Source organism: Bidens hawaiensis, unplaced genomic scaffold (assembly GCF_021521415.1).
Source record: "Bidens hawaiensis isolate Kalapana, Puna unplaced genomic scaffold, B.hawaiensis_p1.1 tig00001382_1, whole genome shotgun sequence".
NCBI classification, from domain to species: Eukaryota; Viridiplantae; Streptophyta; class Magnoliopsida; order Asterales; family Asteraceae; genus Bidens; species Bidens hawaiensis.
The window spans coordinates 1,274,610-1,346,698 of record NW_027491078.1 but is presented as its reverse complement, the minus strand read 5'-3'; the positions used below and the strand labels follow the sequence as shown (position 1 = coordinate 1,346,698).

The 72,089-nt window shown below is 34.2% G+C and overlaps 2 protein-coding genes and 1 pseudogene across 2 annotated transcripts; all 3 read left to right on the top strand.

Annotated features, from left to right (window-relative positions):
* Positions 1-31,245: 31,245 nt before the first annotated feature.
* LOC143573895 (cytochrome P450 CYP749A22-like) lies at positions 31,246-33,726 on the top strand. The gene is made up of 5 exons (XM_077058665.1): positions 31,246-31,548; positions 31,628-31,851; positions 32,516-32,748; positions 32,832-33,204; positions 33,286-33,726. Exons 1-5 carry the CDS (start codon positions 31,275-31,277, stop codon positions 33,712-33,714), a joined length of 1,533 nt encoding a protein of 510 aa, XP_076914780.1. The 5' UTR covers positions 31,246-31,274; the 3' UTR covers positions 33,715-33,726.
* Positions 33,727-50,638: 16,912 nt separating this feature from the next.
* Positions 50,639-58,182, top strand: LOC143573885 (cytochrome P450 CYP749A22-like). Its single transcript, XM_077058658.1, has 5 exons — positions 50,639-50,912; positions 50,992-51,215; positions 56,984-57,216; positions 57,291-57,669; positions 57,754-58,182. Exons 1-5 carry the CDS (start codon positions 50,639-50,641, stop codon positions 58,180-58,182), a joined length of 1,539 nt encoding a protein of 512 aa, XP_076914773.1.
* A 4,751-nt stretch (positions 58,183-62,933) lies between these two features.
* On the top strand, positions 62,934-63,949 carry LOC143572676 (cytochrome P450 CYP749A22 pseudogene; annotated as a pseudogene).
* Positions 63,950-72,089: the final 8,140 nt, after the last annotated feature.

The window sequence follows — 72,089 nt, the reverse complement described above, 5'->3', positions numbered from 1 at the left end:
ACGCATTCCGGGTAAGTTGTTTGCTATAAATAAAATTGATTAAGCTCGTTCATCCTGAATGTCATGCTTCTGGTTGGAACCGACTTTCGGTCCAGAAGACTTTTATTTTCATATAGAGATTTTAACGCAACTGGCCAAAACCCGACTTCCGACTCACTTTTCCGATTCTGGTCAGTACCGGCTCCTTTAACGTTTAAATTCTCATAACCGGAGTTCTAAACATCCGTTTTGGTACGATTCCAGTAGCAATATTTTCGGTTTTACTCATAATTATTTATCTCAAAGTTTCAGGTTTAATTGACTCACTTCGTTTGACGCGTTAGAGAACGATTCGTTTAATTATTGATCGTTTATTCTTATTATTATTCGCTCGCCTACACAATAAGGTGAGTTTGATCATTCCCTTTTATTTTACTGTTTTAAACGTTTTGAGGACATATGCGTACCTATTCCTATTTTATATCATATATACACAAAGTCACAAATATAATTATCGTGTGTAATTCAATTAAATGCTAATTGCTATTTGTTTAAGTGTTTATATTCTATCATGATTCGGAGATGTCTATTAGAAGTCTAGCATGTCAGTATGATCTTACGCCGTCTTAATAGCCATAGCCCGTGTTCGTGAGGCATGGTCAACCGACAATCTCATTATTTGTTTATGGTTTGATTGATTATTACTCACATTATTTTGTTTGCGCATTTATCATTTATTATATATTATTATTGTACATGAAAACCGGTGATCATCTCACTCAACATGTGTTTGTAACATCCCGAAATTTCTAAAGTAATATTTAATATATTATTTTGTCGGGTGAAATAAACGAGTTAGTGGAACGATAATAATAATAGCAAAATATGAAGACTTAGTAGGATAATTAGATGGGATTAGATATGGACTAAAAGGAAATATGGGCCTTCGGTCCATGGGCTTAAGGGAGTATAAATACCCCCTTAAACCCCAATCCTTTCCATTCCATCCATTTATCCATCCTAATCTCTACACACTCCAAAACACACACACAACCCGAACCAAGATCCAAAGGCGAGGACCCGAGCTTGTTGGTGCTAGATCGTCGTGACGAACCAAAGCAACATCAAAGACCAGCTCGTGTTCGTAGTTCGACTCGTTTACGGTACGTTTATATCGATAACTTGTTCGTTTAGGTTTGGATTAGTATAGAAATGATAGATCGGTGTTTGTATGGTAAAAACGAATCCTACAAAACTAAACTTACTGAAAATGGTTAAGATTTGATGGGTTAATCGATTGATAAAAGAACCCATAACCTATATGCCTAAATCGCACCCCTTAAACATCGATGTTAGGCCGATCTGATGGTTGGGGTTTGAAGGCGCTGGTCAGACGATTCCGTTGATACCTAAATCGAGTTATTTGGTTAAGAAACGAAGATGATCACGGGGTTAAGGACGAACAGGCCGATGCTGGGCAACTTCGCCTGCGAATTGGGCAACTTCGCCTGCAAAAGCTTAACTTCGCCTTCAAAGCTTAACTTCGCCTTCAAAGCATAACTTCGCCTACGGCCAAGTTCGCCTAACTGGTAACTTCGCCTAAGGTCAAGTTCGCCTAACTGATAACTTCGCCTACGGCCAAGTTCGCCTAACTGGTAACTTCGCCTAAGGCCAAGTTCGCCTAACTGATAACTTCGCCTAAAGCTAAGTTCGCCTAACTGATAACTTCGCCTAAAGCTAAGTTCGCCTAAGGTTTAACTTCGCCTAAAGCTAAGTTCGCCTAAGGTTTAACTTCGCCTAAAGCTAAGTTCGCCTAAGGTTTGACTTCGCCTAGAGTCAAGTTCGATTAGAAAATAAATTAAAAACGATAAGTAAAAGTAAGCTAATACTAGGCCACCAGATTAAATCTGGCGAGTATTGATACGTGTAACTTATACAGTCAGCCGAGCTCAGTTAAAGAAGGGATTTACAACTATCGGAGGAAGAAGCAGAGTTCAGGTGAGTTTCTAGCCCCATTTCCTTGTTATGTTTTCGGGGCTGTGTGCATACTCGATGTGAAGTGTGAATACACTTACCTTAAGTGGTAAGTGTATGCTATAGATGTTATACGAGGTAGCTATTATATAATACTTGTTGGTGCGTGAACGATCTTCGGATATTCCACGCATCGTCAAGGATAGTGATTGCCAAGTGGTTATTAGTGTGTATGATTGTTGATGTGACTTGCTTATTATGTAAATGATATGTAGCGTGTTGTAGACAAGTAGAGGTAGAGCGTGTTAGAAGTGGCAAGAGTCTAGTAAGAGTGTTAGTGGCATAACGATAGTACGTGGTAGGGTAAGCCTATACGTGCCTTCGTTATTAAAGTGGCAAAGTGGCATAACGTTATACGTTATTAAAGTGGCAAAGTGGCATAACGTTATACATTATTAAAGTGGCAAGGTGGCAAAGTGGTAGGCGTAAATAAGAGGCTAAGTGGTAATGTAAGCAGGTTAGATAGTGGACTACGTGTCTGCGGATACGTATACGATGCATGTAGTGGTTGTATGATAAGTTGCTTGATTAACTAGAACTCACTCAGCGTAGCTGACTTTTAGTATGCACGCAGGTGATCAGACCAAAGAACTAGCATGAGGATGGCACATGGCATGGATTGAACGGCTGGCATCTTAAGATGGAAGAAAAGATGTTTTAAATATAATGATTTGTTTTATAGTATCAAATAAGAGATTGAATGTTTTGTATCGAATGCTTCAAGTAAACGTTTCCGCGGAAGTTTTAATTAACTCTGATTGCAAGAACTGTGTTTATGAGTAAATCCGACGTTAAAGTAGGGCTACCGGGTTCGGGGCCTTACAAGTTGGTATCAGAGCATAAGTTCGAGAGATTTAAGCATCCTACATGCTTAGACTCGAACAGAGAATGAGATTTAAAAAGAGAAAGAAAGAAGATACCGGTTCAAGATAGCCATGTGTCACTCAAGCAAGCTCAGTAAAGGTAAAGTGTATGGTAAATGGTGTATGTTAATGTTGGCTTACTTGCTAAATGAAGAATGAGTGCAGGTTAGGGATAGGATTAAATGATCTTAACTGATTAACTGTTTAAGAGTATAAACAAGCACAAGTGAAATCATGAAGGGAAGTATGTAGAACCTGAGGAGTAACGCAAATAGTTAATTACACTTGATCAACGTCATTAACTACTTACTTTACAAATCATGTGCTAAATAATTCCTAGAGTGATGACGTTTGTGTTTTCCCTTTTAGAATACTAATGGCTGGAGCTGGAGAAATTGTTGGAACTGGAGGTCGCACTGGACGTCGTGGCAGGCGTCGTCTTGTCCGGCAACCCTCGGTAGAAGAATCTTCCAACACCGGAGATGAAGGAGGCGCAGCTGGAAGAAACTCGAGCAACAATGAAGGACATCAACTTGACCCTGCTGTTCTAGCTGCCATTGCCCAAGCTGTGGCAATTGCCATGAAGACTGGGAATCCCGAAGGATCTGCTGGAAGAATTGCTGAAGGATCAGGAGAGAATGGTAGGAAGGATGGTGAGGGAGGGAAGGGTGACTCGAGTGAAGCTGGATCTGTCGAGGTTGGTGATGGAAAGAGAGGTCGAGGTGGGTGTAACTACAAGTCATTCAAAGGATGCGACCCGCCGAAGCTGACTGGTTTGGGAGACGCAATCGCTGCTCTCCAATGGATAACCACTATGGACAAGATTATCCGCATTAGCGAATGCCGTCCCGACCAAGCTGTGGGTTATGCTACTCAGTCATTTGAGGAAGAAGCTATGTATTGGTGGGAAAGTGTGGAGCAGAGAAAGACTAGGGATGAGATTAAGGCGTTGAGATGGGACGATCTGAAAGAGTTGGTGATGAAGAAGTTCTGTGCAGATGCCGAGGTTGAAAGGACGAAGATGAAGTTCCTGAATTTAAAGGCCGGTATGATGACGCATCGTGGGTATACTACTGAATTCAATCGACTATCTAGGTTGGTGCCTGATATGGTTGACACTGAGGTCAAGAGAATCAAATGTTATGTGATGGGATTGCCACAAAAAGTCCGCATGTTAGTCAGGGCAAATAAACCTGCTACTTTTGACTCTGCTGTTGAACTTGCAGAAGTGGTTTATGCTGGCCTGGCTGAGGACGATGTGGTGGTGGAGGAAAAGAAGGAGAAGAAATGGGCTACCTCTGCTAAGCGGTCTGGCGAGATGGTGACAACAACTGATGAGAGGAAGGCCAAGGTTGGGAACAAGGATGCATGTAAGACGTGTGGGCAAGTGCACCGGGGAGAATGCAGGACTGGAACAGACAGGTGCTATCGGTGTGGAAAGAGTGGGAATTACTCTCGAGAATGCCCTGATCGTCCAAAGTGCTTCAAATGCGGAAAAGCTGACCACATGGCTAGGGATTGCAAGGAATCAGGGGCGGGAGGTGCGAAAGGATAAAGACTTGGGGGAACTGCAGAGAGGAACACTTTATGAAGGAATAATTGCTCATGCAATGGTTTATTTAAATTACATTTGCCTAAGAACTTGTTTTGTGTTAAGGTTTAAAACTTATGTTTATTAGTGACGTGTAATATATTGAGATTGGTTATGAATGATTATTATGCTATGATGAAATGTTGTTTTAGACAATAGTGTTAAAAGTACTAATCGAAGCCCTTGGAAGGATGAGATGAGTCTTGGTACATTGAGGGTCTCATGGACAAGCTACCTTAAATAGCTAAAACACATGACCACCATTCGATGGCTGCAAAGTCGGGAGTAAGAAGGATAACTCAGGAAGCAAAGGTGATTCAATAAAGTGTGCGATTATAAAGAAAAAGGTATTCCTTTTACAAGAAATAAGCTAGGTTTCGGGGACGAAACCTCTTTAAGGAGGGAAGACTTGTAACATCCCGAAATTTCTAAAGTAATATTTAATATATTATTTTGTCGGGTGAAATAAACGAGTTAGTGGAACGATAATAATAATAGCAAAATATGAAGACTTAGTAGGATAATTAGATGGGATTAGATATGGACTAAAAGGAAATATGGGACTTCGGTCCATGGGCTTAAGGGAGTATAAATACCCCCTTAAACCCCAATCCTTTCTATTCCATCCATTTATCCATCCTAATCTCTACACACTCCAAAACACACACACAACCCGAACCAAGATCCAAAGGCGAGGACCCGAGCTTGTTGGTGCTAGATCGTCGTGACGAACCAAAGCAACATCAAAGACCAGCTCGTGTTCGTAGTTCGACTCGTTTACGGTACGTTTATATCGATAACTTGTTCGTTTAGGTTTGGATTAGTATAGAAATGATAGATCGGTGTTTGTATGGTAAAAACGAATCCTACAAAACTAAACTTACTGAAAATGGTTAAGATTTGATGGGTTAATCGATTGATAAAAGAACCCATAACCTATATGCCTAAATCGCACCGTTTAAACATCGATGTTAGGCCGATCTGATGGTTGGGGTTTGAAGGCGCTGGTAAGACGATTCCGTTGATACCTAAATCAAGTTATTTGGTTAAGAAACGAAGATGATCACGGGGGTTAAGGACGAACAGGCCGATGCTGGGCAACTTCGCCTGCGAATTGGGCAACTTCGCCTGCAAAAGCTTAACTTCGCCTTCAAAGCTTAACTTCGCCTTCAAAGCATAACTTCGCCTACGGCCAAGTTCGCCTAACTGGTAATTTCGCCTAAGGCCAAGTTCGCCTAACTGATAACTTCGCCTACGGCCAAGTTCGCCTAACTGGTAACTTCGCCTAAGGCCAAGTTCGCCTAACTGATAACTTCGCCTAAGGCCAAGTTCGCCTAACTGATAACTTCGCCTAAAGCTAAGTTCGCCTAACTGATAACTTCGCCTAAAGCTAAGTTCGCCTAATGTTTAACTTCGCCTAAAGCTAAGTACGCCTAAGGTTTAACTTCGCCTAAAGCTAAGTTCGCCTAAGGTTTGACTTCGCCTAGAGTCAAGTTCGATTAGAAAATAAATTAAAAACGATAAGTAAAAGTAAGCTAATACTAGGCCACTAGATTAAATCAGGCGAGTATTGATACGTGTAACTTATACAGCCAGCCGAGCTCAGTTAAAGAAGGGATTTACAACTATCGGAGGAAGAAGCAGAGTTCAGGTGAGTTTCTAGCCCCATTTCCTTGTTATGTTTTCGGGGCTGTGTGCATACTCGATGTGAAGTGTGAATACACTTACCTTAAGTGGTAAGTGTATGCTATAGATGTTATACGAGGTAGCTATTATATAATACTTGTTGGTGCGTGAACGATCTTCGGATATTGCACGCATCGTCAAGGATAGTGATTGCCAAGTGATTATTAGTGTGTATGATTGTTGATGTGACTTGCTTATTATGTAAATGATATGAAGCGTGTTGTAGACAAGTAGAGGTAGAGCGTGTTAGAAGTGGCAAGAGTCTAGTAAGAGTGTTAGTGGCATAACGATAGTACGTGGTAGGGTAAGCCTATACGTGCCTTCGTTATTAAAGTGGCAAAGTGGCATAACGTTATACGTTATTAAAGTGGCAAGGTGGCATAACGTTATACGTTATTAAAGTGGCAAGGTGGCATAACGTTATACGTTATTAAAGTGGCAATGTGGCATAACGTTATACGTTATTAAAGTGGCAAAGTGGCATAACGTTATACGTTATTAAAGTGGCAAAGTGGCATAACGTTATACGTTATTAAAATGGCAAGGTGGCAAAGTGGTAGGCGTAAATAAGAGGCTAAGTGGTAATGTTAGCAGGTTAGATAGTGGACTACGTGTCTGCGGATACGTATACGATGCATGTAGTGGTTGTATGATAAGTTGCTTGATTAACTAGAACTCACTCAGCGTAGCTAACTTTTAGTATGCACGCAGGTGATCAGACCAAAGAACTAGCATGAGGATGGCACATGGCATGGATTGAACGGCTGGCATCTTAAGATGGAAGAAAAGATGTTTTAAATATAATGATTTGTTTTATAGTATCAAAGAAGAGATTGAATGTTTTGTATCGAATGCTTCAAGTAAACGTTTCCGCGGAAGTTTTAATTAACTCTGATTGCAAGAACTGTGTTTATGAGTAAATCCGACGTTAAAGTAGGGCTACCGGGTTCGGGGCCTTACAGTGTTGTTGACAAATCTCTTTATTGTTTACGCATATGTAGGTTAACAATTGATTTGAAGCTTAGGTGAAGACCGCGTAGAAAGACCTTAGAAAATAAAATGAAAATATTTAAATGTATTTGTTTGGGTTTGTTATTGACATGTTTGAATACTTGTGCACCTAAATTTGAAATAATTAATTTAATAAATATTGTCATATTTTTATTTATGATAGTACCTTTGAGTTGTGAATAATCAGTTCACGTCCCGACATTTCTGCCTTAGGTTGGGGTGTGACACAAACCAAGAGCCAAAGTGAAGATTCAGGATGAACGAGCTAGGAAGGTTAAATCAGTCAGAAAGCATCGTGATAGTGGGAGCACAGGCCGTGTTTTATTTGCAGTTCCAGGTTGAAAGTGGATTAAGAAAACCAGTATTCTAGCTGTAAAAGTCTCTCCAGCGAATTACTTGCAGAATATGGAGAGTGTTTGTTCTCAGAATATCTCAGGATCCGATAGTTCGTTACAGTGGAAGCCTGAAGGGACAGAAAATGAGTCAGGGGCAGGTTTAGCCGTGACTAACGTGTTGGAGATCTGGGGAGCTTCAATGAACATTCAGGTTAAGTGATGAAAAGGTGATGGCAATTAGTAGAAGTTAAATGTTTGGATTATAGAAATACAATTAGCAGTGCAGACGATTGTTGGGTTCGTAGGCCTTGTTTGGGCCGATTTTATTATATGAAGTCAAAGAAGAAACGGGTGCGGGCAGCCGAGCCCAAGCTCAACCCAGTTTAGATATCTTGTTTAATAAGTTATAAACCCTAGTTTAGCCTCTATATAAACCACGTTATGTACTTGTAATCATTGTCACTCAATAAAGAATACCTAGTTGCCACCCGTAGACGTAGGTCAGTTTAGACCGAACCATGTTAAATCCTCGTGTTCGTTTATTGCTTTCGTATTTGTGTTCGGTTTCGTGTGTGCTTTAATCCTAACAAATTTAACATACGAATTTATACAATTGGTTCATGAATTCTATAATCCTTAGACTTCCTTCACGAAGAGGGGTAAAATAGTCATTTATTTAGTTAAATTTAATGAAATGAGGAAATATGTAATATATGTTGTTTAGGGAGGGGAATATGTAACTGGTTTTTAAAAGTTGGATAAATATGTAATAATAAACTTAGGAAGAGGATATATGTAAATGCCCCAACTAAAAAATACACCCCTACGTTAGATGTGAATCCTCTGGTCATGTGTTCGAGGGTGTGGTGGTGGTAGTAAATAGGTGGTGGTTTATTGGTAGCTGTATCTATCTATCTATCTATATATCTATCTATTCACACACACATAAAGCATTTTAGATGGGCAATATGGTAATTTGACAAAATTAAGATGCCGCTAAGGGACACCGTTATATTTATTATCATCGACGCTGATCCACTTCTCCAGCTGTATTGAATGGGATCCTCTGGCAAATTGAATGCGAAATTGAAGACCGCAAGTAAAGGGTTTTGAAACCTCCTCGTTCAATTCTATTGTTATCTATTCCTTTTCGGTACATTCAATCTAATCTTGCTGTGACATTACTTTTAGTGATTGCTCCTTCAGTTGTCTTTATCCCTTCCAGTGTCGCGGGTAATTTTTGCTCCCTTCGATTCATGACCTATATAATTGCAATGTGAATTTAGGTAATTAATGAAAAATAGAAAAGAGTACGGATGTAGAGGGAATTCGCTCAGTTGCTTGACACTGCCCAGGACTGTACGACTCGAATTCGAGTATGTCTGTCTGATTTCCCCCTATTTAATTGATAATTACCATTTTTTAACTTTATTTTCCTATATATTGTTATTATTATTATTATTATTATTATTATTATTATTATTGAAATTCTATTCTATCATGTTGAACATGCAATCAGATGATCTACATTATTACAGTAGGCAGGCCAATTTTATTTTTTTTTTGTTGAAAGTGACATCTTGCCTATGTAATTGTTAGCTTATTTCATTCAAATGAATATTCATAAAACCATATAATTCTAACTTCTATTGTATGTTTAGGAATAGCTATTGAAAATGGTAGCCAAAAGGGGTGTTTGGTTACGAATCTGCAGCTACAACCCTATTGTGTTGATTTGAACAGCGGTGCAAGGTGGTGCGGGTTTTGGTTTGACAAGATCTAATGTTCATAAGACGATCAGTTTTTTTTTTCACCACTCAAAAACCAAACTGGTTAGACCCTTGAACACATTTTTGATGCACTAAAAAACCAAACTGCCTAATATTCAATCTAGGAAAGAAACCGCAAACTAGGTATTTCATGATACCCGGCCTGTTCTTGTTCATCCATATAATGATGCTCCTAGCAAAAGGTATTTGTATAGTTTATTTGATCTTTAAGGTATTTATAGTTCATTCAACATCTTTTTTTGTTTTATGAACAGTGGTCAGGGTAATTTGCCGCTCCAGTTTCTTGATCAGTTTCCACAACTCAACACTCTAATAGTTCCAAATAAGTGATTTGTAACTTCGTATAATCTGCTATCATCTCATCTATATCTCTATCTATAGATGTTATACTGTAAACATGTTTCGTTAGTTTCCTTTTTTTCATGAAATATGCAAGTGGTTTTTTGATATATGGAGTTGCGATTGGAGGCAAATCAATTAACTCTTCCACGTAGGTCCTGGTTGCTGAGCGAAAAGGTGCAGATGAATCTGCACAATCCGAAGTATCCAGTACAACATTAACCTTGTCTCAAACCTACACCTTTTCAGTTAATCGATAATATGTTTATTCTTTTGAAATGGCATTAGGTAGAAATGTCGTTCCAATTCGTTTGTTAGGTGCCTTAGTATTCGCAGATTGTGCAGCTCATAATTGTACGTGGAATACAAAGTTTTTATGTTGATTTAAGTTACAAGAATAGGTTAGCATTCAATTATTTTACCTTACTTTGGTGTCTTTACCATCAGGGCCGGCTCTAAAGCTGGGCAATGTGGGCGCCCAGACGGGGCATATTTTTTTTCAGGAGCACAAAATTTTTAAAATTCCTGATGTTATATATATATAGAATACATGAACACTTATAAGCCCACTATTTTTGTAATACTCACACACTGTTTAGATCCAATTTTCTTAAGTTACATAAAAATTTATAGGTCATTAAAAATTGAAAGAGACCCATTACTTTTTGGTAACCATAAAAGGTGAATAAATAGAAGAAATGAAATGAATAGGCGGGATAACAACGCCGACTTCGAACACCAACAATCACTATTGCATATGTAGAAAGGAGTTTTTCGAAATTGTAGTTATTGAACTTTTATTTACGATCCACAATGCCATAAGAAAGACTTAGCGGGTTGGTGATTATAGCTATCGAGAATACAATATTAGAGAGCATAAACTAAGATGAGTTAATTCACCAAATTGCTATCAAGAATGTTATGTGCAGTGGCGGATCCAGGAAATTTAGCTAGTGGGTGCCATAAAAAAGTTCAACCTAGAACTCGTCAATTTGGGTCAGGTAAACTAAAAGGGTCGGATAAAAATTTTCATTAAACAAACTACGTATAGATATGTAAACAATAAATTTCATTAAAGATAAACAAAATACATATTACTATTGTCCTCTACGTGATTTCATCTTTTGAAAACGTTCAATTATAACTTCATTCGTAACACTTAAATGGTCAATTACAGCTACATTTGTAACACTTAAAGGTCCATTAAGCTAATACTTTCTCCGTATCCCGTCTCTTTGGTTAGGGTGATAATCTAAATTTTGTTTCTATCGACAAGACCCCACCGAAGATTATCTAGATCAACTAAACTTGTTCCGGCTGATGGTGTTTTTCGTTTCAGATACAAAAATCTTTCCATAGTTGTCATAGCTAAAAGCTCTTATTGTACAAATAAAATGGATTACAAAGTTAAATAATGTAGAACTCTAAAAAAACAATAATAATAAACGGTGCACTCATAGAATGAATAAATTAGAAAGCTATAAACCAAATAATCATTCACCACATGACAACAAAGATCACATGTCTGTTGAATTTGAAGAAAAGGGCATTATTTTTTTTAAACAGAAGATCAAAAAGGGTTACTGGACATGCGGAATTCAAATACAAAAGAAATAAATTAACAAGTGATGAACCATGAACCATGAATGTAATAAACCTGACCCGAGACGTCACATGTGAACCCGCCGGCACCCTAATCTGTTCGTCTCTCACTCATTCCAAATTTCCAATTAAAGTGGTTAGAACAATTAAGTAATATGGACTTAATTGTTATTATTTATAACAAAACTAAATTTGGACTTAAAAAGTTTGGGGCACTAAAAAATTATGAGTGGGTCACTAAAATTTTTTTGGATGGGGCACTTGGGTCTTTAGACCTAATATATGACAAGTTTATAAAGGAAACTACAGATTTGAGTGGGTGTCAGCGCTCCCCCTGGCTGAACACTGGATCCACCCCTGGTTATGTGAGCTTCACAAATCATCGGTTAGCTATTAGCTTATTTAGTATGTCATAAACTCATTCTAATACAACTATTTTACTAATTATTATGTTTATTGTCATAACTTTAACGGTCATTTAAAAAAATGCTTATATTATTTAGTATGTTAAGGCTTAGGGGGCATATTTTTTCAGTTCGAACAGAGTACGCGAATTCTCAAGACCGGCCCTGTTTACTATGATTTTAGGTGTGTATGTTAATTTCATGTAGGTTTATGATGTTTTACCTTTTAGTTCCTTATTATTGAACTGGATGTTTAAATGTGTGTGATATGAGTTAAAATGGGGTAAAGATTGTAGCTTGTCATGGCAACATTAGAGGATGGCAAGTGCCCACATATGTTAAAAATAAATTATATAAATAATAGGTTTATTAAGGCTCGCGATCCGGCTCGAGTTCGATAAGTAAAGCTCGAGCTCAGACTCGTATATTAAACAGGCTTATTTTAAGACCCGAGCTTGGGCCAGGTTCGTTTAAGCTCGGCGTGATTGAGCTTTTTCACAAGATGATCTCTCGACTAGCTCGCGAGCGGCTTGGCTCGTTTGCACCCCTACTACCAAGTGCTCGATGTGATGTAATGCCACATTGTTGTTGCCCATCTCGAAAGCAGATTTTAGGGCCTAAGTTTTTATAACTTCAACACAACAGCTAAAACTTACTACCAATTATTTTATAGCTTCTTTTTATGTACTCATTATTTGTGTTAACATAATGTGGGATGAATTGTTCACAAAAGAGTTGAGAGTATATATTTGTCTATTGGGTATATGAGCATTGTCTAAAACATAAGAATATGAATTGAAAAATGTATTCGTAAAACATAATATTTGACTTTGACAAGTTGATCTGTTTACTTTTTAGAAGTAATATTTTGGTTATACCGGTTCGACCCATTATACATAAAAATATTACCCGTGTTCAACCTGTTAGAGATTTAACATAACCTGAGTCAACCCATTACAGATGAAAAATAGACATATGCGGTGCTCGATGGAACCAAAAATGGAAATAAGGGTTCCTGACATCATGCGTAGAAAATTTATGTACTTACAAATTTACTACATTGTACTATCAAAAGCGTATTATTATTATCATGATTTTTTTCTTTCAAATGGTACTTCTTTAAAGATATTGGAAGCCGGCCTTGATGTACATGTCACCGCTGCTATTGATCTACCATTGAAGCATATTTAGTAACTTAATTTCCACGTTTTTGCACGCTTAGGTTTTAAAGTTCTAAGCAAAATTTCACATTATTCTTCCAACCTTTTCAGGCTGTTATTGATGATGTAGCAAACCCGGCTTTTAGTCCTTTAGATAAAGCTATTAACCAAAATATAGTTGTTGGTGGGATAGAGGTCATCATAATTACCTTTTTTCTATTAGTTTTAGTATATGACAACTACACAATTCAAATTTTCAAAGATCTCAAGGATGTTTCTCTTAACTAACCACATGCACTATTTAATGTATATTTATGCATTTAGTTATTTGTTTAATACGTTTTGCTATGAAATTTATTCAAAATCGAATTTACCTTCTGTAACGCGCGGGCTCTTCTACTACTTATAAAAAGATAAAGTTGACAACCGACAATACACCATGTCTCATATACCTTCTTGTGTGTGTGTGTATGTGTGTGTGTATTTGTATACTAGGTTTTAGCTGTGACATTAGTCATTTTTAAAAACCCGAAAACCCGACCCATTTTAAAATTTTGATACTTTTCGAATAATCAATTATTAATAAAATCTCCGCATTTATTGTGTATTTGATTGTGTTATTTAATTGTTTATAATTATTGATGTTTTTCAAGACGGGCCAACCGTCTTCTTCTCATCCTCTCTAAATTCCCGCCCTTTGACTCGTTTTTCCAAGTCTTTGATGAACCTAGACTATTTTTTTTTTGTTGATAATTAACTTCCATCTTCACCAAATTGGGTCAAAACTCATTAACTTAGTGATTAATATTGCTTAAGACTAGCCTTATGACTAGCTTATGCAATTAATCACTTCAGCCTTGCTATTAACGATTTGAAGCCTATATAAAAGCTCTCATACTTCTACAAATCATTTACCACAACACTTTACACTTTCAATTGTGTTCTTGATTTTCAAATGGTGCTAAAATCCAAGTTTCAAGTTATTCTTTCTTCTTTGATATTTAATCATCGGGTAATTATTCTCTTATTTCTGTACAACATATCATGTGATCATCATCATGTTGTCACTCTAAATTAACAACCGTGGTTGTGTCTTCACTATCGCTCGTCGGCACGTTAATGTATGGTTAAAAAAAAAGTTTTATGTTAAAAACTAACTTTTGCAAAACTAATAAACAAGACTAAGATTTTCCAACATGTCATGCCATCTTATCATTTGAAGGATGCTAGACATAAATTCGAATCAAACCAAGTTCTTGTCCAACCAAAAAACATGAACCATTCGTTAAACTTGTTTTATTGAGTAATATTCGGCTCGTAAACGAACCGAAACCATTTAAATTAACTAATAATTATTATAACCTACTGTTTTTCTAATTTTAAAATAAATCAACTTAAAACCAAAGAATTAGCCTTTTTCTTTCAACTAATAAAAATATATTTTTAGCAAACCTTTTCTTCTAGTAATTATAAAACGAACATGTCGGCCACCTTTTTCTTATTTTCTTCAACCTCATTTTGATCCTAGTTATTTATTTATCTAAGGTCGCTCGTTGAACCGAACTTTGTCGGTTCACTCACTCAAAGCTATTTTTGCTTATTTGCTCGTCTCGCTTATTTAACGAGTAAGTTTTCATAACCCCTTTTTAACGCTTTTAAGATTTTTGGAGTTATTCGCTTGTTTACAAACCGATTCACATTTATCGTACATGTTAATATTATTCTTGCATGTTGCTTATGATTATACGTGAATTATGTGAAACGTGTTTACTGTTTTTATGGTGGAAATTACGCAAACGAAACGCATACACATAGTGGGAGGGTCCGACGGGACGTACCTGCGCTGTCTAACGTTATGACTTCGGTTTTTTACGTAAGGTTGTTCTCATTTCCCCGACTTCTACGGCTTCGGCTAAATGAACGGGAGGAGGACACTATTTGATTTCATTTACATTATGTTTGGATATTTATTTCATGACGATCGTTGAGTCATGCATTTTATATATATTTATATACGCAAAAACTTATGAAAACTCACCAACATGTGTTGTTGACAAAATATATTATTTTAAACGTGCTGAAGGTTGATACGATGAAGTGCCAGGACAAGAAAACTAGTTATACTTTAGGATTATTTCAATGAATAATATTTGTTTCATTTAGATGTAATGTTGTTTGTCTCATTATCAAACTATTTGTGTACTTGCGAAATTATGGAATAAAATAGATATATTGTCACTATTAATAGTGTTACGAGCTTATGAGTGATCTGTACGTTGCACCCGGGTGTATTCCGCTTAAAGCCGGGGTGTTACATTAGCCCCCGTGTTATAGGGGATTTTATTTAGGTTTTGGTTTTTAATTGTTTTGATATTTTCACTAATAGACCTATGGAGAAGTCATTTGACTTATTCACATCCAAATCATGAATGTTTGGAATCCATATTATGTAAGGAGACATTGCTTTTGCTATTTCGAATAGAAGGGTTTTAATTTAGAGTAAAGTGCCAATATCGTCCTGAGTTTTGATTAATAATGCGACTTTCATCCAAAAAGTTTTCTTTTTTGCAACTGGACCATCGGGGTTTTTCAATTATTGCCAATATCGTCCAAAGCACTAACTTCATCCAAACTTTCCGTTAACTCTTTTTAAAAAGACCAAAATATCCTTATTTTTAAAAAAATCACATTGAAAATATTTAAGTCTTTAAAAAGCCAATAAAGCTGATAACAAATAAATTAGTAAAAAAACAAACAAAACCCTTCCCAGTTCCCACTCTCTCTTGCCACCATCCCAGCCATTCTCCCCGACTGTTCTCAGGCCAACATCAAAGACCATCACCACCACGACCATTCTCTGGCAACCATCAAAAACTATAACAAAGATATTGGACACCACCATCATTGTACCTTACCACCGTTACCAGATCTGAGGTCACTGTCTAATCCAACCATCACCCTTCACCATCTCCATATCAGGGAGACTCGTGTTTCTCTCCGATTTTAAGGTTAGTGCACCGCCACCCTCATCCCCGACACACACGCATACACCATTGCCAGAAAAATGATTAGCAAGATTTCATGATTGATTTGTATTTACAGCATCTCTGGATAAACGATTAACAACATCTCCAATCGGTTGTCATTGCCAGTCGCTTGAATCGATTTTTGGATTTTAAACTTGGGGGTTTTTAATTTAGGATAAGACGAAGAGTGGAGGCGATGGTAGTTGGTGAAGAAGGGTGGGTTGGCTGAGGTTGTGGTGGGTGTTGGAGACTGTAGATTAATGAAGATGAATAATGGTGGGTGGTGGCCGGTTACCGGCGGTAAGCTGGTAGTAGCAAGTAACTATGTGATATTAAGGACTCAAATGTTGATTAGGTTGTGGTGGTGATGGTGGTGGGTGTAGGGTAGAGAGGATAACGAATTGATGATGGCTAGATGATGATGATGATGATGGTATACATACACGATGTTGATTAAGATGGAATCTATTAAAATAATTTAAACAAAATAAAGAAAATGACTAAAGACAGTTTTGCCATTCATTTAACGTTGAAATTCTAACTAATTTAGCAATTTGGACGATATTGGCAACAACCGACAAACCTTGATTGTCCAGTTGCACAAAAACAAAATTTTCGACGAAATTAAGTCGCATAACTAAACCAACCCAGGGACGATTTTGGCACATTACTCTTTAATTTAATACGCATATAGTAGTTTGCTATGTTAATTATATTTATTTAACGTTAGGGCTCTTTCAATTGAGATGTGTAGGTTTATTATATTTTTAACGAACAAACATAAATGAACACGAATATGCTGATTTTTTTTAAATGAACAAACATGAACACAAATATTTTTCTTATGAAAAAAGGGGCAGTTAATGTAGGTTACGATGGTGGTTAACGCATGAGAGGGGAGGTTGATGATGGTGGATGGTAATCATAAGTAAACTGGTAAAGGATAGACCGGCGACAGGGAATATGTATATAAGAAAAATTATATTAAGGTTTAATGTTAAAAGGGTTTCACAAATAAATGAGATCTTATAACCCGTTTAAGGGTCATCCGGGTTTGGTGAGACCCATGACCCGTGGAAATTATTGTTTGATGATTAAGGGGTTTCACAAATAATTGAGATGTTATAACCCGTTTAAGTATCCGTGTTTGGTGAGACCCACGACCCACGAAAATTATTGTTTGATGATGAAGAGTTTTATAAATAAATGAGATGTTATAACTCGTTTAAGGATTATCCGAGTTTAGTAAGACCCATACCCATGAATTCGGGTCAAACGCATAAGAAGCTACCATTCAAGAATGAAGCAATCTGGTGGTCTAAGAGGAGGGTAGAGAGCAACCACATCGCGACACTTAGAATTTTTATATGGGCAATTATATCATAGATTTACTTCTTTATTTATGCATTAAGATAATAAGATGAGGTACAATTAATATCTTTTAATTTTGTTTTTATTATATAAACTTATTAATATCTCATTTTTGGGTTTTATACCTTATATTATTTTATATTTTGTATGTAATTTTTTTAGTCCGCTTGTATCGATCACCCATAGTTCTGCTAAAAAATTGATGGATTCTGATTGTATGCATCATGTGCACATGTGTTTGTTCAATAATATATATTGCACTTGAAGTCGAATTGATTGATCGTCACACTTATATATAAACTTTTTTTAATGGTTGGCGAATCCTTTAATTAGGCTATATGCTAAATTTATTATATTGGGATACATTTGTCATTTGATCTGGAGAAAGCCCTCAGCTAAGGCCAATAAGTTGGAGAGACCTGGTGTTTCATATGACCTAGATTCGATTCCTGTCCCCATCATTTAGTTTACTTAGGTTCGATTCCTACCCTCACCATTTAGTTTAGCGACATCAGATGAAAATGAGTTATTTATTAATATTAAAAACGCAAAAAAAAAAAACTAAACTATTATTTGTTATATCATCCCATATGAGTTTTGGCCCTGCCCGTATGCTAAATCCACCCAAGTCTCATTAATTCTCAGGACTAAAACCATTAACTTTATTATTAACCAAACCACAAGGCCGCTCATTCACTCAATCACTTTAATGGTTTAAAATGATGTTGAAAAATGAGACCTTGTTGTAAATAAAATATATTGTTTTCACTCAAAATTTTTGACAACCACACCTTCCCAAAACTAATTTGGTTTGAACCCCACTCAAATCCATTAATCTAAATCCCAAATTACAAATGGACAAGATTGTCTCTTGTTAATGTTTGAAACTAATATGACTCTTTGTAAGGGTTTATTGTTGCATGTACTTTTAGAACTCTTCCGGTTCTTTCAAGCAAGAACATCAAAGAGAACCGTACATATCTCAAATTCAAACGATGTTTATTACTGGTAGCAAAATGGACAAGATTGTCCCTTGTTAGGCTGAGTTTGAGATGAAAATTAGTTTACATGATACTTTAAGTTAGAGATTTTATCAACTTACAGCCTCTAACAACAATTAGATTTGTTCAAGTGTTACTAGCTTTAGACCCGTGTAGTAAGTCGTGTAGTATTTACTACACGGGTAATTGGTAGAAAAAAAATAATAATTAATAATTAAGAGACATTTAAAAATCAGTAAATTTAGCACAAATTGTTAAGAGGCGTCGTTGCACAGTAGTGTGTAAAATAATTTTAGAAAAATACAATAATAAGCTACTATATTTGTTGTTGTTTTGGTTAGTGTACTATACAAGTTTCATGAAAAGATAGCATACAAAAAATTAAATAAGTTTTGTAAATTTAAAAATTGAAAAATAGTTATCGTTAATACAACTTAAGTATTTATTTAGTTATTTACGTGCTTCAAATTAGTATTTAATAGTTATCAATTTAATAAATAAATGATAACGAATGATTATATGGATTTAATTGTTTTAGCTGTAAAGACTAGTGTATAATTAACAAGTGGCATAAATTTAATGTTTTTATTAGAAGGTATAAATATAAATATTATTATTAATATTAATAATTTATTAATAATAGTACAACATGAAAACTTTTCAAATCTGAGTATCATGATTCATGATGTTTAGAGAGGAAAGGGTACTCATTGGTATTATTTATGCACCGACTAATCATACACCGTTATTTTATTTCTACCCTTAAGTACCCACAAACCTCAAAATAACTGGAAACACCTACCCACAAGTACCCTAAAAGTTTTTTTTTATTTTTTGTTAAAATTTAAAAATAAATAAAACAATTAAATGTAATTAAAATTAAAATTTTATTAAAATTAAAAATATTACATAATTGAAAACCGGAAAAATAAAATATGACGATCAAAACCAAAAAAATTAAAACACGAACATCTAAACTTGATGATCCTTTTGCCAATTATATTTTTCCGTAATTTCTTGTTTGCGGGTTATAGCGATTTTACTCACCTCGTCCTCTAGATGATCGTGTGACCAAGTATATGTCTTCGTCCTCTAGATGAATATCCCGAGATCATCGTTTGAGAAAATTGTCAATGGGGGTTTGAGTGAATATAAATGGTGAAGGTTGAGTGATAAAATGATGAAATGTTTGAGTGAATAAAAATGATGAAAAGTTATTGGTATTTATATATAATAAATTGAGTATTAATGGATGTTTTAAATTCTTCAAAAATCTCCAAGGTCATATAAACACCACATGGTAAACCTTTGCTATAAATTGTAATTTGGTAAACTACCCACATAATTAAGGGTGGGTTTATCATATGATAAACTACCCAAAAACCTTACCTACACTAGTGTTCATTCCCCTCTTATGAAACATGTGCTTTCAAAGGACTGGAATGTGCACGTACCATGTGCACATGGTGTTGCTTCAAGAAAAAGGATTGCTAAACTTTAAATACTTGTAATTGTATTTAAAAGATCAAATGAACGCTTATTCTCTTTAATTCAAAACCTATTTGATTGTTATACAAATTAAATATTTCGAAGCATCTATTTTGTAAATTAAATAAAAACAAGAAAAACACATAAAATAAAATATGAAAAAATAAATAAAACATAAAATTGTTTTGATAAGTTGCTCGTCTATACTTTGATGACATGTGCATTTTCACGCATAACAAAACTAACATCAAAACACAGATAAAACTAAGCAAGTTGTGATAGTATATTTAGAGTTTATAAAACATTATACTTCTAAAGTTATAGTTGGGAAAAAGGGTTTGAAAAAACAACATAAAAATGTTAAGAAGGAAAGAAAAAGAAAGAAAAATAACCAAAGAAAAGATAAAAAGAAAGAAAAATAACAAAAAAAAACCCTATTAAAGTTACTATAAGATAAAGTAGGGTACAAAATGTATAGCATATTGTACAATTAATTATGTAAGATACAAAATGCATAGCATATTTTACTACTGATTATGCATACCTATTTGATAATTATACGTATACTAGTAGGCTGACCCACCGCAATACGACGAGCTTAACAAAAATAGTTACACGCCAATTTATGTTCTACATAATACCCATATACTATCATTGGCTTTCATAACTTTATCAATAACAACTCCCTACCATATATCGGTTGACCAAATTATTGACTTTACTTTTCATTTCAGCCTTTTGACTTTAACACTTAGACCAGAAGTCAGACTGTTGACTCTTGTTAACACCACTTGTTATTAAACCACTAACAACAATCCATCCATTCAACTTGCCAAGGAATTAATCTGGTTAAAATCCTCAAAATAATCCATTTACAAAATAAGATTCTAAATTTATCCCTTCAAATTCAAGATTCCAAATTTGTCCCACAGTTATCTCGTCGTCGTCAACATGTTAGGAAATACCGACGACGAGTTACTAAACGAACCGGAGAACGACACGTGGGCGGAATAGGTCGTCTACGATGTGTTATCGAGGCCGTTTCATCGTAGACAATTTGTTATACATGTTCTTGTTCATGACTTCAACGCCGGGCTGCCATACCTGATGCCCGTGTTCACATTGCCGGCGACGGCTTACCGGATCTCATGGCCGGAGACTTGTTGACAAAACATAGGGTTGAAGATGCATTTCTGGTGCTAACGCAGGGTTGAAGATGAGTTTCCGGTGCTAACGTACGGTCGGCGATGCGTTTCCGGTGCTAACGTAGGGTCGACGATGCGTTACGCGCGCATAACTTGTCGTGCGTTACATGTTTTTTATTAACGCGTCGTGCCTTTTCCTCTTCCCCGCCAACATGTCGACGACGACGAGATAACTATGGGACAAAACTGGAAACTTGAATTTGAAGGGACAAATTTGGAATCTTATTTTGTAGATAGGCCATTTTGGGGATTCTCCCATTAATCTGCAATGGTGTTGAGGCTTCATACCATTTGACCTGATATCAACTGATTGTTGACCAATTTATTATAAGTAATCTGTTTACTATTTCAACAAACAAACATTGAACCCCAAAGACCAGCTGGTGAGATCTGATTATCCTCCAAATTGACTAGTCATGAGTTGTTGGTTCAGTCACTTTGTTAACTGCCATGGTAGATCTTTGTTGAGACCGATCATCATCAACTTTGGTTTATCATCTCGTGACATTTTATATTCAACAAACTTGTTGCGTCGTCGAAAAAGACCACTTTTGTATCTGAGGTGTCGTCGATGATTGTTGCATTTAGACACTACCTGCAAAATGGCTGGCTAGGGTTTGTTCTGCAGACCATTTTTGCATTTTGTTTGCAGCCTGAACAAAACCAGGCATTAGTAGCTTCAGCCACATGGCAGTAAGAACGAATTTGTTATCATATTAATATTAAGAGCATGGAATATTATTTATCCCTTGAAAGAACAGTAACCAAGGCGACATGCTTGCTTCTTATTTGTGTTTAAAATTCGCATATAAAATTTTTTATATCAGCTTTGTTTCAACTATATATGTGATATCATATTGGTACAACACTTTTTGAATTACCCAAATACCCTTTATACAATATAATTTTGACTATTTGAAAGTCAAAGTTACCGGACGTTTGGAAATACCCAAAATACCCTTGATGCAAGTTAAAGGCAATATTTAATTGACTTTTTGAAAGTAAAAGTTACTGAATTTCCACCCAATGCGCACTGCCAAACTTCTAAACAAAACAGATGCAAAATACCGGTTTGCATAAGTTGGCAACCCATTTGCAAACTGTGGCATTAGTTAAACAATCAAATAAAGAGAATACCACCATTTTACGCTTCAAAACCGTTAACAATATGATACGTTGTCCTCCCAACCGTCTACTTTACCACTGCTCTTCAACCTCTGTCATAACCTGCTTTCAAATCAATGTGTATCAAGATAAAAGAATAAGATATCAAGCCTACATGCATTTGAACATACCAATTAGTGATAAATGCTAATAGCATGATAGTAATCATCAAAACAAAAGAACATATTGTTGGGGTATTTTTTTGCCCATGAGAAAGCCCAACAAATATTATTATACATGGGTTATTACTATTATTATTATTTAGTAATAAATGAAAAAAAAAGAAATATATGTTTTACGGCATACACACCAAATTGGTGTTTTGAGTTTTTGTCTCTTATGGGCTTTGGGCCCTACTGCTAGAATGTGGACATCAAACACACAAATATATATAATTGGTTTATGTTGAGGTTTTCGTGTGTGCATTATTCATTAAGCCGACATATCAAAACAACATACAGAGAACAAGTTTTGTTTTCTTTATTTTGAGGGGGCCACTGTACGCAAGAAAGTTTGTGAGAGGTATATTGAGTTCTTCCTCTTCTGTTGACACAATATTCTTACGAAGAGAAGGTTTTGGTGGTTCAAGTTCTTTTGGTGTTTTGGTGAAGATAAGAGACGTTCCAGAGATCGATTTATTCTCTCATTGGTGGTACCTCTTACTCGTTTACTCTTTTGTAGTTTGGTTCCATATACTTGAAGGTTAGTTTGTACCAAGTATATGATGATTTGTGTATGCCTCTAGTTATACCTAGAGAAGACTTTGTATTGCTATTATTGGTGATAGTGGATTTGAAGCGGCTCTAGTAGTCCCGTGGTTTTTACTCTCGCCTTGAGAGGTTTTCCACGCTAAAATTTTTGTGTCCATTTTACTTTTAAATTATACCCTATTTGTTTGCATCCTCATTAGTTCATTCGGGTCAGGAAAAAGTTTAGCCAAACGAAGATTAATTCCGCAATTTTTGTTTACCGTTCGTGGTTAGGTGTCGTTTTTCCCAACAGAGTGGTATCAGAGCTTCGGCTCTTGTTCTTGGGTTAAGACTTGTTTGAACGATGGAAGCTAATACAAGTAGGATGGTGAATTTGAATGGTGCTAATTATCATGTTTGGAAAGGCAAGATGGAAGACCTTCTTTATGTGAAGGATTATTATTTGCCTGTGTTCACTACCGATAAACCTGAAGATAATAGAAAGGTTTGTGGGTATATTCGGCAGTGGGTTGATGATAATGTTTTGAACCATATTAGTGGGGAGATTCATGCTCGTACTTTATGGACCAAGCTTGAAGAGTTGTATGCTCGGAAGACAGGGAACAATAAGTTGTTCTTGATTAAACAGTTGATAAACTTGAAGTACCTTAACGGTACGCCTGTTACTGATCATTTGAATGCTTTTCAGGGTGTTATTAATCAGCTTGCAGGTATGGGTATTAAGTTTGAAGACGAGATACAAGGTTTATGGCTTCTTGGTACTTTACCAGATTCTTGGGAGACTTTTAGGACATCGTTGTCCAACTCCGCAGCAAACGGTATTATTACTATGGAATTGGCTAAAGGTAGTATTATAAATGAAGAGATGAGAAGAAAGTCGCAAGGTTCCTCTTCACATTCAGATGCCTTAGTTACCGAAAGTAGGGGAAGAAGCCATAGTAGAGGTCCGAGTAATAGATCAAAGCACCGCAATAAGTCCAAAGGGAAGTTTGAAGAATTTGAGTGCTATCATTGTGGTAGAAAAGGGCACACGATAAAATTCTTCAGACAATTGAAAAAGGAGAACAAGAAAGCTAATTACAACAATAAAAAGAACAACCACAAGAAAGACGACGGTGATGAAGGTACTTCTGAAACTAACACTGCCACCGAAGAATTTCATATTTGTTGTGATTATGATAGGGTGAACATTGCACGTGATGATTCGAGTTGGGTTGTTGACAGTGGTGCTACTTGTCATGTGACATCACAAAGGGATTTTTATTCGTCTTACACTCCTGGTGATTTTGGGAATGTCAAGATAGGTAATAATGGGCTAACAAAAATCGTTGGTGTTGGGGATGTTTGCTTGAAGTTTGATACTAGGATGGATTTGGTTTTACACAATGTAAAACATGTTCCGAATATTAGACTTAATTTGATCTCCGCGGGCACATTAGATGATGATGGTTTCCACAGTACTTTTGGTGGTGGAATTTGGAAACTCACTCGTGGTTCGTTAATCGTGGAAATAGGTGAAAGAACTTCAAAGTTATACATGGCACATCCAAAAATTTCCAGGGACTCGGTTAATTCATTGACGAGTTCTGATGTAACCGATATGTGGCATAAGAGACTTGCTCATATGAGTGAAAAAGGGATGTCTATTTTATTGAAGAAAGATGCATTGTCTGGTGTGAAAAATGTTCATTTAAAGAAGTGTTCTCATTGTATGAATGGTAAGCAAAATATAGTTTATTTTCACAGTCAACCGCCTCATAGAAAAGAAAGTATACTTGACTTGGTGCATTCAGATGTATGTGGTCCTATGAAGACTAGAACACTTGGGGGCTGCTTATATTTTGTCACATTTATTGATGATCATTCGAGGAAGGTATGGGCTTATACTTTGAAGTCTAAAGATCAGGTGTTTGATGTGTTTAAGCAGTTTCATGCCTTAGTTGATAGACAAACTGGGAAAAGCTCAAGTGTATTCGAACAGATAATGGAGGTGAATATATTGGTCCTTTTAATGCTTATTGTAGAGAGAAAGGTATTCGACACCAAAGGCCACCTCCGAAGACACCACAGTTGAATGGTTTAGCAGAACGGATGAACAGAACGTTGGTTGAAAGGTTTAAGTGTTTGCTCTCACATGCAGGGTTGCCTAATTCCTTTTGGGGTAAAGCTTTAAATACAGCGGTACATGTTATTAACTTACTCCTTGTATTCCTTTGCATAATGATGTTCCAGACAAGGTTTGGAGTGGCAAAGATGTTTCATATCGTCATTTGCGCGTCTTTGGATGCAAAGCATTTGTTCATATTCCCAAAGATGAAAGATCAAAGCTTGATATGAAGTCCAGACAATGTATAATCCCGTGGTTATGGGCAAGATGAGTTTGGATACAGGCTATATGATCCCGTTTCAAAGAAGCTTGTTAGAAGTCGTGATGTTGTGTTTGTGGAAGATGAGAGTTTGAAAGATATTGAGAAGACACAGGTAGTTCCTCAGTACACTGATGATCTCATTGATTTAGATCCTATTCCTACTCAGCAATCTGAGCCACATCACGAAGATGGTATTCAAAATGACGAACAACATGGTACCGATAATGTTGATAATCAAGAGCAGGCAGATTTGGATGAGGATATTCATCCTGAATTATCAGTAGATATGCCTGCATTTGTCCCACTCAAGCGGTCTTCTAGAGACCGTCAACCTTCTACTTGTTATTCTATCGGTGAGTACGTCTTACTCACTGATGGGGGAGAGCCCGAGTATTACAAAGAGGCCATGGAAGATAAGCATAAAAGAGAGTGGGTTGAAGCCATGCAAGATGAGATGGATTCCTTGTATGAGAACAATACCTTAGAGTTGGTGAAGTTGCCTAAGGGCAAAAGAGCTTTGAAGAACAAGTGGGTCTACAAAGTGAAGATTGAAGAACATACCTCACGGCCTAGGTACAAGGCAAGATTGGTGGTCAAAGGGTTCAGTCAAAGAAAAGGTATTGATTTTGATGAGATTTTTTCTCCAGTTGTGAAGACGAGTTCCATTAGAGTGATTCTTGGTTTAGCTGCTAGTCTTGATCTTGAGGTTGAACAGATGGATGTTAAGACAGCATTCCTTCGCGGTGATCTGGATAAAGAAATTTATATGGAGCAACCTGAAGGTTTTCAGGTTAAAGGTAAAGAAGATTATGTTTGTAAACTTCAGAAAAGTCTTTATGGGTTGAAGCAAGCACCAAGACAGTGGTACAAGAAGTTTGAGTCAGTTACGGGGAAGCAAGGCTACCGAAAGACTGCGTCTGATCACTGTGTTTTCTTCAAGAGGTTTGGTGATGATGATTTCATCATTTTATTGCTTTATGTTGATGATATGTTGATTGTTGGCAAGAATGTAGAAAGAATTGTTCAGCTGAAGAAAGAGTTAAGCAAGTCGTTTTCTATGAAAGACTTGGGGCCAGCTAAGAATATTCTTGGTATTCGGATTACTAGAGATAGAGCTTCAAAGAAGTTGCACATGTCACAAGAGCAATACATTGAAAAGGTGCTTAGCAGATTCAAGATGTCTAAAGTTAATGTGGTTAGTACACCTCTTACTCCCAATTTTAAGTTATCTGAAAAAGATTGCCCTAGTTCTGAGAAAGAGATTGAAGAGATGGATGATGTTCCATATGCATCAGCGGTTGGAAGCTTGATGTATGCAATGGTATGTACACGACCCGATATTGCCCATGCAGTATGTGTTTTTAGTCGGTTCTTGTCAAATCCGGGTAAGAAGCATTGGGAAGTAGTTAAGTGGATTCTTAGATATCTACGGGGTACTTCCAAATTGGGTATAACATTTGGAAATGGGGAGCCGATGCTTGTTGGTTACACGATTCTGATATGGCAGGAAATAAGGACAACATGAAATCCACTTCTGGATATTTGATGTTATTTGCAGGGGGCCGTGTCATGGCAGTCAAGACTGCAAAAAATGTGTTGCTTTGTCTACTACCGAGGCAGAGTATATGGCAGCAACAGAAGCATGCAAAGAATTATTGTGGTTGAAAAGATTTATGCAAGAGCTTGGCTTTATGCAACAGCGCTACGTGGTTCTTTGTGATAATCAAAGTGCTATTCACCTTGCTAAGAATTCTATGTATCATAGAAGAACAAAACATATTGATGTGAGGTATCATTGGATTAGAGATGGTATTGAAGACAAGTTGTTTGAACTTGATAAAGTTCACACTGATGATAATTGTTCCGATATGTTGACCAAAGCTTTGGCAAGGGAGAAGCTGAAAATATGTTGCTCGCTCGCCGGGGTGGTGAGTTCTTTTTCATAGACAAAAAGGGGGAGATTTGTTGGGGTATTTTTTTACCCATGAGAAAGCCCAACAAATATTATTATATATGGGTTATTACTATTATTATTATTTAGTAATAAATGAAAAAAAAAGAAATATATGTTTTACGACATACACACCAAATTGGTGTTTTGAGTTTTTGTCTCTTATGGGCTTTGGGCCCTACTGCCAGAACGTGGACATCAAACACACACAAATATATATAATTGGTTTATGTTGAGGTTTTCGTGTGTGCATTATTCATTAAGCCGACATATCAAAACAACATACAGAGAACAAGTTTTGTTTTCTTTATTTTTTTTTGGGGGGGGGGGGGGGGGGGCACTGTACGCAAGAAAGTTTGTGAGAGGTATATTGGGTTCTTCCTCTGTTGACACAATATTCTTACGAAGAGAAGGTTTTGGTGGTTCAAGTTCTTTTGGTGTTTTGGTGAAGATAAGAGACGTTCCAGAGATCGATTTATTCTTTCATTGGTGGTACCTCTTACTCGTTTACTCTTTTGTAGTTTGGTTCCATATACTTGAAGGTTAGTTTGTACCAAGTATATGATGATTTGTGTATGTCTCTAGTTTTACCTAGAGAAGACTTTGTATTGCTATTATTGGTGATAGTGGATTTGAAGCGGCTCTAGTAGTCCCGTGGTTTTTACTCTCGCCTTGAGAGGTTTTTCACGCTAAAATTTTTGTGTCCGTTTTACTTTTAAATTATACCCTATTTGTTTGCATCCTCATTAGTTCATTCGGGTCGGGAAAAAGTTTAGCCAAACGAAGATTAATTCCGCAATTTTTGTTTACCGTTCGTGGTTTAGTGTCGTTTTTCCCAACACATATATTAAACATGAACTAACAATAAGATTTTAGTAATAATGGTATCAATATTTGGAAAATTGGATTTAAATAGTTTCAACTATGGACTATCGGCAAATAACAGTCCCAACTTACTTACTTAACCATAAGAAACCTACTTATAAGTACAGATTCATATAGACTACATAATCATAAAATCGCTAAGATCTATGACACAAAATCATATCCAAATGAAATTAAAATCTATGACAAATGAACAATTAAAATTAAACAATTACATCTAATGACGCAAAATCATATCCAACTTAAGTGCCACCTTAAGTTATGACAAAACTAAATGAAATTTTAATTATGTTACGCGGTTTTAAAGGTAGAACATATATCATACATATAGCTCTTAAATATTTCTTCTTGATCCAAATTTAGACTATTTCTGAATCCATTTTTGTCTGTAAACGACCACCATTGCGCACTAGACATTTTAAGCAAGAGTTACAACTCATTAAGCACAAATTTAGTTGAAAATGTAAATATAGAAATAAAATGATTAAACGTTTTTTATAAACACCCCTAAAATGTTAAAATTTGTTATAATACAAACACTCAACTTATATGAGCTTTGACCGGACCAGCACGTTAAATCCATCTCTCATTACACATTCTTTACTATGCAAATCTCATTCTTATATGTTCTTAATTATATGGAAAAGAAGTAAAAAGATCCAAGTCCTAAGAAAATCAAATCTGTCTCGTTTCGATTTTAATAAGAATGAGAACTGATTGAAGATTTAAAATAAATAAATAAATATATCACCAATTATTAACAAATTCAAAAACATTTTTCATATTATAAAATGACAGAAAAACTTGCAACTCGATCGTCTTTTGTTGTGAATGAAATGGGCTATCACAAGCTGAACGGTTAGAGGGGTTTTACGTAGGCTCTGATTAGCTATTTTAACTCATTGTTTCAAATGAATCATTTGGGCCATTAATTTAAAATTATGTTTACTAGTTTTGATAATTTCTTTAAAGATTATAGAAAATAAAATTATTTTTATTAAAATCTTATCTTATCTTACTATTTTAATAAACAAATATAATGATGCTTAGGTGTCATTACCACGTTCAATCCTAGCTTAAATTTCTTTTCTAATTCTTTAATCTCTTATCTCATTTATCTTAGCTATTCATGGGTCATGGGTTAAAACAATTTTGACAAAATGATTATAATATAGAGAATTAAGAGAAAAATTAGGGGATGAGTGTAAATTTAAATAAATTCATTTTATCATATTTACTATTTTATCTAGTTCTAGATACATGAGATTTGCTAGTTCCTTAATAAGCGGGTTCTGATTTCTTTTAAAAAATTGATGGGTTCAATCACGAAAAAGAATGATTTCTTCGTTAACAAACTATCATATGCTCTAAAAACTAAAAATAGATTGGATTCAGAAACCCATGAGGGTAGTTCTGTCCCTGCCTCTCACTAATATTTAGTATTCTAAAAAAGACGTTTCAATGAAGGACATTTGACTTAATGATATTCGGGGATGTAATTGGCACTCACTCCTTTGAGGGTCGAGGGTTCAACTCCCATGGTATCAAAGTTAGGTGAACTTAAAAGTAGAGTATTAGTTGTTTAAAGAAAAAAGGCTTGAAAGATGCTCTCGGCTAATTTCGTTTTGAGTAATATGGCTCCTAGATTCTACACCCTTGCTTTCTCAAACAATGGTAAATCTAGTTTTCGAATTATTGTTTCATTAAAATCAATCAGAGTTAGTTTTTTTTCCTTTAAAGTTACTACTTACATACTTAGGAGCTGTTTGATAGCCTTTTAATAACCTAAGAGGCCTAAAAAGCTACCTCTTAATGGTTTATAATATCTTAATGGTTAAGACGCAGCCTTAAGTCTTAATGATTAAGAGGTAATCATTAAAAGGTAGCCTCTTAACCATTCAGACTTAAGGGTTACCTCTTAACCATTAAGAGGTTATGAACCATAAGAGGTAGCCTTTTAATGACCATTTAGAGACTATCAAATAGCCCCTTACTGTACTTTCATTAGATGCCCAAATTTCTTTTATAAATGTTAATTTCTTTTAAAAAAAAGTTAAGTGAGACAAGTGAAATGAATCTACACTACTATTTAGTGAGAGCGATTATCATTTTTTTAAATTAAATTCAAGTAGTAAGTAATAAAGAATAGGGAGGTGTACGAAATGGTATCCCCCCCTCTTTTCAAAAACCGGCCGTTCATGTTGTAAATCGATTCGGTTTGGCTAACTTTTGTCAAAACTGGTTTGAGGAGAAATCGGTTTGGGTCTTAGACCGGTTTTGGTGAAAAATATATTTAAAACCCTATATAGTCGCTTTGGGTCGGTTCCAACCAGTTTAAGGTCAAACTGACTGTTTGGGTTGGGTAGGAATTGGCTTGGCTCAAATCTGTTTACATCGGATCGGGTTACGAAACGGTTTGAAAATCCAAACCTATGTTTTTAACACCTCTAAATAATAACCATGTTCTTGAGTCAGTTTAAAAAAAATAATTTCACTAAATAGTAAATACTAATGAAGCTCTTCAATATTTTATTTGTTCTTAATTTTAAATAAAAGCTCACATTTATGAACAAATTACGCATTATTGAAATGTCTATTGACAGTTAAGTGGTTTTAAAGGAGCAAAAACCTTTGACAAGTGACTTTATGTGACGCCTAGAAAGCTTGGTCAATGTTATTTAACGTTTTTAGTGACTTTCTTGTTTAAATTAATTACTGTATTGAATTAATAAATTAGATATTATAGATTTCTTTGTCCAATCTTAAATAGCTATGAATTATGATTTGTTCAATTTTCCATAACAGTGACATGCTAAATTATTTAACATGGAGGGTTACATTATCTATTGTATAAATTATTAAACGATACTATTAATCTTTGTAAGATGGAGCCAGAAAGATTAAAAAATAGAGAAATTTTAAAGCAGAAATCTTTGTAATCTCTTTCACTTCCTAGTATATTAAAGCTAATATATATGTTTACAAATTAGCACTCATCTCTGCAGAAAAAAACAAAGGATAGATGATGGGAGTAGGACAATCACCACAAGGACAAAGCTGTCAAACATAATACTTACCGGCTTGGAGATTAAATGGTTAAACGGTTGGTTAGCATCTTTGATGTGACGTGAACATTAATCATCAAAAAAAGTCATAAGGACCAAGCCAGAAAGATTAGAAAAAGAGAATTTTTAAAGCAGAAATCTTTGTAGTCTCTTTCACTTCCTAGTCATTAAAGCTAACATATGTTTACAAAATGCATCATTAATTTGAACATAAATTTCCAAACTGCACACCTTCTGTTACCAAAATGGTGACTTTCTTGGGTGTTTTGCTAGTCCTACTATGTTCTATACTCATCTTAGCTCTATTCAAGTTCTTTCACAAGTTTTGGTGGGTTCCGATGCGCATAACACATGTAATGAGTTCACAAGGAATACAAGGACCTCCTTACAATTTCATCTATGGGAACACCAAGGTGATTTCCAACATGATAAAGAAATCAACAAGCTCTCCCATGGACATGTCACACCACATATTCCCGAGAGTTGAACCTCACTTAGATTCATGGTTGCACATATACGGTTAGTATTATTCACAGCTCATTTCATGCGCACTAGTGAATATGTGTCACAGGTGTTCTAAATGAGCGTTTTGATGCAGGGAATAATATTCTGTATTGGCAAGGCCCTCAAGCTGAGTTAGTCGTCACAGAAGCAGAGCTCCTCAAAAAAATAATGAGTATCCGAGGGATTTCAATGGGGAGACAAGACATGGGTCCTATTTCCAATAAGATATTCGGAGGTGGTCTAGTTTTTTCTCAAGGTGATAAATGGGCAAAACAACGAAAACTAGCAACTCATGCTTTCAATGGTGAACGGTTGAAAGTAAGTTCATATAAGTGGGCTAAAAAAATAGACATCAACTTCGAAGGTGACACATAACCTCTTTAGACGCCACTAAGTATTAATCAACTCTAATATTGAACCCCATGGAAAAATGACTTGGCACAACCACAAACTGACATGCTTAACAAATAGGCAAAAGAGTAGACTAAACAAAATTATAAGGCTAAAACAGTCCCAACATACCAGATAGATGGTATGGCTAATTCGCTGCCCGCATGCTGAAAATAGGTCATTTGGAGAAGATCCAAGTAGGCACCTAGCTCACACCGGAGAATAGGCTCCTTTGTAGTCGACCCAAGCATACACCATAAATATCTATACGCTAGAAAATAGGTTTGGTGCCCTAAGAGGTGCATGCCTATTTTGAAGGTGGTTGTTTTTTTTTTGTCCACTTGGAGATTTCCCGGTCAAGAAAATCTATCGGAGAAAAAAATATAAATGGTCAATGAAATTTCTAACGTAACCAATACTTATATGAGTATATCATATATTGATTCACCTTATCATTGGTCTTATTTAGTATTTAAAATAACATGTAAAGATATTAAAAGTCAACATATTATGGGAGTCATTTTCTTAAATATGGGAAAGGACATTTGTTTGGGGACAATCAAAACAACTTTTCTTGTTTGTTTGGCTGCAGAACATTGTTCCAGCAATGGTGGAAAGCGTTGACATGATGCTAAAACGGTGGAAAGATGTTGGAACCAAAGAGAAAGATGTCTACGAAGAGTTTAGAACAATGACATCTGAAGTCATTTCAAGGATCGTATTTGGAAGTAGCTATGAGGAGGGCAAGAAAATTTTCCAAAAGCAAGGGGCGTTAATTCCCTTAGCTGCCAAACAGTTGTCCAAAACTAGGATTCTCGGCTTTAAGTAAATCTACTTAATCTACCTTATCCTATATAAGAAGATAACACGACTTAAGCAAATGATCATTTATGTTTCAATCTTCACAGGATGATTTTCAAAGATAAAGAGGACCTAGAAATCGACAAACTGCTAGCTGACATTCGAGATACAATTAAAAAGATGATAAGAATAAGAGAAAGTATGATAGTTTCAGGAGCCGAATCCATGAATGATTACCTGGGGATACTTTTGAACTCGTATCATGATGTTGATGAAAATTACAAGCTCTCCATACAGGATATTATTGATGAATGCAGAACATTTTACATTGCAGGGCATGGAACCATCTCCCTTTTGCTCTCGTGGGCTACTCTTCTTCTAGGAATCCACACCGAATGGCAAGAGAAAGCACGTGAAGAGGTTCAAGAAGTATTTGGTAATCAAAGTCCATCATTAGAAGGAATAGCAAGACTCAAGAGAGTAAGATTATATATAAAAAAATCTCATTTCCTACTCATTGTTTTCTTGTCATGTTTCGTAATTATGTGTTTTCTCATACAGATGGGCATGATAATCAACGAGACACTACGCTTGTACCCTCCTACACTATCTACAATTCGAAAAGTTTTGAAGGAAACCCATGTTGGAGATCTGGTTCTTCCAGCAAGCATAAATATACACATACCTGCATTAGCACTCCATCAAGATCCAAGAATATGGGGAGAAGATGCTCATCTTTTCAAACCAGAAAGATTCGCAGAAGGGATTGCCAATTCAGTTAACAAGAATCCAGGAGCATTCCTCCCTTTTGGTTATGGACCACGAAATTGTGTAGGCTCCAATTTCGCGATTAATGAGGCTAAAATAGCCCTCACGATGATCTTACAACGTTATAGATTCACCCTCTCCCAAAACTATGTCCATGCACCAGTTCAGCTTGTCACGCTTCGCCCAATGTATGGTGTTCAGATATTGTTTCAACATCTCTGAAGCTCTGCTTCTTGTGGCTAGTGCGTGCTTAATTAATAAATTGTTTACATTTCCATTATTGATCTCATGTCTTCTAGACTTGATCTCATGTCTTCTATGGTACACTGGTTTTTGTTGTGTTTGGTGAGTTAAGGTTATCTCATTTCCTCTCTCTAATATTGTGATATATTTTGAAAAATATTTACAATTTTAAAAACAAAAGATAGATTTACTCAAAATAGATCATGCCAAGCGATTCTACAAGATATAGAAATTGGGCACAATCAAAAGCTTTTGTAAAGAGATCCGTAAAGTTGTAATCAGAATGGTCCCTTTCGATATTGACAAGTTTCCGATCAAAACTATCACGAATGAAGTGCATTCGGATGTCAATATGATTTGTCTTTGATTGTTGGACCGGGTTTTTCACAATACAAACGGCTGCCTCATTATTACACTTGATCGGGGTATTAAAGAAATTCAAACTGTAATCCAGAAGTTGATGCTGGATCTAGATCCCTTGAGAGCGGCAATGTACTCGGCTTCGGCTGTAGAGATGGATATTGTGACCTGCTTCTTGCATTGCCAAGAAATTAACCGATCTCCCAGGAATTGACATCCTCTTGAAGTTGATTTTCTATCCAGATTGCACCCCCATAATCACTGTTGGTGTAGGCATGCAGTGTTAAAGGAGATCTCTTTAGATACCAAAGACCCAAACAAGGTTTTCCTTTGAGATACCGAAAGATACATTTTATAGAGATCAAGTGGGACTCCTTCGGATCTAATTGATATCTGACACGCTGACAAACAGGGAACATGATGCCCGGCCTGCTTGAAGTGAGATACATCCTGGAGCCAATCATTGACCTATATAGGTGTTGATCGAATGGCTTTCTAGATGGATCAGGAGCTAGCATTGGTTGAGTAGTAATCAGAGTTGCAATTAGAGATGCATCCTTAAACCCAAATTTCTGAACAATGTCGAGGACGTATTTCTCTTGATGAATTAAAATCCCGCTCGTCTTTTGTTCAACTTGTAAGCCTAGGAAGAATGTCATCTCACCCACTGAACTAATTTCAAACCGATGCTTTTGGTTTTTATAAGTTTTTCAGGATCACCTCCTTTTTGGTTTCAAAACAAAATCCTCGGATTTCTCAATCTTTGAATTTCCCCTTTTTAATATTTTTGGTGGTTTCTTTGGTTTTTCTACTTCCAAACCCATTTTTGATCTTTTGCCTTTCCCTTTTGGTTATCCAGAAGGGTTTTCTTATTTTCTTGGGGTTACTGGATCTCACATCTGTTTCACTGGCTGAACTATCAGTTCGATTAGTGTTTGTTCTTGTATGAGTAGCAGATTTAGAACGGGACTGACTGAACTGACTGTTCATCTCCTTTTGCTGTCGATGCCAGTTCTTGAAATGCCTTGCAAGATGAGATGGATTTTCACAAACATAGAAACATTTTCTTTGGTAAACTCTAGAGATATCATCTTAACTATAATATGTATGGTGTAGCAGGAAAGGTGATGTATGAAAAGGAACATGATGAGAATAAATGTCTGACTTATGACATCGGTCATCAAAAGCATATGCATAAAATGTGTTAACATATCTTGGTTGATGAGGAGCTTAATAGTTATTATCAGAATGGTTATACGATTGAGGATTCTTATAATAATTACACTACAAAAAAAGTCACCATTAGAAACTAACCTTTTAGGGACTGATATATTAGTCTCAAGTACCTAGTATTTGGGACTGCTTTTTCAGTTACCAATACTATTGGGGACTGATTTTTTTGCGATTGATGTTAGGGACTGATAATCAGTCGCTTATATTATTTGAGACTTAAGCGGTTATATGCCTCGAGGCACACTGCTAAGGAAATGCAATGACATGATCGACATAGAGCCAAAGAGGAGGGGGTTCTTAAGCATCAAGCAGACGGAAAGACTTGGAAACATTTTGATACTATGTTTCCTGATTTTGCGAAAGATCCTAGAAATGTTCGCCTAGGTCTTGCCAGCGATGGTTTCAATCCTTTTGGTACGATGAGTCTCTCGACAATATGTGGCCAGTTATGCTCATATCTTATAATATGCCTCCGTGGAAGTCTATAGTCGATCCTTATTTTATGATGGGAAAGGATATAGATGTATTTTTGTGTCCGCTAGTAGATGAGTTAAAACTTCTATGGGAGAAGGGTGTTGAAACGTATGATTGTGAATCAAAACAAAGATTCAACATGCGTGCTGCACTTCTATGGACAATAAATGATTATCCCGCGTATGGTTACTTGTCCGGATGGAACACGAGTTGCTGCATGGCATGTCCTACATGCAACAAAGATGCATGCAATATATATATACGAGATAAAATAGCATATGTAGGCCATAGACGATTTCTCCCCGTTAATCTGGAGGAAAGCACGGGATTTTGATGGAAAACGAGTGACAAGGCTAGCACCTAAAGCCATCAGTGGAGATGATTGCTTACGCTAATTAGAACATCTCACTCAATATCAACATGGAAAACATCCTAATCATGTAGTGAAGAAAAGAAAACGAAACGAAACTGATTTAAATTGGTCAAAGAAAAGCACATTTTTTGAACTCACATATTGGTCTAAGTTGTTAATTCATCACAACCTCGACGTGATGCATATTGAAAAAAATTTGTGTGAGAACGTGTTAGGAACATTAATCTTAAATATTAAAGGAAAGACGAAAGACACTGACAAAGCTCGACTAGATTTGCAAGATATGGGCATACGTAAGGAGCTTCACTTGGTAGGTAAAGATGACCACTGGATTAAACCATATGCTTTGTATGTTTTAACTCAAGAAGAGAGAAAGCAGTTTGCAATCTACTTAATTCAATGCGCTATCTAGACGGGTATGCTGGAAATTTAGCTAAAAATGATATTGTCGAGTAAGGTGTAACACCCCGGCTAAAGCGGAAACGCCTGAGTGTGACGTACAGATTGTTCAAAACACATGTGACACTGTTATATGACAATATATTCATTAATTAATTTACAAGTCAAGGACACAAGTTTGTAACAAGAAATACAAGTAAAATAGATACAATTAAACAGTTTGTTAATTGGTTTAAATAACCTAAGTCTAGTGTCTTCTCCGTGTGTCATCTTATACTAACAATACCTATAGCATATGTATAAAACAATGTCAACTATATGAATAGTTGGTGAGTTCACACAGTTTGATATAATACGTAAAAATCATACAATATGGACAAGTGATAAACGAGCAAGTAAGGTCCTTTCCAGTTGGTATCTACCAACGTACTCGGATAATCGCGCAAGTAAGGTCCTTTCCAGTTGGTAACAACCAACGTACTCGGATAATGAGGCCGTATGATCATACTTATTGAGGCTACCACATGCAAGTAAATTCGAGCAAGTAATCAAGTAACACACAAGTCCATATAGTAAATTGTAGTTTATAATTGAAATCGTAATACTTGAATTTGTAATAGATACATATGCTACCCCAAAATATGAAAACATTTAAAAAAGGGGTTGTGAGAAACTCATCTCGAAATCGAAGATAACTTGAAAATATAAACGAAAGCACAATAACGAAATCGAAGCAACCGAACATCTCGAACTATAAATAAAATAAATACGAATGTTTAACGACTCAATACGAAATTATTAACACTAATTATTGTATAACTTTGTTAGGGAGGTATATCTTATTCTTTATAACTTTTACCAATTTTTAAGGCAATAGATTATTTTAATAATATTTTATGTTTTAATGGTTTAATGATTAATTAAAGTTAACGAACTAATATTACAAAGGCAAATCCAAATTTACAGTTTAACGAGTATTTAAAGTTAACGAATTTATAAAAAAAACGAATTAAAGTTAACGGTTTAACGAGTATTTAATGTTAACGAATTAATATTTCAAAAACTACTTAAAGTTTACGGTTTAACGAGTATTTAAAGTTAACGAATTAATATTACAAAAACGAATTAAAGTTTACGATTAACGAGTATTTAAAGTTAATGAATGAATATTACAAAAACGAATCAAATTTTACGGCTAAACAAGTTTGAAAAATCGGTTTTGTATGGAAAAAGGTAAAATATAATTTATATTTAATTTATAAAAAAGTAATTTTATTGATTTATTATAATTTTTAAATAGTTTATTTAATTATAAAAAGAATTAATAACTGATTTAAAAATAATAGCAATATTCAAGACATGTCTTGTTGTTCACAACAGAAGATAATAACCAGCTGCTCTAGAAATCTATTCAGTTAATAGATGGAAACTAAAATATATAAATTCGTTATTCATATCATCTTTTGAATTACAAACCCTAGCCTTCTGATTATCTTTATTGGTTACATGTTCGTTAGAATTGTGTTAGGGGGTTTTGTGATATTGATGGAAACGAACAAAAACCCTATACTAAGTACCTGGATTTGGACCTGTTTGATGATGAACACGAACTTGGCCGGAGTTTATTTTGACGGAGAAATTAAGGTAGCTAGAGTGTATTACAGTATAATTGGATGTGGTGAGCAAGTTTATACGAAGATTGGGAGTCTATTTATAGCTCGAATTGAGCCGTTGGACGTTTAATACACGTTAATGGGTTTTATTATAACGGACGGCCGTTGGAGATTAAATGTGGCATTATGTGATCGTTAATACATATTATTAGGGCCGTTTAATACTAAGAATTAGTGGAGATGGACGTTAGAAACATTTTTGGACGTTAATTTGGCGTTTGAGGTTGATTTAGAGGCTCGCCGGAAAAGTTTTGCGGTCGCCGGATCTTGGCCGGAAACCGTGACCCGAAAAACGTTGGGTCTTGGGGGGTGACGGGTTGGGATTTGGGTGTATTAATATAATATATTAATTTAAACTCAATTTACACTTCTAACCCTTTAACTTTCAAATTTCTTATAAATCAGTATGAATATATATATTTACGTTTAAGACCTTGTACTTTGGTATTATATTAACTCAGAAATGTTAATTATAATTTACAAATTTAACCTTAAACTTTGAGATGTACTTGGATTATTTTGTTATATTATACCCGTAAAGTTTGCAAATTGTTTAAACATGTAAAACCTTAAAATCCCGAGATTTCGTTTATTGAATAAAATTGAAAAATAAACGAACGAACGATAAGCATAACTCATTATGAATATATTATCGATGAATAATAATCGGGCCGATTTAACTAATTCAATAGAAATTGACGAATATAAAATACATTAAACGAAACTTGATATATATATATATAACAAAACCAAAAATTAAAATGGGTCTGGTTTTCGGGTTTGAAAAGTAACGAATGTTACACATGGTAAGGTACATGGCCATAAATCTCATGATTGTCATTTCTTACTACAACGCATAATTCCTATTGCAATTCGTCCCTTTTTGACAAAACAAATCCGTGAAGCGTTAGGGGATTTGTCTCAGTTTTTCTAGAAACTTACTTCTGTCACCTTACATGTGAGGGAGTAGAAACGCTTCAAGAAGAGATAATTAAGATTCTGTGCAAACTTGAAAGGATATTTCCACCATCGTTTTATAAACTTATGGTACACTTGTGTGTTCATCTTTGTAACACCCCGGCTAAAGATGAAATGTCTGAGTGTGACGTACAGATTGCTTAAACACACGTGACACTATTAGGTGACCATAATAACATTATTTCATTTAAATCTTCATGTAACACAAGTTTATCAAATAATACAAGTTGTAACGTTACAACCAACCTAGCTTTTTTTTTTTATAGATTTTTGGACATCTCTTTTCAAGTTTAAATAAAGGCTAGCCTTAAGCTATGTGCAAACAGGCCTTTTGTCACACCCCAACCGACGGCGGAATACGTTGAGGTGAGACGGTGATTGTTCATAGCACATGATACTACGTGTTACAATAGTCGTTAAATTTAATTTAATATCAAACAATACAGAGATACGATAAATTGTTTTATAGTCATCTAGGTCCAATCATGCAATCCTATATCTTGCATCAAGTAATTTTCAACAAACAAATTTCCAATACCTTCGTTGATGAATTGAGACTTGTAACGCTTTTGTTTAGAGCCTAGGAAGGAAACGAGTTGTGAATCTTTGAGAGGAGGATGATCATGAATTTTCAACCTTGGGGCTTTGGAATATGCAGGTTTGGAATGAAATTTAGGGGTGCTAGGGAGTTCTATTTATAGGGGTGTTTAGAGAAGAGATTATGATGAATTAGAGATAGAATTTGACTAGGACTTGAATTCAAATTTGGATAAGGCTAATCTTGGAGATCAAGAATAGAATATTCTAGAAGGTTATTCTTAATTTGATTTTAAGGATATAAATAAAATTACTTTAGGATAAAATTGACAATGACAAATATTAAATCTAGGCATTCCCGGTTAAACGTGTCACGTTAACGATTAACCATGTATAACTAAATGTACATAGAAACATGTAATTGTGCATATGAAAATAATGTTAATAACTAGAAATAAATAATATATGATTACATAATAATATAGATGGTGAACTAATACACGGACCTTATTAAATACGAGTATAAAAGACTAGTGATTTCATGTATGAAAATGCATAGGTGTTACAGTCTCCCCCACTTAAGGGAATTTCGTCCCAAAATTTTATAAGAGAAAATTGTTGAATAAGATTATGAATACTTGAGGAAGATTTGAAATGATAAAAAAAATTATCGTCTAATGTGTTGAGTTCCAGAGATTTGAGTAACGGTGTAGACTAATTCAATAGGTTATTTTGATATCAAGCGATAATCTTTTGATCAAGAATTTGATTGAGAGATAGAGAATTTAAGGGTAAACGATAAGGGAGAGTTGAATTGTTTAGATAAGTTTCCGGGAAAACAACAATTATAACGATTAGTGGTTTGAAACTGAAAGGTGAAACTTCGATGCGTATAAAATAATTGAGTATGCTTAAAATTCGTTACAAAAAAAATCTTAATAATGTTGGTCAAAGTTTCAGGGTAACACAAAACTCCCCGTGACACGAAAAACGCTACGATTGGCGATATTGCAGGGACACCTATGTATAGGAATTACCAACTACGTATCCACCATGTCTTTACCATATTCCATTCGTCTCGTTTTCCTAATCACTAAAAGACTTCTATGCCATAACACACAACAGAACTTGCTATGGGTTTCATGCGTTGAATTTCATAATTACGTGTGCACCCGCAATTACTCTGTTCACCGCATGGTCCACATAGTTCATCCAATTATGTATGGTAAAAAAATGTAAAATAATAATAATAAATAAAATAATCATTATGATGAAAATGTTGTTCAATATGAATATTAAATGCAAGTTTAATGATAATCTAGCCCTGGCTCGGGTTGAACAAGAATACGTCAACCCCGAGATGTTGAATAAGAATACACCAACACGAGCACTAGGTTATGAAAACATTAAAGGTGGTGAAAATATTTGGGTACAATATGATAAGTTTGAATGACTAGTTATTTGAATTACCAAATTGCATGCAATCATGCTTTGAAACGTAACACAAAGTATTGTACACAAAATGCTTCTACTAGATAACTATGCAAAGAAATAGACATATTGGAAAATCAAGCTCATGAAAATAGATTTATAGATTTCGAGTTACGCAGGCAATTACATTTATAGCCAGACAAGTTTATAGACGACTAACCACCTTAGACAATAACTTTGTAAGTACTCAAGTTGCACTAAGTAATAAAATAATACTTTATGGGTAAATAAGATTTGATAAAAAAAATAGAGTTTACATATAAGCATGGTTCACATATACACAGTTCTGCACAAATATCAGTTTTTCATAGATAATTATGTTCACGAAAAGAATTTAAGCTCACAGAGAATCATAAGTAAAAATATATGCAATCAAGCTTAACGGAAAAAAAACATGTTCATTGAAATATAATTAGGATCATGAGTGGCCACAAGTAATCGGATATAAACATATATGTAATCAAGTTTTATAGAAAATATGTGTGTGTAATGAATTGAGATCATAAGTAATCATGCGTAATCATGTATTATTCAAGTTTTCATATGTATAGAAGTATGATCATGGAATGCATCAAACCAACAGGCAATCATAGGTAATAAAATATAAGCACGTATGTAGTCAAGTTCATGAAGAAGTATATTTACGGAAGGGATTCAAGATCAAACAATATTCATAGGTAGTCATATGTAAACACGCATGTGATCAGGTTTTTATGAGAAATTATGCTCATGGAAAGAGTTAAAATAAAAGATATTGATAACTAATAATCCAGTTCCATATGTTCACGAAAGAAGACAATAATCATAAGCAATAATCAAGTTTCAAGTGGTTATAGATAAACATAAGTATGATTTAGTTTCACGTTTTCATAGAAGAAACAAATAAGCATAAGTAATAGTCATGTTTTCACAATTTAATAAGTTCACAGGTTATCAATCGTGTAAGCTCCCAAGTAATTATCAGTTAAATAGGTTCATATATAAGCAGTGGCTAAAATAGGTTCATAAATGAATATCATTGAAAAAGGTTCATGTGTAATCAGATACAACAAAATCGAATTCATGAGTAATCATAAAAATAATTAAGTTCATAGATGTTCAGTTCTTAGATAGTCATGCAGTTAGTCAAGTTCTTTAGATAAACAAGTATGACATCAAGTATTTAGATAAATAATTTGGAGAGACAATTTGTTATTCAAATTCTTAGGTAAACAAATAGACATTCGAGTTCAAGTAAATAATCATGTTGTTAAATAAGTAAGTAAAGGGAAAAGTTCTTATATAAGCAAATAGATGATTAAGTTCCTTGATATAACAGCTAGACAACTAAGTTCTTTGGTGAGCAATCAAGTTTTTGGATAATCAATTAAATAATCAAGGTTGAAAAGATGATTATGTTAATTTAATAAACAGACAAACAATCGAGCTTAAACAGACAATTATGCTAATGAAATAAACAAGGAAACAATCAAGATTCAATAAACGATTATATTAACGAATAAGAAAATAAATGAACAAGTAGAGTTACAAAGTGTTAATGAGATTTGAGAATCAGATAAAATGATAAGGTAAGGATGAGTTAAAACAAACACTTCACAAATTGTGCCATGGTAGAATGAAATAAAAAAAAATTATCTTGGTTGAATTAATTAACAGGAAATGCATTGGATAGATCAAAGTAATTAAATCTATTTAAAGTTCAGGAAGACCTACTTTAGCCTATATATAAACACTCACTACGGAATTCCAATGAAAGCATTACGGATCATTCGGTAGATTTGGTAAGGATTTCTCACTTTCTTTACTAGTTATTAAGATTTAAAACTTTGATGAGGGTTAAAGAAATTGGTAGAAGGTATTAAGATTAAGAGTTTGAAAAATTAGCATGATGAGTGAAAGTGCTGGATGCATAAGAATAAAATTTAGGCAAAGATTATTATCTAAATAATGCACAAGTAAGTAGCACATAATTTAAGTTAACCAAAATAGCATACAATTTGAATTAATAATATGACATACAATTTGGAACAGACAATGTTGCATATAATTTATTTACTGAAGCGTAACATTTAAGCATAAATAAAGTGTCATCTTAGTTCTAATAGTGTAGCATTCAAAATTTAATACAAATAATACGGCATCAAATTATAAATTTAACAAATACGATTTAAGAAACCTATTGTAACATATGTTTTTAGCATAAAATCAATTGTAAGTAATGTAGTATATAATACTTAAAATGAATAATGAAACATGTAATCAAACCAAATAATATAACATGTAGCATATAATATAGATCAAGTAATATGGCAATTACTACACAATATAACACATGCAATCATGCAATATAAACAGATAAGGGGACGGCTATAGACTAGGTCGGTGAAATTCTAATAACCTAATTCCCTATAACCATGGCTCTGATACCAATCTGTCACACCCCAACCGACGGTGGAATACGTCGAGGTGAGACGGTGATTGTTCATAGCACATGATACTACGTGTTACAATAGTCGTTAAATTTAATTTAATATCAAGCAATACAGAGATACAATGAATTGTTTTATAGTCATCTAGGTCCAATCATGCAATCCTATATCTTGCATCAAGTAATCTTCAACAAACAAATTTCCAATACCTTCGTTGATGAATTGAGACTTGTAACGCTTTTGTTTAGAGCCTAGGAAGGAAACGAGTTGTGAATCTTTGAGAGGATGATGATCATGAATTTTCAACCTTGGGGCTTTGAAATATGCAGGTTTGGAATGAAATTTAGGGGTGCTAGGGAGTTCTATTTATAGGGGTGTTTAGAGAAGAGATTATGATGAATTAGAGATAGAATTTGACTAGGACTTGAATTCAAATTTGGATAAGGCTAATCTTGGAGATCAAGAATAGAATATTCTAGAAGGTTATTCTTAATTTGATTTTAAGGATATAAATAAAATTACTTTAGGATAAAATTGACAATGACAAATATTAAATCTAGGCATTCCCGGTTAAACGTGTCACGTTAACGATTAACCATGTATAACTAAATGTACATAGAAACATGTAATTGTGCATATGAAAATAATGTTAATAACTAGAAATAAATAATATATGATTCCATAATAATATAGATGGTGAACTAATACACGGACCTTATTAAATACGAGTATAAAAGACTAGTGATTTCATACATGAAAATGCATAGGTGTTACACCTTTGCTTTAGGTTCTCAATTTATTTTATGTAATGTATGTTGGGATTTGCGGTGAGAGAACAAACCGGTTGAATTGGAGATGAAAGATCAGTGTAAGAGGTTGAATCCATCCATGTATTACTGGTTACACAATCCTAATTAGTTTATTTTGTCTAGTTAACCTTTCTCTAATTATTTACATAATATATATAAATCTGATTTGTTGGATTTCTAAAAATGATTTGAAACTTTAAAATCACTTAATTTTAGTTTCATTGTTTTCATGGGTTGTGACTTTTGGTTCAATTAAGGTTTGAAGCTATAAGGCAGTTATGAGATACCTGATTTTCATGATGGAGTGCATAGATTTTGATTTTTGAATATATCTTGATACAGATTAGATGATATTTGTTGTAGAATTTCCCATCAAGTTGTTTTTGTTACTTTGCTGCCCATAAGCTGTTTTTATTGTTTATTACTACATAGCTATTTTGGGCCATTTTGTGATCTTCCATTAGGCAACTACATAAGTGTGCATCTATATGTACCAATTTATGTTTAAATGTTTAATTATGTGGAGCGGAGTGTGTTATGCCTTGTCATCCCTGCTCATGGATACATGAAAACTTTTGAATATTTGAACTAAGCATCCCTTTGCCTGCTTAAAATTTGCAGCATTTATATTATTGTTTTTGGAAGATAATTGGGATAGTGCTCCTATGAGTGCTCTTTTCATATTTGTTGTGTTAATTTCTTTCATGCTTCAGATATATTTTTTTTCTATAATTATTGTACATTGCATTTGTAGGTTGATATTTGCTATAGCTGGATAAGCCTAAAAATGTTTCAATTTACATACGTATATTTAATATACAATGAATGTGATTAGACATGTTTGAGTACAATAATTAGGTAGGGCGACCTATCTCCTTTTTCATTTTTCTTTTTTTTTTTGTTAAATTACCCAATTGTTCCATGATACATATAACATAATCTAAATTGACCCATTTATAGGTTAAAATTGCTACTTTTGCAGTTTCGTTTATCTAAGGAAATAGTGAATGAGAAGGAAGAATTGTGGGACTGCATGAATTGGAAGTGATACAATTAGATGGCATCAAAGTTCTACTTGGCAAAGCAAAAACTTATAGCAACTGGTATATGGGCACAACACCTTTATATATATTTTTTTATAGATAAATATCACACACTTTGGATAGTTTTCACCTCTTGATGGGAAACGAAGCAACTGCTTATTATTATAATTACTTAAAGTAGTGAATGATTTACATACGAAATATCGTATGTTGCTTATTTTTATTTATGTGGGTCAATTTAGGAGTTAGCTATAACATTGATGAGGCTGTGAGCATGGACGAGTAACAAAAGATATGACTTTGAGCTTGGACAAGTAACCAAAGCGTGCTGTTTTACTTGGGGCAAGGTATGCTAACTTCTGACTTTTCTATCTTGTAATTTGCTAACACTTATAATAAGAGGGTCTAATGTCTTTGTTATTAACGTGTTGTATAGTGTGATGTGCTAATTACTAATTATAGACGTATCGGTTGAAAGAACAAATAACAGAGTTGGAACGAGATAAAAGGAATCATGATGTGATGGAGAAGATCAAAAAATGTTGAAGTTATACTTCAAAAGCATTAAAAGATTTCAGTTGTTGTAACAAAACCTCTCACAAAATTTTCCATTTATTTAAGATATGGGTTTTGTGTTAAACTCTATAATTCTAGTATTTATTGTATTGGTTTTGGATATGTGTATCAGTGTATATATCATTTAATATATAGTTTATATATATATATTTGGCATGCTTTGTATATTCATATAAAATTAAATAATTTGTTTACTTGAAACTAATGGAGTATATTATAAAACAAAAAAATTATTAAAAAATATGGACAAAATTCGTGGCTAAATTTGTAGCAAAAGCATTTTGAATTTGAATCTAGAATCGTAGCAAAAATCTAACAAATTTGTAGCTAAGTTTTGTAGCAGAATTAGTAGCAACATTTCTAGCTAAATCATTACCCTAGCTAATGTTACAAAATTTCATAGCAGACTCTATAGCTAAAAATTCGTAGCTAGAAAACATAGCAAAATTCTGTAGCTAAAAATCCGTAGCAAACATTTTTGTAGCAAAAATCGTAGCTAACATAGCTAAAATAGCAACGTCCCTTTTTGCATCTAAAATCGTGGAAAACATACAATTCCATAGCTAATATCCGTAGCAAATAAATTAGCTACGAGACTTGTAACTACGGACCAAATTCATAGCAAATCCGTAGCAAAATGAGGTTTGCTATGGATTTACTATGGATTTGGTTCGTAACAAATACCTGATTCTGTAGTAGTGTAAAAAATATATTTCACTAACATTCGTGAAACTTATTCCAAACGGAAATATTCAGACATAATTTATCATTTAAAGATCATCTACTTGTATCTAATCTATATTCTATGGTCCAAGATCTTAAACAGATCCATTCATACATATACTTAATATGATTTCTACTAAATATGTTCCTAAGTTTATTATGACATTGGACGTTAAGGAAATCAAATCAATTTTAACGTATGAATGAAGGTTCCCACGATACGTACATCATTGAAAATTTTCTTATAGCTTTTCTTAAGATATTGAAGACCAGTGGGAGCATAAGTGTCTTGATTATAAATGCAAGATTTGCAAGAGGTGGGAAGTGAAACTTGATATCATCTCAATTTACACCTCTTGCACAAGACATTGCTCCATCACGACACTGTTCCATCCAAACTTGTCTCCTTATAATCTAATGCTACTCTTACAAAAGTCTCATTGTTGCTTAAATATGCGCATATAATCAAATTTCTTACTAAACTAATTTCACAAAGACAAACTGCAACAACTTATATTATTAACTGGTTTCTCTATTATAATATGTTGGTCTTTAAATATTAGCCATAAGCATGCCAATTTCCTAAAGGTTTCTAAGGTCAGTGGGAGCAGTAAAAGTCTTTATAATGATTTGTCAGAAGTACAAGAGGCAGGGGAAGAGAGTTATTAAATTTTACTCTGAATTCAACTCCGATAACACCTCTTGTACACCATACTGCATCAACTCTTACACACTTAGAATCCTTAAAATGATAGCAACCTAACCAAGAGCTAATCCATAACACTGAAACTTCTAATAAACCCAATAATCAACTCAGGAAGTTATCTAGCTTTTAAAACCTACTAACTTTGGTGATTATGTAACCTCTCTAACTAAAGTGAAAATGGATGTTGGAAAGTTTACTGATCATGCCTCTTCTAATTAAACCATTTGCATCAATCAATATAATGGAATAAAGCTATTATTAGAAAATTAAACATAAGTTAGAATAACGTTTGAGATTTTGTTGAAACACCTAAGGGTGTTCATAACTAAACTAAATCCTAACACAAACATTAAGACACTAAGAACGATTGATTATTAAAAGTTATATCAAGAGGGGATAAATCATCAAAGAATCTTCTTACTTGTATTACAAAAAATTTCTTTGAGGATCATCACCATTGAAGTAGCTTATAAGAGTTAAGAGCTATATTAAATAAACAGTAAACAACTTTCCCAAATAACGGACTTACATATTTACATGTTCATAAAATAACCGGAAAGTTCTAAACTGAAGGTCAAAGAACAGTTAGTATGCAAGTACGTGTATGGGTTAACGCAAACATCATAATGTGATGAAATCTTAATACAATTATTTTCATCAAGAATCATGTAGATTAATGTACCTACCTCAAGATGAGTGAGAGCAACTAAAACAAACTTGTCCTTATATTGATGACATTCTTTTGACAAGTATATGTTACATAACTCAAAGCATTGTTTATGCATACTTTGATATGACAGATCTTATAGTATCCCTTACGTGATAGATATCATTACATTCTGAGATAGACCCAATAGGACGTTAGTTTTGTTCCATAAGTTTTACCTTAAATGGGTCCTTACGCATGTAGCAAACAATATTGAGCTCCTTTAGAGGATAACAAGATCATTGAGATTATTTCCTTATGCTTCATTAGCTGAAACCTTATGTAGGTTCAAATCCATACTCATTCAGCTATTATTCAAATTGTAACACACTAGATATGCTTAAATTAACGTGAAGCATCTAAAAGAGTATTAAGATATCTTTAAGAGAAATGAAAGACTGTAATTTAAAAGATGAAGTGAGAATTCAAAATTAATTTCCAAGATATATTCTTATGTCAGCAGATAAATCTATCTCATGGAGGAGTCATAATTAACTAATAACAACAACCTAAGTTATAATGACATAATATGTTGATTAATCACAACGTAATTATCAATAAATGTTGTTGAAAATTTATCAGTGGACTTATAAATTTATTAACTCCATATAAATTATATATTGAAGACTTACTATAATAAAGTCAGCTACCATGTTTTCTCAAATAGTAACAGTTCGAGAGGTGTTGCATTAAAATTTTGATATGAAATTAATTATTTGTTTTTGAACAAATTGAGGAAACTAAATTTTCATATCGAATACATTCATGATATGGTTAATGATCCTATAACTAAAGGTCTATCGTCCATAAGTATTATGAAAGCGCTTATAATCATGATGGGTTTATTGATGACCATGTACAACTGCATATTGTATTGTGAATGATTAACTATAATTTTTTTCTCACCGATTTTGATTTTATATGTCTCTTAATAGTATGTTCTGCATGCATAATATCATATAGACAAATTACTATATAAGTCAAACGTTCTAAAGAGCTTACTTAAAAATTTTGATCATAACTACTTATGTTTTAATTAAATAAGGACTGCAATATGATTAATAGGGTCTTGAGCTGATATTCAATTCAATAGCTGATTTCTCTGCTCCAGTTTGAGTTTAAAGCAAAAACTAGTGTTAACTTCTGATCAGGCTAATCTAATACTCATTTTAAATGATTACTCGGTCAAGTGAGAGAATATAAGAATAAATATTAATATCTATTTATTTAGATGTGGCCATTATAATTATTTATATAATATAAGATCAAAATATTAAATATACCTTATCATATATTAGTTTGGTTATTGTTAATAGGCCATATTACCTTTAATTAATTAATAAAGGGTTTTCCCTAAAGAGAGATAAAAATTAATATCATAACCTAATAAAAATACACACACAATTTTGTGTGCCTCATCTCTCTCAAAACCGGGTACCTTTTAAAAACTTTAACACCATCCTTAACTATACATCCTAAAGGGAAACTGGATTAAGATATAAACATGTCGACTACATCACTCTACTACGGTTACTACTCTCTTTGCTGTAACAGATTAATAGGTTTATTATTATTTCATGTTTTCTATCAATACATGAAGAACTGATTAACAAAACATAGTTATTCTATTGTTATTGATGTAGTTTGAGGCGCAGTGCACAACATTTTGATCAATCGATCTCTATGTATCTATGTATCCACTAGTATTTACAAAGGTTGGCTCAATTTTGTTTTATTGGTACCGTAGTTACAAACCGATTTAAAAATCAAAACCAGTTTCTTGAACTAATTTCACTAAATAGTAATCAACTTTATAATTGTTCCCTTGATCGAAGAGTTCAAGTCATAGTGCAAAAACTAACATGAGTATATTGTAATCTAAGTTCTTTTATATTTCATTTTTCTTACTTAACTTTAAAAAATTGTTAAAAATTATAAACGAATTACATAACATTGAGACGCATGATTAAAGTTGAGTGGCTTTAAAAAAATAAAAATATTTTAGTTATGAGACACTTAGAAAATTTGGTCAATATTACGCAAACTTTTAGAGACTTTCTTGTTTAAATTAACTCTTGTATTGAATTAATAAATGGAATATTTTAGATTTCTTTGTCCAACCTTTACTTCGTTAGTTACGAAATACGGCAAAATTCCCATAACAGTGACACGCATGTCTTATTATTTAACTTAGTAGTGTTACATAGTGACATGCATGGCTACATTTTTTTCCGTCACGACAGAGGCGGCAGAAAATTTAAATCAAGAGAACTTTTAAAGCAAAAATTAATCTTCGTCGTCTCTTAGCTTCCTAGTCATTAAAGCTAATATGAGTTCATAAAATTCATCATATGAACATAAATTTTCCACACTCCACACCTTCTGTTACCAAAATGGTGACTTTCCTGGGTGTTTTGATTGGCCTACTATGTTTTATACTCTTCTTATATCTATTCAAGTTCGTTCATAAGTTTTGGTGGGTTCCAATGCGCATAACACAGGTAATGAGTTCACAAGGTATACAAGGACCTCCTTACAATTTCATCTATGGGAACACCAAGGAGATTTCCAACATGATAAAGAAATCAACAAGCTCTCCCATGGACATGTCACACTACATATTCCCGCGAGTTCAACCTCACTTAGATTCATGGTTGCATATATATGGTTAGTATCATTCATAGTTCATTTGATGTGCACTTGCGAATATGTGTCATAGGTGTTTCTAATGTTTATTTTGATGTAGGGAAAGATATTCTATATTGGCAAGGTCCTCAAGCTGAGTTAGTTGTTACAGAACCACGGCTCCTCAAAGAAATAATGAGTATCCGAGAGATTTCAATGGGGAGGCAAGACATGGGCCCTATTTCCAACAAGGTATTCGGAGGCGGTCTAGTTTTTTCTCAAGGAGATAAATGGGTAAAACAACGTAAATTGGCAACTCATGCTTTCAATGGTGAACGGCTGAAAGTAAGTTCATACAAATCATATATTTATCATGGATTTATTATCGAGTTACTACCGAGTCAAGCCATCGGGTTATAAATTGGAAGGAGTTGATGAATCAAGAAAGGAAAATTCTCCAAAATAGGCAAGTGGGTTAAAAAATCTCCAAAACATGCATTCAAAATAAGTTTTTGGAAAAATACACATATAAACATAGAAAGTGACACATAATCCCTATAGGCAAGGATAGGCATCAACTAACCCTAATACTGAATTCCATGAAAATGACTTGGCACCACAAAAAGCTAAAATGTGTCACAAATACTCTACATGGGAATAAGGCCAACATGGTGCTACATGCTAGATGGCAAGGCTATATCGTTGCCTTAATACTGAAAGGCAGGCTCATTCGTTGCCGATCCACGTAGGCACCATATCTGCCTATATTCCGGAAAGTAGGCTCATTTGTAGCGAGCAAGCATGCATCATAGTTACCTGTACGCTTGAAAATATATTTCTTTGGTGCCTAAAGAGGTGGATACCTATTTTGGAGATTTTCCTATCATACAAATATATAGGAGAATAAGAAATAAGAATATGAAAGGTTAATGAAATTTTATAATGTAACCAATACTTATGTGCCGATTCACCTTAGTTTTGGTGTAGATTTAGTATTTAAAATCACATATAAAGATATTAAAAGTCAAACATATTGCGGGAGTTTTACCTAGATGCATGAATGAATTTGTGCACATATACTTAACCTTATATTCTTGTGCATAAATATGTTTTGAAATACAAGTATGTTAATGATATTGAATCGATAAAAGTCAAATGATAAAACACACGAAAATAAAAAATTAGATAACTCCCAATATTATTACTCAAAGGAAATAGAACTCAAAAACCATTATTACATCTCTCCTATATAACCCTAGAGTATGATGATGTATATATAATGTTAACTCAACTTAGCTAACAAAAAATCTTAATAATCCTAATTTGGTCATTAAAAAACCCAATATATACCTTTAAGCCCATAACAACTTGTTGTAGCTACTAATCATGAGTTAGACCCTTTTCTTAAGTCAAACAACAATTGAGCCAACACTTATTTCCTCACCATCCATACCCCCCCCCCCCCCACCCCCCAATTTAAATATGAGTTAAATGGACCATTGCCTCCAAGTTGTCTTGATAATCCTGCATTGTTCTTTACACTCCATCTAGCTTGAGCAAACACATGCATCTTATGATCATTACACATCCTTCCTTGGGATTCAATATCTTTCTTGTCCTCTCTTAACTCTTGAACATTCTTTCTTTAAATTTTGGGTTGTATTGTACAAATGGTTCTTGGTACTTTCATTCAAATGCTTATGTGTATCTTCATGAATGGTTAGCATTTCATGTTTCATAAGAATGTCATATCCACCTTTTGTTTACTGACCAATACTTATACTTAATTATGATGTTGCTTTATAGACTCGAGATACAGTAAACGACGGTCAACTGGTGCTGCTCCCCATTTTATTACAAGATCCATCTAAGAATATCACCTTTTTACATGATTCGTTCTCAAGAACAAAGAAATAATCATTATTATCTGTCTATGTATGTCGATGCCCCATTATCGAGATACCAAGTATCTTCCTTCGTTGGTTTTATTTTGAAACACTTTGGAAGCACCCTTTCTTCATTTAGAAAAAAAAAAGTTTCTTGATCATATCTTATTATGAATAAAGATGCATCTACATCATTGGTTTTGACCAAGCACTTCCAAGCACACTAATATGAAATGACCTAATTTATCACAACAATAATACTAAGCGTGTGATCTATCATTCTTTACCCTTTGGTGATCATTGGTTCTCCAATTCGGTCTATGCCTTGCCTTATGTACATATTACGATTCTGATTATTAGTACTAGGAATGCTTTTAGTAAAAATTAGGTCACCTTGGTTTTCAGTTTTTCTCCCCGTCTCTTATACGCTCCTTGTATGATTTTAAACGTCCCACGACATTGTTAAATCCCATGGGTTTTAAATTCAAAGTTTGTTTAATAGAGGGTACCATATGAACGAAATGTTATGGTTACCCATTAAGAAACTTCTTCACTAACAGTGTTTTTCATTCCTAGACACTAGGGTATGCCGCTTAAGAAGAGATTCTCGAAAACTTGCTTCCGAAGTCATCCATGGAACTTGAATCCTTCATCTTCAAAGCATTGAACTCTGATATTTGGTTTCGATCATTGCTTCCCATACCTTGTCGATGCCTAGATGACTGGATTTAATAGCTATCCACATCTCCTTGGGCGCATTCAGATTCCCTAGTTGCAAAATATTTTCTTGGGGGTATTGATTGAAACAAGGGTGAAAGCGTCATGTTATCTTTCTTCGTATCCACCTCCATTCTAGAATCATGGCATTCCCCAAGGCATAAAACATTAAATATTGACCGAACTCACACTGCCCAAGTTGTGTAATTGTTAGAGCTTAACATCATATATTCGAGCAATGTCAAGTTGTTAATACTACCTTTCACATAGGGCTGACAATTGGGTACATGTTAAATACACGATAAGACCTGTTAAGCAAAAAAATGCAGTATGTAATTTTTTAATTTTCTTAAATAATTGAAATTAGTAGGCTAGACTCCATCGTATTCCCTTAATGGTACATGAAACTTAAAACTGTCTTGTAGTCATGACATATAAAGTAGTTAAACAAGTCGTATTCATGTTTGATACTTGTGTTCAGTGCGTCGCTTCATACCTGTTAAACCTGTTAAGACACGAAGCCGCTTCACGGCCATACTTCAATCGTTTGATGTCTGGGTTCAGCTTTTGATTTTTCCAATCATGGTTTAATCAGACCTCCTCTCTTTGATCACGACTTTGGTTGGTTTTCCTACCTTAAATTGTTCCTTAGTCATGGATTTGATATGTGTAAGAATAAAAACAACCCTTGTTACTCAATCACGACTTTGATCCGCAAAACAATAACCTTGACCGGTTTGATTGATCTTTGAATATTTGGATCACATGTTTGACCGATTTTCAAATCTTCGATCACGACTTTGATTGGTAGTCTTCTTGTCTCCTCCTTTTCAATCATGACTTTGATTGATCTGCAAAACATGTAGTCAAGAGGTTAACCACTCTGATATCAATTGGAGGATTGAATCAATATATCTCGAATGATAAAACACACAATACCAAAATTTGGATAACTTTAAATATTATAACTCAAGGGAAACATAACTCAAAGACATGGTCTCGTTAATGGTTTAATTTAAGTGATAATTAAAGTAACGTTTTTAACAGTAACACTCACTATGCAAGAAACTTGAAATCGAATGGTAAAAGACAGAGATTTGCAACAAACAAAATTCGCTTAAATTAATCAAACTAAAAGTATTTTTCAATGAATGCAAAACAATCCAAAAAATTGAATTAAACAAAGTTCAAGTTTAACCATAAACGAACCGTCAAACCAGAGGTGGTTACAAAGAGACTTAGGTGTTGCTTGTTTTTCTGAAAAAGGTCTGTGCAGGCGCTTTCGTCTTCGTCGCGCATACCACGCGCCGATATTGGCATTTGCAGACTGTTTGTTTTCTTGAAGACGTTTCATTAAAAAACGTCTGCGAAAGCTCTTCTTGGTGCAGACTTGGCCCACCCACTTTTGAGATCTTCTAAGGTCTGCAAAGGGACCCCACCGACACCCACTGTCCACCACCACCACCCACCGTTCGTCACCACCACCATCCACCACCCACCCACCGTCCGCTATCACCACCGTCCACCACCACCCACTGTTCACCACCACCACCGTCCACCCCACCGCCCACCCAACGTTCGCCACTACCATCGTCCACCAACTGCCACCGCTGTCCATCATCTCCCATCGCCCACCACCACCGCCTTCTACCACCACCACCGCCTTCTACCACCACCACCACCAACCAGAACCGTCTTCTTCCACCACCACCATCCACCACTATCCACCACCCACCGTCCGCCACCACCACCCATCACTACCACAATCACCATCCAGCACCACCACCACCCACTGCCACAGTTCATACACCACCACCAGCTTATTTTAGCAATCTACATACATTAAAAAACAAACAGTCTTCTTCTTGCAGGCTGCAGAGGTTTGGTCCTCCTCTTCTTCTACAGATGCCTACAGATGTGGTCCATAGAATTCAGACATTTTACCTATAAAAAAACAAACAGCACCTTAGCCAATCATAATAAGAAAGAAAAATAAGGATCGTCAACTAACTAAAGTTCTCAAAATGTTCAAATAAAAATAAACTAGAAAACGAAAAACTTTACTTGCCCAAGTTTCCATTCGATTGCAAAAAAAAACTCCCAAATTTGATGTCTTTGTTGGAACTAATTTCGGGTCAAGATTGTGGGTCAAATCACACTGGTTAAAGAAGACAAGTTGGGAGACAAAGATCCACCTATTTCGAGTCAGAAAATAGAGGGCGATTGTTGGACGTAAATTCAAATTCCAAGTCACAAGTCGGTGAACTTGAGGGACTGATAATGACAAGTCGGTCATAGTTGATTTTGTTTCCTAATTGTCTTTTAATTATAATAATTATTAAGGTCTTGGTTAGCAAGTTGGGTTCGTCTATATAAACCACGTCCTGGTTAGAAATTATGGAACACTTGAGATGCAACCAAGTTAAGATTTATCTAGAGACACACATGAGATGCAACCGAGTTATGGTTTGAGAGTTTGTAATCAGTTTTTTGAGTTATCTTTTTTATTAATATAAACGAGAGTTAGTCGTTTAGTTCGTGCTTGATTCAATCCGGACTTGAGTCTTGATCTCCGCGTCAGCAGCCAAAGTATTGCAACTCCTTTTCTTCCCCTTGAGCGAACTGTCTCCAAAACCTCTGTCGTCAAAAATTGTGTGCACCCTCTGCCACCGGCCTAGACCTCATACAACCGTTAAAAGTTCTAAGTTAGTCGACTCTTCCTTCTGTTATGGACTTATGGCCTCATCTCTTATTCTTAGGGGGGTGTTTGGGATTGAGTTTGAAAGATGCTTATTAGCTTATTGGCTTTTTTAAAAAGCCATTTTGAAAAGCCAAGCTTTGGGGCTTTTGGAAAAACTGTTTTTTAACCCTTTTAAAAAACTAAAATAGGAAAAAATTTTGTTTTTGTCAAATACATTTTAATTTATTGACTTTTTAAAAACACCGATAAGCATTTTTCAAACTCAATCCAAAACATACTCTTAAATTGGGCCACTTAAACGATCTCCACAGTCCGACAGCCCAAATTCAATTGAAGAAGCCCACGTCATCTTTTAAGTTCAGTGTAATAAACCTCAAAATTGAAGCTTTTGTTTTCTTTTTATTCAACAACACTTTCACACATGGTTCTGTTCTGCCAATTTAAAATAGAATAATAAATCATAAAATAATTAAAATCACTTGAACTCAATTCACTTTAGTCTCGTTATCCTTTAGCAATATTCACATTTAAGTCATACGAATTTGTCAGTTTTATAGCATTATGTATGAAAAGCTACCAAATACAAAAATAACATAACGGAAAATATAATATATATTATAGCATTATCGATGCATTTTATATATAATTAACATATAAATACTAGTAATCAAAATGCACCGATCAGTGCACACAGTACGTGAACCAAATTGATGGGTAAGGTCACGTAGGGCTCAAAGCAAGTTTCTTATATATGAGAAAGGATGCATGCTTGAGGATCAAAGTAAATTTTCTTGTTTGTTTGGTTGTAGAACATTGTACCAGCAATGGTCGAAAGCATTGAAGTGATGCTAAAACGGTGGAAAGATTCTGGAACCAAAGAGAAAGATGTCTACGACGAGTTCAAAACAATGACATCTGAAGTCATTTCAAGAATCGTATTTGGAAGTAGCTATGAGGAGGGAAAGCAAATTTTCCAAAAGCAAGAGGTGTTAATTCCCTTAGCTGCCAAACAGTTGTCCAAAACTAGGATTCCTGGCTTTAAGTAAATTTACCTTATCTTATATATAAAGATAGCACAAATTAAGAATATGATCGTTTATGTTTCAATCTTCACAGGATGATATTCAAAGACAAAGAGGATTTAGAAATCGATAAACTTCTAGCTGGCATTCGAGATACAATTACAAACATGATAAGAATAAGAGAAAATATGATAGTTTCAGGAGATGAAGCCGACCCCACGACTGATTACCTTGGGATACTTTTGAACTCGTATCATGATGTTGATGAAAATTACAAGCTGTCCATACAGGATATTATTGATGAATGTAGAACATTTTACATTGCGGGGCATGGAACCATCTCTCTTTTGCTCTCGTGGGCTACCCTTCTTCTAGGAATCCACACCAATTGGCAAGAGAAAGCACGTGAAGAGGTTCAAGAAATATTTGGTAATCAAAACCCATCATCAGAAGGAATAGCAAGACTCAAGAAAGTAATATTGCTTATAAAAAAAGGTCTCATTTCTTAGTTATTGTTTTCTTATCATGTTTCATTATTGTGTGTTTTTATCATATAGATGGGCATGATAATCAACGAGACACTACGTCTATACCCTCCTACATTATCTACAATCCGAAAAGTTTTGAAGGAAACACGCGTTGGAGATCTGGTTCTTCCAGCAAACATAAATCTACATATATCAAGATTAGCACTCCATCAAGACCTAGGAATATGGGGAGAAGATGCTCATCTTTTCAAGCCAGAAAGATTCTCAGAAGGGATTGCTAATGTAGTTAGAAACAATCCAGGAGCATTCCTCCCTTTTGGTTACGGACCACGAATCTGTGTAGGCTCCAATTTCGCAATAGATGAAGCTAAAATAGCCTTGTCGATGATCTTACAACGTTATAGATTCACCCTCTCCCCAAACTATGTCCATGCACCGATTCAGCTTATTACGCTTTGCCCAAAGTATGGTGTTAAGTTAATGTTTCATCCTCTATAAATCTCCGCTTCTTGTGGCCGGTGTGCGCTTAATAAGTTGTTTACATTTCCATTATTGATCCCATGCCAGATTTTAATTTACCTTAAAACATATTTCTTTTCCATTTGTGTTTGTTAGATAGACAGTTAGACCATGTGCACTAATAAACTAATAATACCCCTTTCAATTATTACATAATTATTATTATATTTAACTTCTTTCTATTTTTTTAATATAAATAAATGAACTAATTATTTTCAACCAATCAGATTAGAGGCATTTTTTAAAATAATGGCCAACCAGGAGCTATGGTTATGGCACTGGAGACCATTTTGAGCTCCATATAACGTCGGGGTGGTGTCTGGGGCGGCACTATAGGGAGTTATGGCACCCCACTACACATGGCCTTAAGAAGCAATTCAAATAACTTAGTTCTTGCAGGCTACTGAGAACTCGGTTAATGCTGAAAAGCAGGGCCGGCTCCGAGAAAGCAAAAAAGTTTTTGGGCCAAAGGCGAAAGTTTTTTGGGCCGTAAGTATAAAAAGTATTTTGTTGGGTTTAAACAGTCTAATTTTTATGGGTTTACTTGGTCATAATATGGGTTGTGTAAAAACTTTTGTATAAAAAAAAGGATTAAGCGGGTAGAACTCACAACCTCTTGAATGTGAGTAATACTCATTTGCCACCAGACCAAGCAAGTTGTTATATAATTATGTTTAAACATTAAATATACATATTGTGTTTAATAAAAATACATATAATTTTTTTCAAAAAAAAAAATTCGGGCCTAGCGAAGTGTCAAGCCTGTGGCCGTCGACCACCCAGCCACACCCATGGGCCGGCCCTGCTGAAAAGGCATTATTACTTATTTCACCAAGAATCAAGTAGTTGGTGGTGATACTGAAGATGATATTTGTGATATAGATTGAAGAATATAAATAACATAGTTAGAAGATTGAATGTTTGAAAATGGCTAGATGATCACTTCTTACATTTCAAAGAATATATTTGCTGAGTTAAAAGTTAAAACTAAAGCTTCAAACAAACCAACTGGTGGAGTTATACTTAGATATTATTTTGTATATACTTCTTATTCTTAATCTTAATAACCTGTCCATAATATTACATGCGATGCACATGCATTATTAGTCATAAGTAAATTCGCAACATATGCAAAATCTTTGAAATAGGCAAAGATAAAAAAAACAGCCAATACAAAGGTATAAAATAGAATTTCAACACACAAAATAACAAGTGTCTCAACTGTGCTACACATGTGCCTAAACGTCAATAAAAGGGCTACAAATTAAGGTGCCTTGACTGCTAGAACTCCAAAGAGTTCAATTGAGACAACTTTGAAGCCTTGACGGACAGGACATTGTTTTAGCATGTTTATTAACGTTTGGGCACGTATGTAACTCAACTGAGACACGTATTATATTATGATAAAGGAGGTGCGAAATCATTTTGAATGGAAAACACAGTGAAGCCCCCTTGGTGCCTAGCCCAAGGAGGTTATGAGTTTAAAATTTAAATCATATTGGGTACTTATTATTATTATTATTATTATTATTATTATTATTCAATACTCTTTTGCCTATTTTATAAAGTTTTGTGTCAACATGCCTACTTGATAGTTTTCTCATAAATTATACCCGATGCATAGAAGCTATATTTTTTTTAATTAATTTTCTTATTAATATCTGGAATATATAAATATGATTTCTTATTTTTCTTTTTCATTTACGATTTATAGAACTAGTGTTTGTTTTCTTTATTTACTTTATTGCAGGATGAATGATTCGTAGAAGGAAAAATAAAAATGAAGCGTCGCTAGATTTACAATAAAATTATAAATCCGTCACAAACACATCTCTGAAAAATAAAATTAAAAAAGAATTCCGTTCATTCAACCATTTGACAGAAATAAATGAAAACAGTTAAATTAAATAAAATATCATTGCAAGTTTATCACCAATTGTGTTATTATGTTGTAATTGTCGTGTTGGAGTTTGGCCCGTTTGGGTGTTTTTAATAAAGTTCTCCTTTCGAAAAAATACAATTATTAAAATAAAAAAATTAATATACTATCGCAAAATGTCAATTTCTAAGTATTGTAGCAAAGATTGAGGCATCATTCACAAAATGACATAAAGGGGAAGACAAAGCATCCCTCCAAAATCCCTTTCGCTCTTCCCTAACTCATATTTTGTGTTATTCACACGCACACACACAAAAAATGATGCTTCCAACAAATGGGTATTCGGCTCAATGAGATTCGGGTGTCTAGGAGGTACTCCCTCCCTTGAAGGGTCAATTGTTAGGTTACTAATATGATAATAAATTCACAAATATTGCGATTTTGATAATAGATTCTATCCTTTGATTTCTCATACAATGGTAAATAAGTTTTCTCACTGTTTAACTAAAACCAATCAGCAGTTGTTTTTTTTTTCTCAAGTCACTTAACTTTCATTAGGTGTTCTTAATTTATAGAAATTTCTTTTATAAATATTAATTTAAAAAAATTAAGTGAGAAGTGAAAAGATATGAATCTAGACTACTATCTAGTGATTAATTTTTCTAAATTAAATTAGTGTAGGAAGCATATTTTTTTTCCTTTTCAAGAATTAGGTTGTAAACGATTTTGTTTGGTCAACTTTGGTTAAAACTGGTTTGAGGAGAAGTTTATTGGTTCGGGTCTTACAACGTTTTTGGTGGAAAATATTCAAAATGGGTTTGTGTTGGGTTGAAACTAGTTTTTGGGGGTTAAAATGGCGGTTTGGGTTGGAACTGGTTGGCTCAAATTGACGAGGCTTGTAAACCGGTTTGCCAACGAAAGAGGAACCGATATACAAAGTATAGGCTTGGGTCTGGGTGGAACGGGTTTGCTCAAACTGATAATGGTTGTAAACCAGTTTGGGTGATGAGATGGAGAACCACTACGCAAAATATCGCACTACAATAAATTTGGCTTAGCACAACCTTTATTTTACAAAAAAAAAAAACACAATTTGCATTAGACGAAGTTGCATTAGACCTAATGCAACGTTTTTGTTACCTAATGTAACTCTTTCCAAAAAGTTACATCTTAAAAAGATTTCATTTTAAAGAAAACAATTGCATTATATAACAAAAATGTTGTATTAGGTCGATCTAATGCAACTGTCTTTGTAAAATAAAGGCTGCATTAGTTCAACTTTTAGTAGTGTCGGTTTGGGCCGCGTTGGAACCGAGTTGGCTTAAATCAGTTTTATATGTAGCATTTGGTCGGGTTATGATCCACAGCGGTTTTTTTATAACATAACTAGTTTTTTTACCCGGCTCGTTGCGCCGAGCAGGTCAAATAACGCATCGGATAGGTCGAATATGTTTATGTCACGTTGCAGTTGTGCATTACTGTCGGTCCGATAAACGACATTAGTTTGATCGGTAAAACCTAAGCATTGTCGATATTGGGCACTGCAACAATGAGTCGGTAAAATTCGGGTGTTGGTAAAACCTAAGTGTTCCCGGGCATTGCGACAGTGAGTTGACGCAAATTTTGCCGTTTTGGTTACGTTTGTTATGATACCGGAAGTAAACAAAAAGGTTGGTAAACCTGAGCGTCAGTAAAAACCTAAAGTTGTCCATCCTGGACGTTTCATCAGTGAGTTGAAGCGAATAACCGTTTAATTATCATATTAAAAAAAACAAAATCAGGTGAACCATTTTGGTGCCGCCACATGGCCCAATAAATACTTAGCGGCACCAAAGTTACAAATTATATATATGTATAATATAATATAGTCAAATTACAAAACACAAAGCAAAAAATAAAAAAAAATACACAAACGAGGACTACAAGAATTGAACCTAGGTAGACAATTTGAAAGACACCAATGATTACCACTACACCAATTGGCATGTTTGATTTACTTTCTTTCTTCTATGTATATTATAACATGTCCTAAGCTCCCCAATCTAGAAGGAAGGCAAAGGGGAAGGAGAAACAAACTTCAATGCATGATGTACGACCTTTGATGCGCAAAATCTCCAAAATTTGTAAATATATAAATTGTTCCCTTGAATAAGTCATATTGCATACAAAAAATTCACTAAATACTAATCAAGCTCTTCTATATTTCATTTGTCTTAATTTGAAAAATTAAAAAAAAGGAAAACGTTAACATCTATAGACGAATTACACAATATTAAAACGTCTAATGAAAGTTGATTGATTTTAAAGGAAAAAGAAGATCTTTGAATGACTTCATGAGTCGCTTAAAACTTGGTCAATGTCATGCAAAGTTTTTAGTGACTTTCTTATTAATTTAGTTTATTTTAGTTTTTTTGATTTCTTTTTAACAGCTAATTAATTTTATATTCTACGCTTTAACCACCTTATTACCCATCAAGTGAGAATGGCAAAAATTACAGTTTGTTGTTTAATTTAACTATTGTATTGAATTAATAAATTGATTCTTTTAGATTTCTTTTTTCCATCCTATACTTCGTTAGTCACTTATGAAATATGAAATTTTCCATAAAAAGACATGCACGTATGAATTGAACTTTTAGTGTTACATTATCTATTGTATAATACTACTAATCAAGTGGCTTCATTATTTGTGATCAGGAGGACGGAGTCAGAAAGATTAAAAAAAAAAGATTTTTTAAAGCAAAAATCTTCGTAGTCTATCTCAATTCGTAGTCATTAAAGCTATTATATATATTACAAAAATTCATCATATGCACATAAATCTCCATACTGCACACCTTCTATTACCAAAATGGTGACTTTCTTGGGCGTTTTGGAAGGCCTACTATGCTCTATACTCTTCTTAGCTCTATTCAACTTCCTTCACAAGTTTTGGTGGGTTCCGATGCACATAACGCGTGCAATGAATTCACAAGGAATACGAGGACCTCCTTACCATTTTATCTATGGGAACGCCAAGGAAATTTCCAACATGATAAACAAGTCAACAAGCTCTCCCATGGACATGTCACATTATCTATTCCCGCGAGTTCAACCTCACTTAGATTCATGGTTGCACATATATGGTTAGTATTATTCACATTACTTTCAATTTGCATTTGTGAATAAAGCCACATGTGATTTAAATGTTGTTTTGATGCAGGGAAGAATATTCTATATTGGCAAGGTCCTCAAGCTGAGTTAATTGTTACAGAACCAGAACTCCTCAAAGAAATAATGAGTTTTCGAGACATTTCAATGGGGAGACAAGACATGGGTGCTATATCCAACAAGATATTTGGAGGCGGTCTAGTTTTTTCTCAAGGTGACAAATGGGCAAAACAACAAAAATTAGCAACCCATGCTTTCAATGGTGAACGGTTGAAAGTAAGTTCATACAAAACATATCTATGATATATATAAAGGAAGTAGCGGGGACCTCTTAAAATATATAAAAGGTAGAAAACTATTTGCTAATTATTATTTATCAGGGGCTATTTGGTCTTTTGGTTAATGTCTACATATTCTCAAAATATAAATACAATATAAAATACAACACATTGGTTCCCCAACTTCAATCACATTTTATTAATTTAAGGAATAGTTGCACATATACCACTAATTCAAAAACAACTACTCCCACAACTTTTTAACGGTCGTAACCTTTTCACACGTTAATATTTTTTTCTTCAAAAATTACACCATGAAAACGAGCATCTTATTCTCTTTAATTTGAGTTTTTTAGTTTTCAAAATTAACATTTTATATGATTAGATATGGCAGCAGGCCGAGTTGGGCGAGCTCAATTCATGTATAAAACTGAGTTAAGGTCGAAACGAGTTGATACAAAAAATGGGTTAAATTGGTTTTGGTCGGGTGGGAACGGGCTCGAGTCAAAAGGGTAAATGTCAAAATAAGTTTCGGGTTAAAATGGTGTTGGGCCGGAATGGGACTCGGGTCAAAACAGATTGGTTTAAAAATGATTTATTTGAAATTAATGTATAATTCAATTTTGCTTCTTAATTTTCGCCACCGGTTACGAGGATGCCATTGTTTACATTTATCGGAGACGATAAATGCGTCTTGGGTCGGAATGGGACTCGGGCCAAAACAGGTTGGTCTAAAAATGATTTATTTGAAATTAATGTATAATTCAACTTTGCTTCTTAATTTTCGCCACCAATTACGAGGACGCCACTGTTTACATGTATCAGGGACGATAAATGCGTGTCCAACACCACGTAACACGCTTAACTCATTGTTTGTTAGTGCTCAACAAAAATTAGGCCAAAAGCCCTTGGTTTAGTTTGGCTTTTCATCTATAATAAGATACATAGTTTTTATTATTTGATTTAATAAACATTTGTTCAAATGTAAAAATACTACCATACACAATATTTGAGTTTTTTTACCATAATGGTGTACATAGAAAAAGTATTTATAAATTAAACTATTTACCAAATCGGATATTTTTCTTAAAAACTTGATTTCTCTCTTCCATTTTAATTAGATAAACCAAATTCTTAAATTTATATTTTTTAAATTGTAACCTTATCCACTAAAATACTGTTTGAACAAGAATTCTTTTTCATAATTTAGAATAATCATTTAAACCATTTTCTAATTTTTGCTCACCGTAACTATTTTTAATATACATTATTATGATAAAATAATATAAAACTAACTATCACGTTATTTTAGATAAAACCACAAATATATTCAATAGTGTTAAGTTCTTTGAAAAAAAATCATTTAAAATTAGGTTATTAACGTTAACTTTAAAAAAAAAAAGAAAAAAAACTAAATGCATAGGTATGTGTAAAAATATTGTTCGGATAAACCACCAAAACAAATCTGTTTTCTTTTTCTTGGGGTTAAGATATTCGGACGATGTTGGTTTAATTCGTTACGATACTAGTAGAAGTGCGACATTCATTATAGCTTATAATACCAAAAATATAATATTGTAAATACAATGATGTTTTAAACGAAATTAATACCAGAATCGAGAAAAAATACACACAAGTACGTATTCCGTATTTTATTTAAGTTAACGAATGCAAGTTATAGAATTTAGTTTTAAAAATTTTTTTTCACTTAAGCCAATACGATTGAAAATTTATGTCCGTGTACGAAATAGATAGATTGCTAATATAATATTATTTTATTACAAAGGTTATGTGTGAAATAATTGTTATTTAACGTATTTAAGAACAAGAATTCTCTTTTGTAATTTATAATATTATTATATTTGAATAGATAGATTACTAATTTAATATTATTTTATTACAAAGGTTATGTGTGAAATAATTTTTATTTTATGTATTTAACTGTACCTCAATCAATAAATAGAACACTGTTAATAGAATAGAATTATTCAAAAATAATAATATTCTAAATTACAAAAGAGAATTCTTCAAATAACAATTTATTATATAAAGTTATAATTTAGAAAATGTTATTTCAAGAATTTGGTTTATCTAATTAAAATAGGAGAGAGAAAAACAAGTTTAAAGAAAAATACCTAATTTCGTAAATAATTTTCAAACTACATCAAATTGGTAAATATTTTTTTTAAGTACACCATTTTGCTTAAAAACTCCACAATATTTGTTAAAAATCAGTATGGCGCTGAAAAATACCACCACCGCAATATCGCGAGAACATTATATATGCTAGTAAGCACCATAGCTACCTACATAATTGACTCAGCTGTAGTCGACCCTAGTAGGCACAACAGGCTCGGTGTCGCGCATGCCTATTTTGGAATACCTTTTTTTTGGTCCAATTGCCTATTTAGGAGATTTTCTCGTCAAGAAAATTTATTGGAGAAAAATGTTAGAAAAAGGCTTATGAAATTCTTAATGCAATCGTTACTTAAATATTGTTTCACCATATCATTGGTCTTATTTAGTATTTAAAATCACATGTGAAGATTTTAAAAGTAGCATATTATGGGAGCTTACCTAGATGCATGGATCCACATATACGTAATTTGACCTAGCTTATTCTTCTGAACATATGTTTGGAACCACAAATAAGTATGTTAAAGGATTAAATTGGTATAACTCACACGACAAATTACAAAAGAACGAAAATTAGATAACTTCCAATATTATTACTCAAAGAAAAAATAACTAAAAACCTTTTATTGTAATGCTAGTATATAACCCTAGACTTGATTATGTATTTATAATGTTAAGTCAACTTAGCTTACAAGAAATCTAAATAACCCTAACTTGGTCATTAACAAACCTATTAAACACATTTAAGCCAAAAATCAACCTTTTGTAGCTACTTGGCCTTTTCCTAACTCATGAGTTGGACCTTTTTCTCATGCCAAATAACACTTGAGCCAACAATCAAACCACCCCACCCTCTGGAAAAAAAAAAGAAAAAAGAATAAAAAGAATCCGGGTTAGATGGACCTTTGTCTCCAGGCTTGTCATCTTTGTCTTGATTGGAGCTAGGCTCTTCTTGATCTCTCTCTCTCTCTCTTTTCGCTTCCTTTCGGTTGATGAAAATGCTTCTTGTGATTATTAAACATCCTTCTTTAGGTTTGAATCTCTTGCTTGACCTTTCTTTTTTTATTATTGAACATTCTTTCTTTGAATTTCGAAATTAATAGTTTTGATTGGATTTTGACTCGCACTTGGCTTATCATCTTTTCAGTCCAACTTTGTGTAGATACCAACCCGTAAAATTCTTGGCTTATCACCTTTTCAGTCCAACTTGTGTAGATCCCAACCCGCAAATTCTTCATTTCAATCATGCTATCTTGTGTACTGGGACTTGCTAACTTAAGGCTAATCTTGTATAAACTGTTATTGGTCCTTTTTATGAAAAGCTTACTTGTATCTTCATGAATGGTTAGCAAATCATGTTTTCACATGAATCTCACATCCACATTCCATTGCTTGACCAAGACATATGATAGACTCGGGATACAGTAAACGTCGCTCCACAGTTGCTCTTTTGTTTTTCCTTCATGTAAAACCGACTCCTTTCCCTGTATGTTAATACAAGATTCATATAAGAATTTCACCTTTCCCAAAAGCCGCTAATTAAGATCAAGGAAGTAATCTTGACTACCCATACATATCATCGATGCTCCATTGTTGAGACACGTATCTTTCTCCATTGGTTTTGTTTCGAAACGCTTTTGAATCACCCCTACCTCATTTAGAAAAACCATTTCTTGATCACATCTTACCATGAATATAGATGGATCCATGTCGTTGGTTTTGACTAAGTTAGTTTCTTAAAATGATCCAAACACGCTAACACGAAGTGACCTAATTTATCACAACGATAACACTGAACTTGTGATATATAATTTTTCCTCTTTGATGATCATTGGTTCTCCTTTTCACACATTTGAGATGACCCCATGATCTTGATCATCTTCTCAACCATCTCAACCATGACTTTAATCTTGATCCTCGTCATTTATGTCTTGACCTGTAATGCGGTTCATGCCTTGACATCTATACATATTACGGTCTGATTGTTAGTGTAGGGATCGTTTTTACTGAACATTAGGTTCCTTGGTTGTCACTTTGTCTCGTTGTCTCTTATACATTTTCCCTATGCTTTTAAATTCCCACAACATCATCAAACCCCATAGACTTTAAATCGACAGTTTGTTTCACCGAGTCTATCATACGAATGAAACTTTTCGGTAAACCGTCAAGAAACTTCTTCACTAACCTTTGTTTATTCTGTCATAGACCCTAAACTATGCCGATTTAGATGAAATTACCGACATAAATCCTTCATCTTTAAAGCATTGGGCTCCACATTAGGGATTGAAGAATAACTTCCCATATGTGGTGGTTAGCGACTACATGACAGGGTTTAATGGCCTCCCATATCTCTTTGGACGTTTTCATATTCCCAACTTGCAAAATATGTTCTTCGGGTGTCAATTAAAACAGGAGTGCAATTGCCATGTTTTCTTTATTCGTATCCTTAACATTTCCCACGACATAGACATTAAATAATGGTAGGGATCGCATCAACCAAATTGGGTAATTGTCCGAAGTTAACATCAGAGATTATTGGAAAAGGATTGGGTTACTATTAGCAATGTTGTAAAAGTAAGTTTACAAGGCTAAGTACTCACTAAATGCTCGCTACAAGGTATGTCGTCGAGACGAGTTTGTTTAACTCCGCTCAGTTACTAAGAATCCAATAAAGGTGGTCAACCTCAGCTAAAATCACATTTAATCAGTGAACTTTAGCCGATTTTGACTTAAAAAATAAAAAATAATTGGCATTTCTATAATATTGAAGAACAAATATCATTTGTTTTAATTAATGATTAGCAATTTTTAGAATAATTTATTATTTAAAATTGTATTTCTCTAATTTATATTGATATTCACATATTTTGTTATGAATATTAGTAAATTTGTTATATTTGACATATATATATATATATATATAAGTATATATATATAGGGGTGAGATCCAGTGAAAACCCCTTTTAAAGAAAAAACTTAAAAACTCCTAAAAACTATTTTAACTTTTTTTTAAAATTTTTTTTGAAGTTTCTGTTTTTTCCATTATTCTTATATTTTGTTATTAGTTCCAAAAAAAAAAACCTTGTCGGTAACCTCGTGGGTGTAGTGCACATGTGTAATGGTGTGCATTGCATGTATGCAAAAGTGTTTGTATTGCATAGTATACAACACTATTGCACATATTTGATACACACTATTGTATATATGTAATATAAGACTAATACGCACATCGATTACACATTAGTATGTATGTGTAATACAATATTAACGCACATATGTACTACATCGACTTACCCAAAACTGTAATTTTAAACCCAAGCCATACTACACAATATGAAAGATAATTGCCCAAAACTTAGTGAACAAGAAAAAGAAAATTACTGGACAGCAAAAGAAAATAACTGAAAATTTTGATCCTTATTGATTGTGAAAAAAATTAGGTTTACAATGTTCATTCTTATAAGCTTAAGAAACTTAGTCAATAAGAAACTCCTATTATACTATATATTAAAGCAAAATTGATTGCTATGGCAGATGTGTTGTCGACATAGAGTCACAATTAATTTATTCTCGCTCACCCGCCAACTCCGATAATAACCCCCATAGCCACACGACTTGACAAGCTGCGGAATTTGTAACCATCATACTAGAATACCGTTCCGGTTGTATCTCGCCCGTTCAAATCAACCAAATGACTACTATCACTTAGTCCACATAGGATTTTGCTTCTACCACTCAGATACACAATACCGTGATCGAGACTCCCCTTTAAGTATCATAAAACATACTTAACCGCTTCAGCATGTGTAACAGTCGGATCTTGCATGAACCGGCTTACATAACCCACATAGTAGCTAAGATCGGGTCGTGTGAGCTAGCTAGGCATCATAAGCATCCAACTATCTTTTTGTACTCGGTTGGGTCGGTCTCAGGTCCCTCGTAGAAGTTATATTTTTCCGTTTTATTTAGATATGAATATGTGAATATATAAATATGATTTCATAGTTTTCATTTACGATTTCAGAACTAACGGCTTTTTTTTTACTTCTTTTAATTAAGCGACGGATGAATGATGAGGACACGAAAAATAAAACAAAGCCTTGGCTAGGATTTGCAAAAATGATATTGATATGCCACAAACAAATTAAATACAAAAATTAAAAATAAATGAATTGCGCTGATTTAATGACAAAGTATAGAAATAAATAATAAAACAATTAAAGAAATACGTATATTACTAGTGCAAGTTCAAAACAACCTACTATAACTAATATAATACAACTAGCATAAGTGTCCGTACGTTGCTGCGGGGGTGGGGGTCACACAATTTATCCCATCATATTGTATTGGTGCGAGCACACTACCGGTTGTGATATGGTTTGTTGGATTTTTTTGTTCAGGGGTGCACACTAAAATATCGTGTGCATATATTGGGTGCATCATGTTTTATGAAATATTAGTTAATAAAGTAGGATATAGTAAAACTAATTGAAATTATCATTATCAGCGCATTGCGACGGAACATTAATGTTACTTATAACACAATACCAATCATAATTTCATTACATAACACTCGGCTCTAGTAGAATAGCCCGCGCGTTGCGGCGGGGACGCAACGGGAATTTGGTCGGCAGTAGTTCAGTTCATTATTGTATCGCATAAAGGAGTTCATTATTATTTTCTGGTTTGTTCTTGTAATTGGAGACTTGCCAAATTCGTTAACCACTCTATTTCATTTTTAGTAATATCAATATTTCTATTTGGAGTATATATCAATTTATCAAGGCAATGAGGAGATGAGAGACCTCAATGGAAACTATGTATGGTAATCTATAGCATTAGACTTTAGAGGCAAGATTAAATACAAAATAGTGATCCTTACCAATATTAAGTATATAGTGAAGATGGAATCTAGATTGAAAACTGATGGTTAAGGTGGATTAGATTTTTTTATTTGGCATATGACTCTAAAAATATGAGATTACGTTATGGCTTACCTAATTGATACAAGCATGGAGAATCCACTGAAAGATAACAAATATACATATAAAAAATTATAGGGTCAGATTATGGTCTGCAGTTTTTTAAACGAAACATATGGATCTAGGAAAAAACTTCTTAATAAACTTATCACACATATTTACTCTAATAGTCTAATTAAACATAATAAAAAAAATATAAACTTAAAACTAATGTCACTTAATTTTGGAGGCCTCTATATTTATATTATGTGAAAAGAATGTGTATAAAATTTTCTTATCTTGCTTTCTATTTGAAAGTAAACTACACATCTTTACTTGTAGACATTTACACATGAATGAATGTCAGTCTTATAGTTCTACCCTGTCTTCGATTTCTTAAACACGTACCTTTTTTTGGCCAATTTGTACATACAATAAAATCTGCTCTATGGAGATACTATCAGCAGATACAACATTTTTGCAACATGTTTCCAACCCGATAACCATAATCATATAAGGTTTTACAAGAGATGGTGTTTAGATGAGGTTTTGCTCCTATATAATCACATTCAAAACGCATATCCAAAGTTCCAAACGCCCTATAAAATGCATCACAAATTAAGCTAAGTGACCTTTGGTGGAATATTTGTGCAAGAAATGCAAGTTTTAGATTTGCTGAGCCTTCATCAATGTCCTTTGGAGTTGGGTATCTTTTGCTGTCCATTTTTTCAGCATGTGAAAGTACCAAATTGGCCCTTTCAACGGGATCATTGGCCTCAAGAGTGGCTGGGCTCCCGTGTTCTGGTTCAATAACATTAAGCAGGTATGCATAAGCTTCACCATCCTACATAATGTAACAAATGACATTTTCTAGTTATGAAAATACTATTTTCGAAGCTTCAATCAATCATACCCAGTAAAATCCCACCGACAGCAGAGCTATAGGTAGGGTCTGGGGAGGGTGGGATGTAGGCACACCGTACCTCTATCCAAAGGAATAAAGAGGTGGCTTCCAGAGAGACCCTCGGCTCTAAGAACATGTGTATGAAGCAAAAAAAGGAAATCAAAGTTTAACAGTTATATAAAAAACTACTACTAATTATAATAATATTAATAAAAAGGTCACAGTTTAACCGCAATATAAAAGCTAATAATAATAATAATAAAGTATGTAAGGGAAATACCATTATGGTATGTGACCTAAATAAGTTAAGTCTAAGCCCTAAGGTATTCAATTCTCTCTAAAAATCCTTAACTTTAATTCTACTTCTCCACGAATTCCTATCCTCAACCATGTCCTCAGAGAGGTTTAGGTCTATCAACTATTTTCGAAGCTTGAAGAATATAAAGAAATTACCTTAAGATCAAATGAGAAGTTTGTTACAGGTTGTCACACCCCAACCTAAGGCGGAAATGTCGGGGCGCGATCCGATTGCTCACAGCTCGAAGATACTATTATAATATAAATGTGACAATATCTAA

What these genes read in the sequence shown, in the direction of transcription:
- LOC143573895 (XM_077058665.1), top strand. Translation starts at nt 31,275, where the DNA reads ATGGTGACTTTCTTGGGTGTTTTGCTAGTCCTACTATGTTCTATACTC. An exon ending in TCAATGGTGAACGGTTGAAA is followed by an intron (nt 31,852 to 32,515) that starts GTAAGTTCATAT and finishes GTTTGGCTGCAG; the next exon opens with AACATTGTTCCAGCAATGGT. An exon ending in GAATAGCAAGACTCAAGAGA is followed by an intron (nt 33,205 to 33,285) that starts GTAAGATTATAT and finishes TTTCTCATACAG; the next exon opens with ATGGGCATGATAATCAACGA.
- LOC143573885 (XM_077058658.1), top strand. Translation starts at nt 50,639, where the DNA reads ATGGTGACTTTCCTGGGTGTTTTGATTGGCCTACTATGTTTTATACTC. An exon ending in ACTAGGATTCCTGGCTTTAA is followed by an intron (nt 57,217 to 57,290) that starts GTAAATTTACCT and finishes CAATCTTCACAG; the next exon opens with GATGATATTCAAAGACAAAG. An exon ending in GAATAGCAAGACTCAAGAAA is followed by an intron (nt 57,670 to 57,753) that starts GTAATATTGCTT and finishes TTTATCATATAG; the next exon opens with ATGGGCATGATAATCAACGA.